Source organism: Uloborus diversus, chromosome 3, assembly GCF_026930045.1.
Source record: "Uloborus diversus isolate 005 chromosome 3, Udiv.v.3.1, whole genome shotgun sequence".
Lineage (NCBI taxonomy): Eukaryota > Metazoa > Arthropoda > Arachnida > Araneae > Uloboridae > Uloborus > Uloborus diversus.
In genome coordinates this window covers 89,328,775-89,400,863 of record NC_072733.1, presented here as the reverse complement: position 1 = coordinate 89,400,863, position 72,089 = coordinate 89,328,775, and the positions used below count along the sequence as shown (strand labels likewise).

General features: G+C 34.7%; 1 protein-coding gene across 1 annotated transcript; it reads left to right on the top strand.

Annotated features, from left to right (window-relative positions):
* The first annotated feature begins 47,580 nt into the window (after positions 1-47,580).
* Positions 47,581-70,592, top strand: LOC129218052 (uncharacterized). Its single transcript, XM_054852236.1, has 5 exons — positions 47,581-47,715; positions 55,113-55,315; positions 58,405-58,656; positions 63,259-63,372; positions 69,872-70,592. Exons 2-5 carry the CDS (start codon positions 55,157-55,159, stop codon positions 70,406-70,408), a joined length of 1,062 nt encoding a protein of 353 aa, XP_054708211.1. The 5' UTR covers positions 47,581-47,715; positions 55,113-55,156; the 3' UTR covers positions 70,409-70,592.
* The last annotated feature ends 1,497 nt before the right edge of the window (positions 70,593-72,089 follow it).

The window sequence follows — 72,089 nt, the reverse complement described above, 5'->3', positions numbered from 1 at the left end:
TATCGGCAAAACTTTGGGGGGGGGGGGGGGGAGGACAGCATTCTAATCTCATTCATTAATTTGTTTCTCTGCTTAAGTATAAACAAACAACATAGAATCTGAAAACAGAAAGCCCAATGAGCTAAGTCTGCGCGCATGCGCAGTCGCTGTGGCAAATTTGTGATATCCGCGATTTAACGTCTAGTTGCAACTGTTGGATATGTTTCAGTCTTGATTGAATTTCATTTCCTAAGACAACTTTGGAATAACTGTTAGATCTGTTCTAACCTTGCAATTGCAGTCCGAGATAAACAAACCCTATGAGCTGAGAGTAAATACATAATAATTTAGGGAAAATTAGTGATTTTCAAACTTCAATTACTCCGGCCCATGATGTCCCTGGGGGTTGAATTTTTGTATATGTACTCAATTTCCCCCCAAGAATATGTATACAAAATATCATTATCGTAGCCCCCCGGGGGGCTGTGATAGAGCTCCGGGAAGGTACAATTTGGGGGGTAAAAACGAGGGGGGAGGGGAGGGGGTCAAATGGCACAAAAGGCACATCAGTAGGGCACAAGGAATGTGTGTGCGAAATTTCAGCTTGATTCCTTTTTTCGTCTGGGCTGTAGCCCTGTCAAAGAAAGCGAAAACTTTTTTGAACAGCGATTTTATAACTTTAATACCTCCTCCCCTTGATGGTCCAGGTGATTGTATTTTGGTTTACGGCGTCAGGGGCCACTAGAGATTGAGTGTACTAAAAATCAACTCCGGCGGTCCTCATGGGGCTGAGATACAGAGGGGTGAAAAACCCAAAAAACCCCAACTTGTTCTGTCGTGTAATCTTGGTCTTGGTCGCTTTTATTTTCTTTCGTCTTTGGCGGTGGATTTGCTTCTGTTGGCTGCTGACGTTCGGTTTCCTAGGCGGGGCGGGACGCTCCCGCGTCCCGTGATAAGTATTCAGTTATTAACTTGGTGCAGTTATTGAGTTTGTTTATTGTAGCTGCGTTTTAAGAACCTCGCTCTTTTCATAGCTATTTCTTTTTTCCGCAAAATGTATGTCACTGTTATAGCTTTTATGAAAAATGCAAACTTTTATATTCATAAATTTTAAATAAGTATAAAAATATTCCTATTATGATTTAATATTGTAATTTATCTGTTACCTTTTTTGTTTAGTTTGATGACTAAAAAATGTCTACGTGCAATCTTTCCACTTTAATTGCATAATTTGTTGACGGTTTCACAGTTTTATTCTTAATTTTTTTTTTTTTTGAATGATTAAACAACATAATTTAATGTTTTTTAACTATGTTTAGTGTACCTAAATCCATACATTATTACAATATTACTGAAATCTTAGTTTTATGTTCAATTTAAAAAAAAAACAAATCAATTGGTTATTGAACAGTCTCTTTGTTTTTCTTCCTTTTTCTTTCTTTCTTTTTTTTTTTTTTTTTTGTTGTTTTGGGGGTTGTTCTTTGTTTTTTATCATACAGCAGTCAAAAAAGGAGAATCATTACTACACCCTATACAGATTGTACGTAGTAGGGGAAGCTGCTGTACGCACGGACAAAATTTTCTTTTTAATTTTTGTTGGTCTCTGGGAATGGATAATCGATCAGAATTTTTTTCGGCAGAATCTATAACTTATCATCTAATTTGACAATGTTTGTGAGGTGAAAGTCTCAAAGCTTTCAACTTCAAAAAAGATTTCTTAAAAACCATCTTTTTTGTCCGTTGGTACAACATCCCGTTCACCCCGCGGATAGGTGCCTTTGTACCTATAGACATATAAAAAATAATATATAAGTAGGTCTGAGAAACTCAATTATACTCAATACACTTTCATAAGCCATTTTATATTGAAATACTTCAAACATCCATTGAACATAACATTAAAAAAAAATATCCAATAGAAATTAAACTTTGAAAATTAATTGACGGTTTTTTCCCTTTTTTTAATTCTCCTTAATTTTTAACATCAGTGAACTCTTTAAACTCTTTTTTCTTCCCCACGATGAAGTTAAATCAGCAGCACAAGAGGTCTTACGGGAGGTTGCGATAAATGTCTTCCAGGAGTCCTTCTAAAAGCTATACGAACGTTGGCAGAAGTGCATAGTCGTTCAAGGTGACTATTTTATAGATAGATGTACTTCGGTTATGTGAACTATTCAGGGTAATGTTTTATACAACTTGTCCTCGAACTTTTAGATCATACTACGTACGTATGAGTTTTGAACTTACTATTTCATAACGTTTTTGAGTGACTCAAGTTTACGCGCATGAAGCCATCACAAGAGAATTTGCGACAATTAACTAAGGAGGCGTTCAAAATGGATATTTCGGTCATCTATTTGTTCTTAGGTACAAATTCATGTACAGATGTACCGAAAAAACTTGTTTTGTGATATTTAGGTCGAAATCTGATTTTTTTTTTTTTTGTTTTTTTTTTGTTTTTTGTGATTACAATTCCTTATTCGTAGAAAGGAAGTGAAGTGAATTGAATCAATAATACTTTAAATCCCTGACAATCTTATCAATATATATCTGTTAGATTTCTTTGAGCAATCACGATTGCTTGTTTTTCTCATTTGACTGTTCTTGACATTACGCTGATTTTATTCCCGCCTCCCTTTGCAGGCGCGGCTCCTCCGGTCCTGAGCAATGTCTCCCGAAATCCGCTTCTCCTGGTCGATGGCGTCCATGTCTTACACACGCTCATACACACGCACACACACACCTATATGCATACACAAGTCTATGCACACACAAGACTACACATGCACAAGCGCCTATACACACAGAGAGACACACACACCTACGTGTATGCACAGATCTACGCACACACAAGCCTTACACATGCATGCGCGTCTACACACACAACTATACACTCGTAACCGCCCAGGAGAAGGGGCAGGTTTGGGGGGACAGGAGCCGTTTCTAGAAACAGTAACTGAAATGAGTAGGGTCCTGTCGCAACTCGTGATTGCGAAAAACATAATTTGAATTAAAAATATCAGAATTCAATTTTTTTTTTTTTTTTTTTTTTTTTTGCCATTGGCCAACGGCATCGGCCATCGGCAATCGGCCATTTGGAGGAAAACAATCGGCCATCGGCCATCGGCCATCTTTGAACAATCGGCCAACAATAGGCATCTGCCCATCGGCCAAAAAATGCCATCGGTCGAGCCCTAGTATTAACGCTAATTTTGTAATACGGAGCACCCCAAATGAAAATTTTTGGGAGGGAGGAAACTATCTATATTCTAAATGAAACTCCAAAATTTTCCCGATGAGAAAATGTGGATATGTACACAAAACTGCCTCTAATGAAAAATTACTTAGGCATCTGAAATTTTTTTTCGCTATTCGGTTTCCAAATTTGTCGAATCATCAGACAAAATTTGCTGAATAAGCATTTTTTCGGAGGTCACAGTGACCTCCGTGATCTCCTATTGGCACGCCCCAGCGTATAATCAAGGGTTATTTATGAGGAAAGGAAAGTACTGGTAGAATCCATGTCAATTCAACAAGGATTGTAACATGATGGTCTCGAATTTTTTTGAATTTAAAAAATTTGAAGTTAAAACTTATAAAAAACTAAGAAATACGTTTTTTTTTTTTTTTTTTTTTTTTTTTTTGCCCAAAAAAATTTCTGGGCCGAGATACAGGTCGCCAAAGATGGCGGTCCTGTCATGATTTCTCACTTGGGATTTTCGTCAAAATCTTTAAAGTATATTCCCTCAGGAACGGTAGAACATATTTTGTTTCGGTTTGTTTTATTTAAAAGGATATTTTTCTTGTTTAAAAATATGTTTTTAAAAATATGCAATATGTTTATGTTGCGCCAATGTTTCCGGCGCCCAAAATGCTGCGCGCCAAAAGCTTAGGACCTGATTACTGCACAGGCCTACTAGGCCTGGGCCTGGGAACCCCTCTTCCTAAGGGGCCCCAAATTACTTAAAGAATTATGCATAGCATTACAACTATGCAAAAAGGACACACTTTTTTAAAATAATAGCCTTCAGGGGGCCTCCAAATTATTGTGGGCCTTGGGCCTCACTTTTAGTTAGTCGGGCCTTGCCAAAGCTCCCGGCACCCAATCGACGGAACCCAATCGACGGCGCCCAATCGACGGCGCCCAATCTGCGGCGCCCAATAATCTTGCTATACTTTGTTTCACTTTAAGTTGGCACTGAAGGGAAAGCTAGGCGACCGAATTGCAGCCGTTGTCAAGGAAACGAGGTTACTCTGCGTAGGGCGCGTGCAAGTCAGCGGCAAGGAGGATAGAAGAAAGGGGAGACGCCCAAAGCCGTAAACTTGCAGCGCGCACTTGAAGCCGCGGACAGAGCGGATAAGGGAGAGGAGAAGGGGAAAACTCTACCCAAGAAAGCAATGGTATTCAATGTAGAGTAATAGGGAAAACGTTCAGAAAGAGAAATAAATGTGCGGCACTTTTATAATTTTTATTGTCGGAGCAAAAAAAAAAGGCTTTATTTGTCACATACAACAATGAAAAAGCTATTTCTTTCGAGATTTTTTTTTTTTCGTATATTCATTTTTGTTGTTAGTGAATGCATTTTTGGAATGTAGAGTAGTTGTTTATTTCCCCTCGATTACCACACAATTTCAGAAGCTTAAACGCACTTAATTAATGAAAAAGTATGTTTAAAACTGCTTAATTAGAATTAGAGTATAAACACATAAGAAATAAATTTTACTAAAAAATGTGGATGCCTTTAATCTTAAATTTTGAACATTGTTTGAAAGAACTACAGAATGTACCAAGTACAGAAAATGTCTTTATTATACGCAACAAATATTGACACATTGAAAGTAAAACACAAATGTATGACAAAAATTTAAATTTCTTAAAAAATACGCTTAAAATAGCAAAAATTTAAATAATTTTTCTATTACATTTTCTTTGTCAAGAGCTCTCTTCAATACGTTTAGTTTAAAAAAAAATCTGCCTTGTAGTTCAAAATTTATGTATTGCTTAAGCCATTTGCACAAATGAGACATTTTTACGCACTGTATTTCTGGAATATTGAACTTGTTTTTAATTGTGACGGTTAAAATATGATGAATCATCATTATATATCATAATATGATGCAGCAAATTTATAGTTTTCTTGCATTTAAAAAAATATGTGCCATCCTCTTTTTTCTATGGTTCTAGTAGAGGTATTTCGAACAAGAAATAAGTTATTCAAGTTGTGTTGCCAGGGTTGGCAAGCATTTCGCCACAGGTGAAAAAAAACACGGTTTTCCCCTTCCAGCAAAAATAGATTTTTTGCCAGTATTCAAAAGGGAACAAAAAATGGAATTTTTACAGAAAACTTATGTAGTTTTTTTAAATTTTGCCCTCAGTAAATTAATAAAAGATATAAAACATGCTTTAATTAAATTCTAGTTTTGGTTTTCTTTGACATCTAGCTTAAAATAAATGTAATATTAAACTTGCTAAAACGAATGCTTCCAAAGATTGTTATTATTTTTTAAATAAAAATTGAATTTACAATTTGTATTTGAGACAGGAAAATAAATGCAAAGGATGATTGTCTCAAAGGACTAGACATTACCAGTTTTCAACTACTTTTCCTCGGGTATCAATTTCCCCAGTCAGGAGAAAAAAGATAATTTTCTATATTATTTGACTATTTTCAAACAAAATTAAATAGCTTGAAAATCTAAATGAAATCTGGGAAAAGAATAACAGTTTAAATTTTTGATGAGGTTGGTCGTCCTGCCCGCAAAGGGTTATTTTTGCTAGGATAGTGACAAAAACTATGAAAACAAGTACAACAGTTGTACAATTTGAATAATCCAATTGAAACTTAAATTAAAGCAGACCAAGACTAGGTTTTTCATTAATATAAATGTACAATTAAAACAATTTAAAGTAAACTAGGAGAAATAGATAATGATTTAAAACTTGCATATTGCGATGCAATGTTTAAAAAAATATCCTGATATACCGGATCCAACTGAATTTGAATGAGCTTTGACTATTTTTAGGAGTAATTGTCAATAATAAAATTTCATTTAGTATGAATTTTACATTTTTATCACATTTATATTTCTCACTATATAATCATAGTTGACCTCTTATAATTTTTATTACTCTGTTGGCATTGCAAAATTTGCACTTCTTCCCTGCTAAAAATTAAAAGATGAGAATTTCTTATTTAATAGTTAGGACAGTTTAATATTTTATACCTAAGTCAGTGAGTTGATTTTTATTGCTTTTTACTCTCCACTTTCTTTCTGCATTCATAAAATAAAAAAGAAAAGCATTTCACTAAAACAATGGATTACTGTTCCACTGATGCAATTTAATATTTTAGGCACAAAAACATGAAAATTATTAGAATGCAGTTAAAATTACTATGATATTAAACACGTTATATCCAATCCCCATAAATGAAGCTAATCTAGTTTTGCCGCATTGGCAAATAAGGGCAAAAAAATAGTTTTAACAGGACACTTTTAGAATTTTTTTTTCCTACCTTTGGCAGAAATGTGCCAAACCTAATTTTTAAAAAAAATTTATTTATCTGAAATTTTATGTTTAAAAGAATTAGGCTCATAGAAAAATTTTACTGCATTATATTGTAACATGTTGTGGTGGAGGTTTAAAAGGATTACTTTTGTTACTAAACGCAAATTTTGCAAATTATAAATAAATATAATAAATAATAAAATTGATAGCTAAAAAATTTCATTCCTATATCTTTGTTAACAAAACTCAATTCTAATTTTGTTTTTGCCATTTTTTCCACTGTAGTGGCATAAATGACTTCTTGCCAGCAAAATATCTAACCCTTTGTGTTACCCGCTATTGCCCTTTAAAGTGCAATAATTTTGAATATAATTGTCTAAGTAAATTGCTTTTTTTTTTTCAATATTTTTTTCCCCAATACCTTAACCTTACATTTAAATATTCTTTTATAACGGAACGAAAGATATCCCTGGAATCTTGTTTCCAGGTCTGTTTGTACACCCGTACGCAACAGAAGCGGGCATTTTAGATAAATCAACAGAAAATATTCACTATTAAACACAGCATTCTAGGTAAAATAGCACTGATAAAGCCCTTCAAAGCCGAATGTTTTGGGTAGACTTTACCCCGCGTCAGTTAAAACCGGTTACGGTTTTAGCTTCAGGTTTTGTTGCGTTGAGCGTCTCCCCTTTCTTCTATCCTCCTTGGTCAGCGGCGCGACTTGCCGAATTTGGCGAAGGAAAAAAGTAACTTAAAATATCAAGAACGAAACAACTATCCTTGAATTTTTCAAAGAAATTAGATTTGTCTCAAATATATTTCATCATATTTTTATCACAAACACAAATGCAAGGCTGTGAATGGGATTTCATTTTGCAACGGCGGAGATGAGCTACCGGTCACCAAAGTAAGAACCAAATAATTCTAAATGATTAAAAAATTAGCAGGAAAACAAATAAAAAGTAATTATTAAAAGAAGAGAATATGCTCTGACAGACGCATACTCTGTCACAGGTGATTTCTTCGTTCGCTGAAAAAAAAACATGTGCCCACTCGTTAAAATACTGACCATCCAGTATATATATATATATATATATATATATATATATATATATATATATATATATATATATATATATATATATATATATATATATCATCTATTTCGAAAGAAAAGATAGGTCGACCGAAGTTGAGATACGTAAGGAGAACATTAGTACAATAGCTGTGAACATTTGCCATGGTCAGTGGCGGATGAGGCCGGCGGGCAGCCGGGCAAATGCCCGGTGGGCCGCCTTGAATTTTTCACTTGAATGGTACGAACAAAAAACAAAACAAAACAAAAAAAATACGATTTTTCCTTTCTTTTAAAAAAAAAACTATTTAAATATCTCCGAAAATATTATAATAATCCTGTACATTTCTGAACGACTTATAAGAAAATCCCTGTAACAAAAGTAATGGTAACAAAATTATTAAAAAAAAAAAAAAAACTCTATAAACTCATGCTGTGAGTAATAAGATGTTTTACTGTGTGTCTGTAAATTCAGCGGCTGATAAGATTACTTTGTTGCATTACTGTACAGGATCTTCTAAGACCCTATCAGCTGCCTGTAATTTTTTTGTAGGGGACATGATTATGTAAAGGCAGGGCCGTTGCCAGGGGAAGCGCAGAACCGAGGCTGCCAATTTTGATTTAGTGATGAAAAAAAAATAAAGAAAGAAAGAAAGAAAACGTTCTCTGTATTAAACAAAATTCAAATGGTAGTAATAAAATACCAAGTAGAATTACAGTGATAAAAAATATTTCTTCAGCAAAATTTTAATGAAAATGCAATCCTTGAGCATTAAACAATTAAACCTTTGAGTATTATTTACGAACAGCCAAGAATGTGGATGGGAGGGAGGTCCTCGAACCTTACCCTTCATTTTAAACCACTAAGGTAGCTTAAAAACGCGTTTTAAAACTTTTATTTTGAAAGAGTGCAGGGGAAGAGTTCTCAAATCGGAACCCAGTCCCTTCTTCTATCGCCTACCGTTGTCAAAGATGACATACAATTCGCATTTAAGATTTCAAATTCGAAAAGCTTCCAGGAGAGTGATCACTCAAATCCTGCAGAAACACCTCCACCCCATCTTTAAATATCATTTAAAATTTCGTTTTTAGGACTTCCATTTAAAAAAAATTTCAGAGTTCATCGAATCTCTCCACCCCCTTGTATCACCAAAGATTGTCCGAAATTTCTTTTTTTTTTGGGGGGGGGGGTTCAACTCCGAAAAGATTTCTGGGAGGAGTCCCCGAACCCTTGATAACATCAGCGAATATGAGCTACAACTGCGTTTTAGAATTCAAATTTCGAAAAATTACCGAAAGAGGGTCACCGAATAGCTTTACACACTAACATTACCAAAGATCGCCAAAAACTACGTTTCAAAAGCTAACTTCGAAAATTTTTCGTTCGAGCGTGCCCAACATGCTCGTCAGCATCACTAAAGGTCGGTCTTAAATTTCGTTTTATTGGCCTCCATTCCGAATTATCTCCGGAAAACTACTCCCTCTCACTTCATTGAAAGTCGACTAAAATAAAGTTTTCTAAGCTTCGTTCCCCTTAACGTTATCAAAGAAGACCTACAATCCCTTTCGTTAGGTTCCAATTTTGAAAATAATCCTGGAGAGCACCCCGAACCTTTTCTCTCCTAACATTATCTAAAATCACATAAAATGCATTTTTAAGACAACAAATAAAAAAACTCCCTGGGGGGGGGGGTCTAAAGATAGTCTAAAGACGTTCATTAAAACTATACATTCTGTTTTCACGCGATATCGCGTGAAAAGTTCCTCCTCTTCAACCGTTATTACACATAAGACCTTAAGATATTGACTTGGGAGCGGGGAAGGGGAATTTGTCGGTAACAAAACTTGTTAAGAACTTCAATTTCAAAAAACATCGCCCTCCTCCCAAAGAGCGTAAATTGCACCTAAATTGGCGCTTTGGGAACTTTGATTGAGAAATTTTGCGCAGAAAGAATTCCTGAATCTTTTCCCTCCTCCTAGTGTTTCCAAACATGGCTTACACATGCGTTTTAAGGCGGCTCTGATGAGGGCCGCGCCGTCCCTATGTGCGATGTCGTGCGGTGCACGACGGCGCCAGAGTCAAAAAGGCGCCGAACTCTGCCAATCAAAACTGCTCCAAATGGGGGATTCTCTGCAGCCAAAAAGATAAAATTGAACTTTTCAATATATCCAGGGCCCTTTCAAGCCAAAGTGATGACCAGGCCCTGGCAAAATTTGGTGACCCTCCCACAAGAAAATCTGCACATTTTTCATGTGGGTTTTCTAAAACGGGAAGAAATAAAAACATTTATCCAATTTTGGTGCCTTTAAAATTATGGTGCCCATTCCATGGACCTGTCGGACCGTGCGTTCATCAGGCCCTGATTATATCCAATGGTGGCGGTGAAATTACACTGCTCATTGAAACAAGCAATATTCTCAATGCCTAACTGAAGGAAAAATTATTGCCTTTTTGTGTCTAAATATGCTATTCAAAAGTGTAATCTTTTACACTGAAAACATGCGAAGCTAATTAATGCATACATTAGCATTTTTCTTCCTAATGTGGAGTCATGATTGCTATTTCGGTATGTCGATAGTACACAAATCTGAGTATACGAGGCGCAAGAAATTTTCTATTCCCCATTTTGGATCTTGAGGTGAATATGTTGTATTGTAATTAGTGTAATGCAGTAAAACCTGTAAAGTGGACTACCCTTGTTAGTTGACCACCTGTCTAAGGTGACCGCTATTTTCAGGCACAGAATTACCGTATTTTCGGGAATAAGCGCCGCGGCGCATACAAGAAAAAAAGTAAAAATAATGCCTGTGCGGCGCATATAAGGGGTGCGGCGGGTACAGTGTCGTTTTTATTTTTTTTCAAGTAAAACAGAAATCTGTGTTTTTGTCAAAAAGTTGAAAATGCTGCCAATAGATGGCGCCACATCCATTCCTTTTATTTTGCGAAATCCTTTGCCCGGCGACGAGGTCGAAACGAGGAGGGAGAGGAGGTGAGTCAGCGATTGCACGTGTTTCACTGAGGAGAGAAACGCAGAATCACGTGGGCGAGTAAGCACCATCGGAGCGAAGGGGGGACAGTGGGTCAGGGGAGGAGCATTGTTAGCAAAAGTTCTATTACGGGAGGGGGTAGCCGTTCCAGTTCTCTAAAGGGGATGGTGTAGTCCAAATTCTTTCACACTTCTGGTATACCCCAGGGACTAGGGGGAGCGAACAATAGGGTCGAAGAGCTCCAGCCATATCTCCTGTGGGGTTTGAGGGGTGAAAAAAGTTTGAAAATACCAAGCTGTTTTTCCTCTTCTTTTCCCATTAAGTCTCACTCTTTTAAAAGTTTCTGCTATTGAAAATGAAATTGGCGAATTCTTGACGGCTTAAAAGGGTTGCCCACTCTTATGCAGGGGTGTGTGAAAAGAAAGAAAGAGGGGAAAAAAATAAGCACGTTTGGTGTGCCCCGAAGGTTGGTTCACAATCTTATTTGATTCGCAACGATTTAAAACGTCAATTATAAAGAAACAGGTTAAAAATGCATTATGAGCTCTCTTTGGCAGGGGTGCCCATCCCCCCCAAGCTCAGTGACGCAAATTCCCCCCCAAAAATTTTCTCGCTTTCGAATCGGGTTTAACATAAGTTTTTAGAGTGTCTAATTTACAGTCGAATTCACGAGGGGGGGGGGAGCGCTAACAAATACCATTTGACTTTAAATATTGTTGAATTGTTCCGCCTCGTCCGAATTTTGCTGCGCCATTTTTTCCCCCCAAACGTATGAATAATTACAGGGAGAGTGGATTCAACTTTCTGTTTAGAGATGGAGTCATTACTAGATGTATGCAATATGAACCTTGAAACGAAAATATAATAGTCACTTAGCTAGGGGATCCGGGTATGTCTCATCCGGAAAAATTTCGAAATTGTAGTTTCAAAACCAGTTTTCTACCATCTTTGGTGATGTTTGGGAGAAAAAAGGTTCGATGGCCTCTTTCTGGTAATTTTTCAATATTTAAACTTCAAAAACGCAATTGTAGGGGCTCTAATCCGATAAGTTTTCAAAATTGTAGTTCTAAAAACGCAGTTTTTGACTATCTGTGGTAATGTTATGGAAAAAACAGATTCGGGGGCTTGCCCCCGGAAAATTTTCGCGATAAAAGTATTAAAAACCCTATTTTAGACTATCTATGGTTAGGGGACAAGCAGTTTTCTGAAATTGATCCTCTAAAATTACAATTATAGCTGACCTTTGTGACGTTAAGAAAAAGAGTTTTCGGAAGCTCTCCCGGAATTTTCTCGAAATTGAAGCCCTGAAAATGAAACTTAAGACGATCTTTAATAATGTTGACGAGAGTGGGGGAAGGGAGAATAGCGCTCCGCTTAAATTTTCGAACTTGTAGCTTTTTGTAAAAACGTAGTTTCTGTGGATCTTGATTAGAGCCGTCGCTAGGTCAACAAACTGGGGGGGAGGGCATTTGGCGGCCCCTTAATTGTTTCAAACGCATGTTCCAATATGCAGAGAGATTTATCTTCTGGTTTAGCAGGGATAGTCATTTTACTAGACTTTAGTACTAGTAATATAAATGTAATTGTAAGGTGAATATTCAATCAGAAATAGGGGGTGTCAGAGGGCTACCTCCTGGCATTTTTTCGAAATTGAAGATATAAAAACGCAGCTTTAGACTATATTTTAAGTTGGAGAGGAAGTAGAGAGAAGGTCCAATATATCCTCTCCCGATAATTTTTACCCAAATTATGTTCCCAAAACACAATCGTACGTTAAATTTGATTATGAGAGGGGGATCCGGGGGCTCTCCCCCCGCAATTTTCCAAGATTGTTAGTTGAAAAACTGGGATTTAGACGACCTATAGTGATGACTCGGTGTCATCCCCTGATAAATTATTTCTGGTTGTGTCAGGTGAAGGGGGGTCCGGGAGCTCTCCCCCGGGGATAAATTGGAAAATTGTAGTTCGAAAAATGCAGTTTTAGACGGTTTACAGTGATATTACGGAGAATAGAGATGCGAACGCCATCCCTCCAAAAGTTTTTGAAAATGAAAGCTTTAAAATGTGGTTGTTGACTTTTTTGTTAAAATGGAGTGCACCGCTAGTTTCTTTAAATTAAAGCTCCGAAAACGTAATTGAAGCTTTACTGAACTTACTTCACTTACTTCGCTGAAAAAGGAAAGGGGAGAGTGTCTTGAAGGGGCTCGCGCACAGAAATGTTTCTAAATTGAAGCACTAAAAACGAGATTTAAGACGTTTTTCGGTGATGTTGGCGAGAGAGGGGAGCATTCTCTCGAAAAATTTCCGATCTGTAGAAAACGCAGTTTTAGAAGATTTTTAATAATGCTAATGTTAATGGGTGGAGAGGTTCGGAGTCTACCCCTGAAAAATTTTCAAAATTGAAATTCAATTAACGCAATCGTAGGTGATTTTAAATACTGTTAGAGGGTTGAGGGGTTTGGGAGATCTCACTCGAAAAATTTTCTGAAGCCTTAACAATAAATTTTTTTAGGATCTTTGGAGACCTCAGAGAGTTTTTTTTTTTTTTTTTCATAAATTGAAGTCCAAAAGACGAAATGATGATGATTGATTGAGAGGGGATTTCTCGGGGGTTACGATGGGAAAACTCTCATGGTTTTCAAAACTGCAGCCCTAGTGCAGGCCATCTGTAATGACGTTAGGGTAAGGAATGGGGTTTGAGACGTATTCCCGGATTTTTTTTCAAGGCCTAAGTTTTAAAAACTCAATTCCTGACCAGCTTTGGGGACGTAAAAAGAAGGAATTGGCTTTTTTCACCTCAGTTTGGATACGTTCCTGTCATCATTTTAAATTAAAATTATTGATAAACATATTGTGATAATACTTTCTACCAATTTTCCTTTACCAAACACGATTATTTGCCTGGATTTTCCATAGTAAAATTGTCAATTTCTAGCCTAATATTTTTGTTTTCTGGAAATACAAGCGTCTGCGGCCCCAGAAAAAGAACTTTTAACATTTTGAGCGGATGTGGTAATTGTGTGCGATACCTTAGGTCTTGTTTATTATACTTCATTTTATTTTAAATATTCCTCCTGCATCTCTCGATTAGGCTTTGATTTACTTACGATTTTTACGTTCAAACATTTAGAACTTCTGGTGTGATCATTCATCACAATACTTTGAATCTCTCTTAGCATTAAACTGTTTTATTTTCTTTTCTTTTTTCTCTCTCTCTCTGTTTCAAATATATTACGGCGACCAAAGCATTTTTCTCCGCTTAGCAACGATTTTCAGAACAATATTTTTCATCAAAAAAAAAATTACATATGGGAATGTTTCGGCGGCCCCTATGAAGCCGTCCTATTTATTTATCTTTTTTTTTTTTTTTAACTGAAGAACCATTAAGTATGGTCCTGTATAACCAGAGCCGCCGAGAGACAAGGCGTACACCATGTTAGTTTTATCGCCGGTCCTCCCTCCCATTATGCTAATTTTACTCTACGCACAATACTTTAGTTTGAGCCAGGCTCATAGTTTCCCACTAGGCAGACATACCCACTCTGCGGCCTATTGAATAGTGCACTAAATACTATTTTTTGCGTTAAAAATGTTTGAAGCACACATTTCCACTGCCCTTACTTTGATAATCTTAATAAAAAAGAATCATGGATATACCTAAATTGTATTGTAACAATTGCATTTTCCATTCAAATTTTACTAAAAAATACTTTTTGTCACTAATATTTCAGTTGTTCTTTACTAGTTTATTTTTTTAAAACAACGAAGAGTTTTTCTTCGTTTGTTACATCGCCAAAAGGAAATTGGTCGCCCCACTTATGAAAAACTGGGGGGAGTAGTTGTAGCCCCCCCCCCCTTTGCGTCGGCCCTGATCTTGATAATTTTAGTGGAAGGTGAGTTTCGGTGCCATTCAACCGGCAGTTTTCCGAAATAGATACTCCAAAAACGCAATTCTAGGATTGTCTTTAATTGTGTTAAGGAGAGATAGGGGAGATCAGGGGCTCTCTTTTTGAAATTTTTCAAAATTGGAGTTCTAGAAACGCAATTTTAAATGATTCTTGATTATAAGGATGGTGTTATGCGGGCGTTACAGTGAGGGACGCTCTCCTGAAAGTTTTCCAAAATTGAAGTTACATAGTCAAAAACGATGAATTGCACACAGATACCCTGTGACAGATATTCTTCGGAAATCCTTAAAAATGGATGCAGCTATTCAGCACACATGGAAAATCAGAAGTCGAGAATTTTAACGAATCAAATATCCTTCTATGCATATCAGATACCTTCTAAGCTTCCATCAGCGAAAACCAACATCACTGAAAGTTTAAAAAAAAAATCATCTAATGATAAATTGAACCAATCAGTTTAAAAATGGTAGAGAAGATGATAGTAAAGTGAAATGAAAAAAATTCTACATAAACTTCAATTATTTTATGAAAAAACTATAGTAATTGTCGATTAGAGGGATTAAAAATGTTATTCGCAAACTTCAAAACTAGTTCTTAACGATTGTCAAGGTGCAAATGAATCAATGAAAGTCCAGTGCATAGTGGTTAGAATTATTACAAACAATAAATTAAGGAGAGGGGAAAACTTTTTATTTTAGTAGTTTTTAATCTCTCTCCCTCTCATCACTGTCACACGTATTCATCATACGAATTGTGCTACTTCCGGAAGATTTATAATAAATTAAATAAAAATCAAATCGTCTGATCAAGCTTTGAAACGGGCACCAACTCCATCCCGTCTTTGATTTTCCCTTTATTGAAAAGAGACACGGATATTAAATTTTGAAAAAGAACGTGAAAAATGTATTACTTATGCATCTATTTCTTGTTGAATAAGTTTAGAAAATTTTTCCTACCAAAAAATCAAAAATTTTAAGCTCTAAAGAAAATAAAAACTTCTGGAAAAAAAATCCCCCCCCCCCCCCAAAAAAAAATTTTGATGGCGCAACTTGCGCCATAATCCCCCCCCCCCCCTGTGGGCACCCCTGCCTCTTTGGAACAAAAAGCACCCCTTTCCCAGGTTTCAAAATAATTTGTACTAATTTGCAGAGCTAAATTTTAGCTTAGCCTAACAAATTCGAGCTAAAAAACAATAACTCCCGCCGTAATTACGTTAGAGCATTGAAACAAATTGCGTAGAACGCGGAAAATTCTACCCTTTCCAACGATGTATAATATTTATATATACAAGTAATTTTTTCAACCTTTTAATAAGCAACAATAGGCGAATTAAGCAAAATTTGAGCTAAAAAATTAATTACAGAAAAACTAATTAGAATTTTAAAAAACAAAACCGCAAGAGCAAACCACCGGAGCGGGACTCGAGTAATTTTGTACAAAATTTCAAGGCTGTAGGTGCTATAGGGTCTCCTTGGCGCTGTCCCGCCACACACTTCCTTTCAAAATTTTCTTTGATCATACATTTTTTTTTTTAATATAAAGAGATTTCTTCATAACAGTATTCACAATTTTTAAATTATTTCTTTTAAAACACATACAATTACGCAAGAAACATATTTAAATAAAATTACGTTGGTTTGCTATGAGAGTAATATTGCAGTCGGCAGTGAATCTAAAAGAATTCATAAGACTTACGAATTTCGAAGTCAAGGGTAGATAGTTTCACGATTTGTTTATTAATTCTTCATTAATTCTTTAGTTAAAAAAAAAATTTAAAAATTAATTTGAATTTTGTCATTTTGAATTCAAATTATGTTTTTCGCAATCACGAGTGTGTGTGTATGTAGGCGTGTGGGTTTGTGTGTGGAGGTATGTGTGTTTGTGTGTAGGGGTATGTGTATGAGTGTGTAGGCATGTGTGTTTGTGTGTGCAGGCATGAGTGTGTGGATAGTTGTGTGTATGAGTGTTTGTATACGTGGGGTATGTGTGTGTAGGCATATGTGTTTGTGTCTGTGTGCAGGCATGAATGCGTGTGTGTATGTGTTTCTGTATGTGTGTAGGTGTATGTGTGTGTATGTGTTTGTGTGTGTGTGTAGTTGTGTATGTATGCATGTAAGTGTAGGATATTGACGCAACCTGGAGATGGTTTTTGCTATATTAGCAGAATCGAGAGGAGCCGGTCGATGTTGGTGCTGCAGAGGGTGCTGGCGGAAAAATAAAATGATAGCACGCCAAAAACAGTCAAATGAAAGCAATAAGCAATCGTGATTGCTCAAAAAAGATAATAAAGATAAAAGATTTTTATATATAACCTCTTTTTTAAGCATTATGACAATGATTCTATGTATTACTGAGCATTTTATGTCAGTTAATAGTTAATCAGCTTAAATTTTACCACTACATCCGAAATGAGTTAGTACATAATTTTATGTACTTAAAAGTAGTTTAATTGGCTCTAAGAGATCTTTAAAAACATTTTAAAGGGACCTCGCGGGAATAGACCGAGATCCCGTGCCCTTTTTCGTTATTCATTACTAACAAGCTAACTTTCCGTTTGTAGCTTCATTTTGTCGAAACGCCCAACATTAGCCAGTACAAAAATTTTGTAAGTGGTAGCTAACAGGGGCAATAATTACATAGTTTGTTGATTTGGCGGTTATCAGATATTTTTAACTAACTGGTTTTTTTTTAAATAATTCTCATAATAATTATCTAAATTAGCCGGAAAAAAAATGTCCTTCAAAATGCACGATTTGATCAAAGATGTCCCACTTTTGCAACATGTACTATTTACGAAGACATGAAATATAATTATTAACCAGCTGAATTTTTTTTGGTCAGTTAGTTAATATTTATATAATTTAAGACACACATTGTCCTACAAATTGCGTGGTATGCTTTCCTGGTCCGACACTCCAAAGTTGAAGCACAAATCCCAAATATAAAAATAATTATTATCAAGTTGAATCTTCGTGAGTAGTTTCGTTTCAATGAGACGCCCAACATTTTCCTTTGCAAAAATGCTCTATTGTGGCAGGTATATAATGTGTTGATTTGACGATAATAAAAAATTTATTACTAACTGGGTTTTATTTTTTAAATTCTCAAAATAATTATTGATATTAGCCGAAAAAATATTTTTCCTACAAAATTCAAGATTTTATCAACGAGGTCCCCCCTTTCTAACATGTATCATTAACGAGGTCATAAAATATAATTACTAACCAGCTGAATTTTATTTGATTAGTTAGTGATAATTTATATGATTTAACACCCACATTGACCTACAAATTGCGTGGTACGTTTTGCCGATCCTCCAATGTAATTTGAAATTCATACAACTGAAAATAGATTCATTCACTACATTTTGCTATTGGAGTTCAGTTACATTAGTACGCATGCGCACATCATTGTTTGCTGTGTATTAGGTATTTCACGTTGGAGCCGACCATAACCGTGCTAAATTATTTTATTTTGTCCACGTGTTTATCGCTCTGAAATAATATCCAGGGGCGGATATAGAAAAATCTTTTGGAGGGGGCACGGGAAATTGAATACACCTCCCCCCCCCCGCCTTCGATGTTTCATAACAAAGTTTTGACGACTTTATTTTTAAATGTGCGTGTTTTTTTTTTTTTTTTTTAATCATTATTTTTTTCCCTAGGATTCCTTAAGGTCAATGAATCTACTTCTAAGTACATGAATATTATGCACTAATATACTTTGAATAAGGACGGAATACATCTTTAACGTTTCAAGCCATTTAAATACTAAACGCAATATAATGTCACCAAGATGCTAGACAATGAGCGGCTTTACCTAGGAACATTGTCATAATGATTATAACACGAAGGCAAGGTTATTAAATAAACTCATACCTCTCTTGAGTTTTTTAAAATTAATTAAATCATAACTTCATAACATATATAAGTTTCACTGAAGAATTCAGAAACTATTTCTGTGTGAATTTCAAAACAATTGCTGATTTGTTCTTCAAGCCATGATACAGTTGAGATAACATATTGATACTACATGCCGTTTGTATTAAAAATCATGGTTTTTCTAAGAATCTACCACATGATTTCTTTCATTTTGTATCTTTTATTAGCTGAAAAAGAAATCTATTATTTCGCAAATAGGTTCCTAGATCAAAATGACTCTTTTAGGTGCGCCTACACATTTAAAAAAAATGTTAATTATTCATTCCATCAAAGAAGAATTAATGGACGAATCGCGATTTCGCGATAATGCGGTCTTTTGAATTTGAAGCCAATGAGTTAAATGTATTCTGCAACTCTGGGCCTCTGAATCCAGTAATACTTCTTTAGCAAACAAAAATGCTTTTATTCAAAATATGCTGTGTGTGTGTTTTGTGTTCTTTTTAATTAGCTACGTAAAAAAAAAACCGAAGGAAAGGTCAGTTAAAAAGTAATAAATAAAATAGTGAAATTAATTAATCCATTTTGGGGGGGGCACGTGCCCCCTGTGCCCCCCCCCCTAAAATCCGCTACTGATAATATCAATTACTTTGTGAATGGCTACAAAATAATGGAGTGTTTTTTTATGCAATATATTGTGCGACAACCCTCGCTTTCGAGAGAAACGCGAAGAAATCAAGAAATTTTCTCAAGATATTTTGCTTTCTTGTCGAAATTTTCTATCAGCTCGAAAGCATCATAAACACAAATATTGTAATGTCGTACTACCAGAAAATTGGAATGACGACATAATCAGGTATCATTCCTTTTGCTATAAAGAATTTAGAGTAAAATCAAAATATTTATATTATGAAAGATAAATCGATTGACTATTTTTTCATTTTATTTTTAAAATATATGAAAAATAATTTATTAAGTAGAAATTTTCACGCAATTATGTAAAAAAAAAAAAAAACTGGAGTATTTTCATGATAAAATTATTACTATTTTTTTAAACAATCATTTTAGTAAGTACATTATGCTTTACATATTTTTCTAAAAAAATTGAAGTAGAATGCATATAGTACAGTAAAGTTAGGCCAAAAAATGGCCAAACCCAAACATCCAAAAAAAAAAAAAGTTGAAATCTGTTGCAAATTACTTCTTACCTTTAAAGCAGAAAGGAGGTAAAAAGTCCTAGCACTTTGCGCGTCGGGTTTTGGAGGGAAGAGGGGGGGCGAAAAATCCTTTTTTTAAATAAAAATAATTTCTATTAATTAAAAAGAAACCACACTCTATAATAGTAAAATAATAAACTCTCACAGAAAAACATTCTAATAAACTGGAGTACACAGACGGGGGGGGGGAGGGTTCATGGCGCAAATTGCGTCATTGGAAATTTTAAAGCAATTTTTTCAAGGGGTATTTCTTTCTTTTTTGAGGGCTTTTATTTTGGATGGGTACTCCGTCACATTTAAGAGGTGCGCCATCGTTTAGGGGGGGGAGGACCGTGAACTTGCATTCTAATGCAATCGAAATGAAGAAGATACTGATGAAGATGAGAGTGATACTAGCAGCGACGATGACGAATATTTGTCTGAAAATTATTATTATTATTTTTTTTTTTTGTGTGTAAAAGTAAAAAAAAAATTGTATATATGAGATAATAAAATTGATTTATTTCAATAAATATATTTTCACTTTACGTTATGTTTCACATAGGAAAACGAAAATAACAATTATTGTAGGACTAGGGATATATACCTGTTTTCTCGTAGGACATTGTTTTATTTGGGCACAAAACACACTAATCTATCACGTGATATTAGTGTCCTACGGTTACTTTAAAAAAAAATGGTCCTGTGGTATTGACAACTTTGGAGTGTCGGACCAGAAAAGCATACCACGCAATTTGTAGGACAATGTGTGTCTTAAATTATATAAATATTAACTAACTGACCAAAAAAAATTCAGCTGGTTAGTAATTATATTTCATGTCTTCGTAAATAGTACATGTTGCAAAAGTGGGACATCTTTGATCAAATCGTGCATTTTATAGGACAAATTTTTTTCCGGCTAATTTAGATAATTATGAGAATTATAAAAAAAGAAAACCAGTTAGTTATAAATATTTGATAACCGCCAAATCAACAAACTATGTCCTTAATACCCCTGTTAGCTACCACTTACAAAATTTTTGTACTGGCTAATGTTGGGCGTCTCGACAAAATGAAGCTACTAACGAAAAATTAGCTTGTTAGTAATGAATAACGAAAAAGGGCGAGGGATCCCGGTCTAGAACTCTTTTTAATAAAAAAAGTTCCCGTGAAGGGGACACTTTTTACTTTTCGGGGCCCATCCCAAAAACTGCTTGTATCCGCCCCTGTTTTTTAATTACTGTTTTATTTTATTGTTACTGCTAATAATTAAAACGCGGAAGTGCTGTTTAACCGAAGCGCCAAACATCGAAGCATCGGCCAAGTGCTGACCGAATCTTCGGCTGCTTCTTTTCTTGAATTTTTAGCCATGAATACTTGAATTCATAATAAATGCATGCAATATAATACTGTACTACAGATATTTTAATATGTATAGTGTCACAAAACATTTCCTGCTTACTGTCTTATTTTTAAACTAATTTCACTAATTGAAGTACCTTAGATCATTAACGTAACATAACATAATCTTAACATTATATTTAATTTGAAATTTTTTAAGTCAAATTAAAATTGTTCTAGTTATGTACATGTATTTTCTCTTACTTTACTTATCTTTCAGAAAAAATTCTTTTAGTAAGAGAGTTAACACATTTATTTTGGAACTAGCCCCGCTTAATCGAATATCGTCGATTCCAAGAAATATTATTCTATAAAGCGGGTTATTTGAATATGCGAGAAAATTTTATTTACCTTTCTAATTTGACAACATTTGCCTTAAAACATAATACTAATAATAAATAGATCGCTGCATAAAGAAATGTTATTGCTAAACTGTTTTTTAAATAAGCTAAATTTAACAGCAAAATAGTTCAACAATTAGTACAATACATTACAAGTACGTATGGAAATTATAAAAAGTAACCTACAGCTTGAGTTATGAAATTTTTGTTTTGGCACCTTTTTTCAGTACGTTATTTTTTGAAAAATTCCATAAATTGCTTGTACTCAAGATCTTTTTGGGAACACTTTTTCGACTCCCTTTTTTCCCTTCTCGTCTACCGTATCTTACATTTAATATTTATCAATTCCTCATCATCGCCTAAAGTGCGTATATTTATTTGCGGTATTTAATTTCATTATCGACTGCTTTTTTTTGTAATGACAAAGCCAAAAGAAATTTTAAAATTTATTTCACTGTTCTTTTAAAAACATTGAAAACGTTTTCATGGAATATGGATGTTGTTTTACACGCCTTCAACGACAATCATTGTTCTTGCTTAATTTCTTTCTAATTTATTCAAGATTTTTCCCGACAAAATTAATTGCTAAAGCTGATTAATATTATTCGATTATCCGGGGAAATTGTTGCATTAAGCGAGGATATTTAACATTGCGTCTACGTGGAAATATTCGGTTCCAGGAGATTTTGTTCGTAAACGCGGGGTATTTGCATATCCGCTACCCGATTAAGCAGAGCTGACGTATTTATTTTGAAAAAAAAAAAAAAAAAAACAAGAAATCACAAATAACTATTTTCTTTAAAGTGATAAAATGTGGATGTGCAAAGAATAGTCTCTTTCATCATATTTTGCATTATAAAATATAAATAATAAAATTCATTTTCAATTAACTATTTTTTGCTTAATTCGTAGGATGTTTTATAATCCAGAACTATTATTAATAATCTTGAACAATCTCTACGGGAAATATTTTATGGAAGAAGCCGAAAAAAGTCCCCCCCCCATTTTTTCACTTAAAAAAAAGTTCTCTTGAGACTCTTTTTAAAATGTTTTAAAAGATTATCCTTACCTCCCCTTATTCTTACAGCCAAATAATCTATTTTAAAGTAAAGAAATGTTACGTACTTATTTACTTCGAATATAGTAGGTTAAACTTAATTTTCTCCAAAAACGTTCAAGTTAAAAGAATATGCAATTAATTTCTGGACAATTTCTGGTTCCAAGTGTTCAATACTTACAATCAATTTAATTAAATGTACTTATCTACTTTATTTCATTGTATGGCATAATTGTGTAAACTTAAAGGACACTATTTTATGTAATTACAATTGTAAAATGAAACTCACAACATAAATCTTTATTTATTTCAACATAAAATATCTGCTGAAGTGGCAGAATCACTTCTCATGATTCGGCCAGGACGATGCTGTGGTGAAATAGCCGAAACTTCGTACCATGTCTGTTTATAGTAATAATTATTTTTGATTGTTTTTGCCAACCGGAATTAGTATGCGAGCATTATGACAGTACGCTAAGAAATCTAAATCTTAGCGTCTAATTCTAAAAAGTACGCTAAGAAATCGTCTTAAAATTCTGTATCGGAAAATAATTTTAGCGAGAAAGACTATTGAAAGTTAGGAAAAAGGATCACATGAAAGCACCCTATTATTTACGGCTATCTTCACACTTACAAGGCACCTTCCAAGAATTTTCCGGAGAACCGGACGTTCTTTCGAAAGGAGTGCAACAATTTGGCGTGTTATCTTTCCCTTGGCGAATGCTTTCCGCGGGGATTTACAATTGTTTTCGTGACCAGTAATGGCGGACATACGGATTTGTATTGAACCTGCTTTTTAAGTTTCTTTACTTGCACAAAGGAAGTTCCAGACAATAGTTACTCTGACAGCTCACCTGTCATCCTTATCAGCAAGGGGAAGAATTTGGATGTACCCTTTTTACACGCTTTTTCTTAAGACTATGGATCGAGCAAATGACAGGTATGGAAGCGTCTACATTTTACGCTACAACATGATCTTGATTCACTATTCCCACATTCGAGTGCCAAACAGAAGCGCAGCTCAGTGTAATCTTTCTTCCTAAAAATATAGCATGAAAACAACAAAAACATAATTTTAATCCTGAATTTTAAAGGCGAACTTTTCCAGTACTTAGCATTGATATTCAAAATGTAAATTCACGGATCACGTGGTTTCCCCTAACCTCGAACCCAAATCGTGAATACACCCCATTTCTTTGTCAGCCCACCCGGGATGACGGTTAGGGAAGCCGAACATGTCCGAGCGCCCTCCTTCACAGCGTCGGTCTTGTGCGCCGCCAGGGAGTCGAAAATTAGCATGCCACTCGGCTGGAAGAAAGAGCCTTTTCTCTTGCGCCAAACTTCGTTGAACCAGTCCAACATCAGAGGCTCATTCATCCCGGTCTAGGAAGATTGGGCGCCGCATATTGGGCGCCGTAAATTGGGCGCCGGGAACTTTGGGCGCCAAGCATTTTGGGAGCCGGGAACATTGGGCGCCGAGCATTTTGGGCGCTGGGAACTTTGGGCGCCGAGCATTTTGGGCGCCGGGAACTTTAAGCGCCGAGCATTTTGGGCGCCGGGAACTTTGGGCGCCGAGCACTTTGGGCGCCGGGAACTTTGGGCGCCGAGCATATTGTGCCCAATATTCCCGGGGCCTAAAATGCTCGGCGCCCAATGTTTCCGGCGTCCAAAATGCTCGGCGCCCAATGTTCCCGGCGGCGAATTTTGAAACGCTCTAAAGGCTTACGTTACGGTAGCTACCGGTTAGTTAACCACGTGACAGCTAATGATCACTAGCTCCAATCAACTGCTTAGAATGGTAACCGGTTGATCATAGAACGCTGCGGTGACAGGAACAGGGGACCCTCGGGGGTATTGGTAATGGTTAGCAACCGGTCGACCGGTGAGGTTCGTCGAACGCAAGGAATGCTTGCGTTCGCCGAGCTCAACTGGTAGCTACCGGTTAATCGATTGCGTGCTTCATATTAATACGGTAACCGGTTGATGATAGAACGCAGCGGTTAGCAACCGGTTACTTAGTGGTCGACCGGTTAGGATCGCCGAACAAAACCAATTACAGTACATTGGCGAAATGAGAAATAAAAACGAGCGCGTTCTATTAAACAGCATGGTAACCTGGATACATTAAAGCAACCCCGAGTAAAATGTAAACAGAGCCGCCCCTTTAAATTGTGAGGTAGAAATTGCAATGCGAAATATTGCTGTTTAAAGATTTAGTTCGTTTTAATTTCACGATTTACTGTTTTTTGTGTTGTGAAATATTTCCGTTTTCGTAGGGTTTCTTCTGAATCTTAATTTACGTCTGTATTGTTGTTATGTTTGGAAAATTCTGCTTGCTGTAAACATTCGCAATAAACTCACATTGAAAGAGACGCAGAACAGATTTTAACATGGTAGATAATACATGCTGTTTCAAAATGAGTTTTTTTGACTGTTGATTTTTTTTTATATTCTTGAGAATAATAACTGAAATACAATCTGAGTTCGCTTCTCTTATGTTGTTGATGTTTTAATTTATTGGTTTTCTCTGAACAATATGTTGAAGATTTTGGTTATTTCATAAAGTTTTTTAACAATAAAAATGTCGTGAGAAAATCTGTAAAAAAATACTACCATTTAATGATCTAAGAAATACATTTTATCTCAGGAAAGAATATAATCCTTTTCATTTAATTTAATTTCACCTTCATCTGTCTCAGCTTTTAGTTTTATAAAAAAATAAATAAAAAGGGGAAAGGATGGGTGGGAAGATGTTGAGTCACTGCTCCTATGCTCTGTGGGGCTCGTGAGAATTTGAGCGACCAGTGTCAGCCTTTGCACACTCCCCCCCCCCCCCATTTCCTAGAAAAAATTAAAATGGCACGTTTGGCTACCACCAACTACTCTCGCAATCAGTAGTCATTGGCCCCAGGAACTGTAAGCTTTTCCATTTCGATTGTTTTATGCTCCGAGCTTGTGTCACTCCTTAACTGTACTAAATCATTATAGTCTAATAGGTGTGAGTTCATTTGTATGTTAATGATAATAATATATTCAGAGCTCTAAAAAAAAATGTTTTTTTTTGGCCTTGTTAATTTTGCCTGTATGAACTGATAATTGATAACAATTTGCAGATTGCACCAAAATCTTAATTATATTAAAATGTTCCCTATCAAAGAAGTTTACAGCAAATATTGTATAATTGACTTTGAATTCATAGCACCTGTGATAGTTATGTTAGAGGGGGGAGGGGAGCCAAAGTGGCCTTGGCTTGTGCATTCTTGCACCCTTTGAACTTGTTTGTTTCCGTTTTTTTCCCTTACATTCATGGCATGCGAAAAATCCAGAAAACTTGCAGAAGGGGTTTTGCTGTTCATATTGTATTGTAATTAACTCTGAATATGGAGCACTTCAGAAGTGATTGGTAGTTGGGGGAAAGGGTTCCAAACATAACAACAATACAGACGTAAATTAAGATTCAGAAGAAACCCTTCGAAAACGGAAATATTTCACAACACAAAAAACAGTAAATCGTGAAATTCAAACGAACTAAAACTTTAAACAGCAATATTTCGCATTGCAATTTCTACCTCACAATTTAAAGGGGCGGCTCTGTTTACATTTTACTCGGGGTTGCTTTAATGTATCCAGGTCACCATGCTGTTTAATAGAACGCGCTCGTTTTTATTTCTCATTTCGCAAATGTACTGTAATTGGTTTTGTTCGGCGATCCTAACCGGTCGACCACTGAGTAACCGGTTGCTAACCGCTGCGTGATCATTAGATGTCACGTGATCGATTAACCGGTAGCTACCAGTTGAGCTCGGCGAACGCAAGCAACGCAAGCATTCCTTGCGTTCGACGAACCTCACCGGTCGACCGGTTACTAACCACAGCGTTCTATGATCAACCGGTTACCGTTCTAAGCAGTTGATTGGAGCACGTGATCATTAGCTGTCACGTGGTTAACTAACCGGTAGCTACCGTAACGTAAGCATTGAGAGCGTTTCAAAATTCGCCGCCGGGAACATTGGGCGCCGGGCATTTTAGGCCCCGGGAAAACTGGGCACAATATGCTCGGCGCCCAAAGTTCCCGGCGCCAAAATGCTCGGCGCCCAAAGTTCCCGGCGCCCAAAATGCTCGGCGCCCAAAGTTCCCGGCGCCCAAAATGCTCGGCGCCCAAAGTTCCCGGCGCCCTATAGTCGGAGCCCAATCTTCCCATTTCGACATAAACATACAGTAGAACTCTACAACAACTATCCGAATCACTTTCAGAATTTGAGCAAAAAATTAAGGCGATTGCACTTGCTGCGATTTTTAAAATGCTGATTCTGTCGACTCATGCTATTATCCTTCTCTCTGAAGCAGCACTTGTTAGTACACGTAGCATGAAAAGTGTTATCTTTCTACTTGATTAATTCAAAGTTCTTTTTCTTTAAAAATAGTTTTTCTGATCTTCAACATTTATGCAGTAAAAAGATTAAAATATGCCCCTTTTTCAGAAAAACTAACAATCTAAATGGGGTCCGGTTGATTCGGATAATTGGAGTTCTACTGCAATTTAGAAGTTTTTTGTTGTTCTAAATAAAGCATATGTTCTTAAATTCTTGTATTAAACATTTTATGTGATGCATATTTCTAATTACCAGCAAAGTTTCAAATAATCAAAACAGATAGATCTTTTCTTAATGAAAATGACTCGTTTTCAATTTAATATTGAAAAATGCAAAGGTGGTACACTTTTACAGAAGAAATTGGTTTACTGCGTCTTGCATAACTATGGGATTGGTTACCCAACGGATGTGTCTCCTTCGTTATACTAAAAAAATTTTAAAGGTTGCTAGCCTTCAGTCTCCGTCAAAGTGACGAAAATCTTTCTTTTGAAAATATCCGAAGTTGCACGGTCCACTGTTGCACCAAAAAAGTGAGGGTCAAAAGAAATGAAGAGGTGTTAGGGGGCGTGGTCCCTGAAGCTGATTTGTTGTTATTCTTCCAGAAAATTGGCCTATATTACTGTCTCTTAATATTACTGATTTAATAACTTCCAAAAATGTGGAATATGGCATCAAAAATCGAACCGAATGGCCACTGCAGACTTTCCCCCTTATCCATTCTTATGAAATAAGATGTAAAAAGTTCATTCATTTAGTGTATTTAGTTTTTACTTTCACAAAATAAATCTATTCACTCTCGAAAAAACAATTTTTCTATAAATAATAAATCATCTTAAAAGTGAGGGGGCAGTTGCCCCACCGTACCAGCCGCCTATGGCAGGGCTACAAAAAATACTTTGACTGGATAAGTAAATGTGTGGTTGGGGGGGTGGATTAATTTGAGAATTATACTTGTCAAAGTTCGAAGGTTCATCTTTAGGTAATGGCAAAAGGAAAATAGAAACAAATTTTACCATGAGAATAACTGAACCAACTGTCAGTAGCTGATATTTTTTGCTAAATAAGTACTGTACGATGCTGGCATATATAAATATATTATACACCTAGTACAACACTGCCACATTTCCAAAAACTACTTTTCGAGAAAAATCAATTTAAATGTAATGCGCCTTAGCTTAAATTCTTTTAGTAACACACTGACACAAATAAGGTTAAAAATGTTTTTAACTTGTGACTGTCTTGCATTTTAATAGAACTAATTAAAATGCACCAGGACATACAATAAAGCACCATTTATATGTTTCGCTTTTATCAGTTATACGTTTTTCAAATTGGTCCCTGCAGATTCTAATACACATTAATGCATTCCTACTATACGTTTTTTCATTTATACACTCCTTTCATACAGTCCCTTCAAAAACGCATAAACGGTGCTTCACTGTATATACAACTCAAAATCGACGATTTTTTACTTGTGGCAGTGTTGCATTAGGTGTGAGATATACTTGATGCAGTTAAACTCTCTTAACACGACCTGTGTTTATAAAGAAATCATGGCTAAAACGATCATCTTGTTCGTTAAGTTTGGTTTGCTATCTAGTTACATTAAAAAGTTCATGTACAATACATACATTAAATTGAGGGTTTCAGCTAAAGCAAGCAAAATTTCCCGACCTCTCTACTTAAAATATTCGTTGTTCAATTCTGTAATTTTCTTTTTTGGAAGTTTGGTATTTACCATTTTGTTAGATAGTAGAAGTCCCATTGTGTAAAGAGAAGAAAATACTAAATATTTTACATAGAAAATAAAACCTGTACATTTGTTTACCTGTGCACATTTCAATTTACTCGGATATGAAAGTGTTCATCTTCCTTTGTGAATTAAAAACCTTTTCCACGATTGTCGATTATCATTTTCCTTTTTCAATATCATTCATTTATAAGAAATAAGTGGGGTTTTTTTTCTGAATGTACTAATAGTTAGAATACAGTGTGTGTGTCAGTAGTAATGTTTTTTAAATATATGCAAACATTTCTTCATTTTTTCACAGTATCACTCATTCACAGCTGTTACGAACAAAATTGCAGATTTTTGACACTTTGTATTAATCAAGTTCAACCGTGCTGTCAATCTCTCTGATACCCCCTTCCCTAAAAACGTTGAACAGGCAGGGCCCGATCAATTGAAAATGATGCCCAGGCTGTGGTAAGTAGTAGTGTCCCCATTCACGAGAAAATCCCTTTTTTTTTTTCAATGTAGCTGTTGTGTACTAGAAAAGCAGCGGAGCATTCATACTTATATCGTACAACTAGAAGGAAAGTGGTACTACCATAATAGTATTCAACTTCAAAAAATACCCCTTTCATTCTACTTGTGCAATACAGTCGAGTCCCGACTTACGCGAGGGATGCGTTCCAAGGCCCCTCGCGTAAGTCAAAATTATGCGTTGTGGAAAAGGGTATGTGTAAAAACTTTTATAAACGTATCCAATTATTTCAAACACTTGTAAACACCCCCTCAAACTGTTAAAGACCATTTCTTAACGTTACATTACCGTTTCTTACATAAAAAATTGTATTTTCATTTGTATTTTTAAAAATAACCTTTTATTTAACATGGAAAACTGCTACGATGCACAAAATCAATGATCAATAGGAAAGATAAAACGTAAAATAAACCACTACGGTACGTACATTATGTAGTAAGAAAACCAAAAATGCACTATAGTTGTACCAAAGACAATGTACTGTACAGTTGATCCAGTATTGATATTTGTAACTTAAAAAAGCGCAGATGGTGATTTATGCTGCATGATCAAACCGATATTCTTACATAATTTTAAACACACAATACAGTTGCTTCACTAGTTCTTTTATAACATTTTCATCTATGGCAATACCCCTCTTCCTGGTTTCTTAAATTCACAAAGCAAGAGCAGCTTCCATTTTCATAATTTTTGCATTTTGCTTAGAAACTACTCGATGAACTTTTACGGATTTCCTTTTCTTGTTTTTTAATTGTAGATATGGAAAATTCACTCATACCTAATTGTCGTGCTACCTTCGACGCATTTTATAGTTGTTCAAGGACATAATCGTAAGCTTTTCTTTAATTGTCAGAGAATTTCTCTTTTCCCTTCTATCTTCACAAACTTTAAATGAAACAACGCTCTTAGGTGTCATTATATTTCATTAATATAATGAAAAGATATAGAATGAAAAAAATAAGTGGGAAATGAGGGATATAGTTATTTGTACGTATAAGTGATGTTCAGACTAGTACGGTGTGGGAACTTCCGTTCTCAGTGATGCGAAAGGGATGAAGGTCCATTAACCAAAAAAAAAAAAAAAAATAGTAGCCAATAACAAAGCCGATACTTACACACCGCGATTCCCTTCAGAAAATTTTCGTGTTGCCTGCGAAGAATTCGCGTTAGGAATAAAATTCTTTATCGGGGAAAAAAATCGCGTTATAGCCATTTCGCGTAAGTCGGATTGCATTGTAGCGGAAGTCGACTGTATATGTTCACACTTATCTTGGTAGAAATTGAGAACTCATTGTATATTGCTATCTTGTATACGTAAGTTAAGAAAAGCTTCACACAGAAAATTAGTGCACAGTAATATTTATTTAGGCAGTCCTCTTTTCTACCGGTACCTTTGTAGAGCCCCCCCCCCCCCTTTAAAAGACATCCTTTTTTATTTTTATATGGCAACTGCAGAGAAGAAGAGATAATCATTTTAAATTAAAATATGAAAATTAAAGAGTATTCTGTAGCACAGCTAGAACTTTCATATCTTGTCAACATGGTATAAATACAACTACTTTAAAAATAAAAAAACTTATTCAGTTGAAGTATAGAATTCGGAAGTACATTGTAGTCTTTGATGAAACTGTTGAAGAAACAGAATTTTCTGTCAATATCAATATGTACAAGGAATAGAATTCAAAAAGAAATACATATGAAATTTCCATTTAGCTTGAAGCAAATAAAACTGAATTTTGTTCATTAATACCAACACACTGAAAATACTTTTTCAACATTATCTTAAATGCAGATCTGAAGTGGTTTTAGGTTGACAAAAATATCAACTGTAACATTGCATAGCTTTGGCATGTATGGGTAAACAGTCATGCATAAAATATGATGATGATAACGAAGCTTTCAGTCATTGTTACAAGCTAAATAAAACATTTACTAGTATATCACCTTTGAATTCTACCTTAGATCTGAGTCCTTCGAGTGTAAAAATTAAAATAAATTTTATTTTCTGTGCCTACATTTACGGTTGGAATCACTGCACGATGAACAAATCTCTTTATCTCGTTAGTTTCAACATGTATTCAAATATGTTCCTCTAAAAGAACGCACAAAAGAAAAGTTGATTGCTTCAAATATTCGGTGGATCACGTTGTCAGTTGTTGAAAAAATTAAAATGATTTAGAATTTTAAACTTAAAACGCGTTTTTCCCATTTTGCTCCAATGCTCTAAATTTGCGCGGCAGCCATGCAAATTGTCAACAGCAGTTTCGCGGCAAATCGAGATCACGTGATCCGTGAGTATGACGTCACATGAATAGACCCCAATGGGGTCTAATCATGTGACGTCAGCCGTTGGATTTGGCTCCCAATCATGCCTTCAAGTGCCACATGCGGCAACAATGGGAGTCATGGATGGCAAACGGTCTTCACGACTACACGAAGGGCGGCAACCTCAGGAAAGTGTCGTTCGGAGAAGTGGCCAAGTGGGTGGATGCAGCTTGGAATGCTGTGAAGCCTAGAACCATCATTTCCGGCTTCGCGCAGGCAGGAATAATTCCCCCAGTCCCGGATGTAGCGGAGGAAGATGGCGATTCCGACGATGAAGAAAATAGTCCGGAGTTAAAGATGAAGGCTTCTTGGGGCTGTTTGCGTCGGACAGCGAGGAGAGTGAATTCGACGGATTCTGAATCGCCGATCCGTAGTGGATGCGACCCACTTATCAAAGCGTGCCTATAGTGGATGCGACCCACTGATCAAAGCGTGACTATAAGTGGATGCGACCCACTGATCAAAGCGTGCCTATAGTGGATGCGACCCACTGATCAAAGCATGCCTATAGTGGCGCCGATCACTTAAAAAAACGTGGAGCGCTATGAGGAGAAGGGTCCGCGTCCCGCGCTCTGGATATAACCAACCAATGTCTCCTCCCCAGGTATTTAGATTACATTAATAGTAAAAATTTCTATTGTTAGGTTAATTAAAAATATTTCTTTTATTTACATTTCATTCCAGCCTTTTTTTTACTACTAACTGTGCTTTTAAGTTGTTTAATGGCGGGAGCGGTGCTTATACCGGGTGCGGCGCTTACATTAAATTATTTTTTGGGGTAGAAAATATTACGATGCTGCGCATACACCGGGTGCGGCTCTTATTCCCGAAAATACGGTAGATCTTATCATATAATTCAACCTCTATAAGTTGACCACGCTTAAGTTGACCACTAAAGTAGTGCACCGCAAGTGGTCAAATTACACAGGTTTCACTGCATATGTCTTTTTGGGATTTGTAATCATTGTTCGTGGTAATTCGACTATTTCATGTTATCATACTTAAAAACTACTGAAAACCCATTTGCATATATTTTACTTGTGCGTAATGTTTGTATAGTGTAGACAACAATTTTGGTTAACTTTTTTGTTCCAAAAAGTAACAATTTAGCCATAATTACTCGAGCCTCCTCCTTTTTCTTTAACTATTTGTGTGTAAAAAAAGAGCTTTGGACGATGTATTTGCTTTAGATATCATATTCAATGCCTTAAATATTTTAGAGTTGTTGGTTTTACCGGAAGGGACTTCAGTTTCAGATTTTACAGCGAGATATCCTCTATACTTCAATTTAGAAGAACAATGAGTAAGTACCCTGTTGTAATGTTTTAACACTCCGGAAAGCTAAATTAATTATTCATCAATAAGTGATTTGAGAGATATTTAGAGCAGCAAGGCGTTAACTTTGATATTTAAAATATTTTCTTATTCCAAAACGCTTTAGCTAACAGAGGAGCAAATGAAATCGAAATAACTTCGAGATATGAAATAAAAACTTACACTGTAATCCACACTTAAATACACATTTTTACACATTGTTTTTTAATAAATTAAATGCCAAACGCATTATTTTCTACGTCATATGTGTCTACAAACCCTCATTCCAGGTGTTAACAATATTTTTGCCGGACGCCACTGCATAAAGGCGCTCAAAAAACATTTGCACGACGGCGCCGGTCAGGCTTGGCTCGGGCCTGGCTCTGATTTCGAAAACGCTTCGGGGAATTCTTAAAATACCCCTCCCGCAAACATCGCCCAAGATCATCTAGAAATAGTCAAACAATACGATTCTGAAGATATAATTTCAAAATTTTTCCGGGGGAGTGCCCCCGAACCCCCCCCCCCCCCCCCCCATCATATGCACGAATATTACTTTTTACTATGCAGGTGTTTTTTTTTTTTTTTTTTTTTTCAATTCTTTTTCTCCATCTTCTTAAACGCTATTCTTCTAATTTGAGTCCTTAAATTCTAGTGGTGACTCCCTCCTAAAACTAGAAGATGTATCCGCTCTTGCCTTTACAGCTGAAAAAACTAGGGGGGCTGGGGGTGCGTCTCCTCTTCAAGGAGCAAGACTTAAGGGGCCGGCTGGTCGGTAAATGCCAGGGCCGGTTCATGCTGTTCCATCCGCCCCTGGCCATGGTAATAATGGGTACCAAAGGCATCGAAAAGAACCGCGTTCTTTCAGAAGTATAACAAAAAAAAAAAATAATAACAGGCATGTTCTCCAAAGCGCATCTTCATTTTTCCACTGCAGATTAAAGTTCATCAACAAGCCTTTAGCGAAAAAAGAAATGTAAATTTTCAATCATTGCCTGCAATTTTATTAGTTTGTTAAGAAGTGGATCTTTTACCCTGCCACTGACATGGAAATGGTATTCCATATGTGCCTCCTCTTATCCATATCTTATGTATATACAACTCTATAGCTTCTTTACAACTTGTGCTTTCAAAAAAAAATGAATAAATTAAACTGAAATTGCCATTTAAAAATAAAACTTAGCTTTCGGGACAAAATGGATCGCAGATTTGAAATAATCTGCAACCTTCGTTACCCACCCCCCCTAATCCTTTATTTCTGTTTTGAATGACTTCTCTTTAATTTTTCATGTGTACTCGACTTGCTCTTTGGAGCTGACAAATGCATCCTAAGTTCGTTTAAATCTTTGGAACAAAAAAGGAACCCTCAATATTTATAGATTATTTTCCATAATCACGCTGATTTAAAAATCCAAATGTGCCATTGCCAACCATTACTTCGGAATTCGGAAAAGCTGCCATTGTGTCTTTTTATACATATATATCGAAGAAGTACCTTTGTTCAGAAAAGTAAAAGAAAATGTAACAACGTTAAATCATTCAAATTTAGAGAACTACAGACACCTGTTTTGAGGTCTCAAGGAGTCCTTTTTTCATCGAAAAAAAAAGATTGTGCTCAATTTTCTGCATTAAAACTGGGTGTTCCTTGAAACCCCGAAACACGTCTCTGCAATTCTCGGCAAATTTGTGTAACTCAACGTTGTTTTATTATCTAAAATAATATACTTCAACCCTGTATAGGCGTTTTCCTTCTATACACTCTAGTAATAACGGAAAAGATCAAAATATTCAGTTTTGGAAGAAAAAAAAAAAAGATTGCCCTTTTTAAAAAATTCTATTCAAATGAAAAACTTAGAAACTTCATGGAAACAATTAGCTATTACTGCATTCCGGAGCTTAGAGAAGATATTTATTTAGAATTTTTCAAAAAACGATTCGATTTTAAGCTCAATTTATTTATGAAAAAAGTTAGAAATAATAAACGAAAATGCATCGAGGTTTGTGCAAATAGAAAAGTTATGACTCTCAATTTTGCGTGACTGTGAAAGTATGATTAACCCCGAAACTCATGGCATGGGCCAGACCCTGGACATGGACAATAGGGCTGTAAAGCACATGACCTAGGGCCCAGAATAAGGCGAAGGATTCTGGTGGTATTCGGGCCCCACCCACGAAATGGGAAGATTGGGCTATAGTGCCTAGAAGGGGTAGTGTTGCATTCAAAACAGAAACCGTAGCACCTAAACGGAGGAAACAACCAGATGGCGAAGATGTCCCCGCCGGCGTCAGAACTACGTTGTTTCTCCCATCCTATCAATCGAACAATGTCTCATCGTATTTTATTTTGTAAATTTACAGCAAATTTTATCAATTAGGGAAAAAGCAATACAAAACGTTAATTTACAAAATATATTTCACCTAAAAATTCATAAACTGAGATAAAATTAATAAAAAATGCATTTTATGAAAAATTGACTTGGTATATAATTTCTGTTTTCATTGTGTGAGTCTTTTATCATTTCGGTGCATCAAGTTTAGGTATTTCGAATTCATTTTTGTTAAAATTTGCCAAAGTTATCTTTTTTTTTTTTTTTAAATTTGTTTTGATGAAACCCACTATAAAAAAAAAAATAAATAAATAAATGCTAACAAAATAACTTCATACTTAAGCTCGAAAGTGTTCGCAACTTTTTAAGTATGCAGTTACTTTAATTCCGTTAGTGCAGGGGTGCCCATCCCTCCTAAGGGCATGGGCGCACCCCCCCTCAATATCGAGGAGCCCTCCACACAAAATGAGAAAAATACCCCTCAAAACATCCCCTCCCTCAAAAAGAAATTTCAATGGCACACTCCGCGCCTTAACCCCCCCCCCCCAGGTGGGCACCCCTGGTTAGTGAATAAAAGATGAAAAATTAGAATAATATTACTAATGTACAATTATAGTAATACATATTTACAAATTTGTTTAAATAGGGAATTATGCCCCAAAATGTTTTCAGGCAAAAAATAAAACATTTTTTAATAATAAGTTAACTATACTATGATTCATATAGTAGTTATTCAGTTATGCTCTTTTTTTTCACATCAAACATAAAGCACAAGTTAATTTTGAATAGCTTATTAAAGAACATAGTTACTGGAAATTTAAAACAATAAACACAAAAAATGAAACTACTTTCCGCAGCAAAAGCGTTAATAAAAACAAATAGAACTTGTATGTATTTGAACAAACATTCACACATTTTGAATAAACAAGACTCATTGCTCACAATCATTCCTATGAAGAAAATAATAAATTTTATTATTTTACAAATGAGACGAATTATTTCTATTAGGTGATACAGTACATGCAAATTATTTTATTGAAAAACTATTTTACAAAGTAAATATCTCGATGTTTGAATACGATAAAAATGAAACAGTTTTTTAAAAGTAAAATTTGAACAATTATAGATTCACGCAGAGGGAAGAAATGAACTTTACTCAGAAATAGATAATTGAAATTTATACATTGAAATGATTTTTTTTTACACATTTAATACAAATATCTAAAACCTTTTTCAAAATAAATAATTAGCACATTTACATTATTCTCTGACTTGTTGAAAACATTTTTGTTTTTATTTTGATGATTCATTTGGTTGCCTTGTGTAATTCACAAGTAAAAAAAGTGAATATATAAAGCTAAAATATAAAAACTCTTTGCAATATATGGGAGACAGACTTCTCTTGGAACTAACATTTCACGAACAATTAATATTATGCCACACTTGCATTTATATATATACTAATTTGGAGCAGTAGTGGCGATTCGGGGGGGGGGCAACCCCCCATTTTTTATGAGAAATTTATTTTATTTTTTTAAATAAGGAACCAACTAGAAATTACAAAAAAAGCACAATTGTCAAAATTTTCAGAACATAATTACTTGTTTTACTTTGTACATCTGTTTACGAACCATTCCCCCCCCCCCTCCACACACACACTTTTCATGGGGAATTTATTTTATTTTCCAGTTAAGGAACCAAAACTAGAAATTGCAAAAAAGCAGAAATGACAAAGGTTTCAGAACATAATTATTTGTTTTACTTTGTACATCTGTTTACGAAACATTATTTAGCACAAACAGTTACTTTTAGTTAATGTATTTATTGATTAGATATTAGTAAATCAATTGTTTTATTGAAACAAGCCATACTTGGTTTAATGAAGTTATTACCAAGTGTTTGTGACATCTCAAAATACTTCGTGATAAATAATGTAAGTGTAATTCATGTCTAAGTTTCTTTGAGGGAAGTTATTGTGTACATCATTAAAACCTTAAGAAAAAGGTGAGTTAAGTTGTTAGATTTTCACCAATTTCCACTTATCTGCGCTCAAAACAAACCCTAACAAAATTTTGCACTTTTTTCATTTTTTGAGCAATCACGATTGCTTTTTGCTTTCATTTGAGCGTCCTTGATGTCCGGTTCCTTTTTCAGAATGGATCAGGGACCTCTGCAGCACCGCCGCACAGTGTGGCATAGTGGGCAAAAATCCACCGAACTCGCGCGTTTTGAGCTAGGATCTTCTATTATGGCTCAAAATGCGGCAAAATTCTTCGATTATTACGAAGTGGTGCTACAATTTTGAATTTCTTAACCCCCTAAGCCCCGCAGAGCTCAGAATGGACCCAAGTCGCGATTTTGAAAACTAAAAAGTATGACCATATTTTTTCCCTGATATGTGGCTCAATGCTTAGTATAAATCGAGGAACTGGATGATAAAAAACAACTTTTGATCGCTGCCGGGTGTTTAGAAATGCTTTTTTCCACCGTATAAGTCATTAAAAACATGATTTTTCAGGTTTTTCCGTTGAAAAAATGGGTTTTAACGGTCTTCACACATCTTCCACTCAAGAACAAATATATATTTTAATTCTAATATACAAGTTTTCAATCATTTTCCAAAGTTCAAAAGGTAAAAACCTCCCTAAAACACCGAAAAATTGCTCAAAGTCCGAATTTCAGCTCGAGATCCTACCATTGTCCACGGGAATAAATCTGCAATAGCGGCAAACAGCTTATTTTATATGTATACATTTATGTGTATACCTTTTGAGAATAAATCGTCTGCGTTCGAATTAAGACCTTTACATTTAGAATTTCCGAATGCTATTGATGTTTTTAAGAAAATGTAATGTATTAAAGTAACAGTTGAGCAAATACGCAATATTAGTATGTTTGTTTCCTTGCATTAATCGGAATATTTGAATTATGGCAGGTATGTTCCCTCTTTTACATAGGTATGCAAAATAGAAAACTTTGTCCTCTGTTACATAAATAAGTATTTAAACAAACTATGTAAATTACATTTTTTTTAAAATCAGTTTCTGCGTGTAAGAACGACAAAACAACATAAATTTTAATATAAATTCAATAAAACTTTATAATAAAGTTAAAATAACATGTCTTTACTGTTTTTCATACTTCTAAAGTGAAAGCTAATGGACATATAACTGTAAATATTTGTTTTTTAAATTTAATAGAGTGAAGTAAAATCATATAATTTCATTAATCCTTTCATCCCTACCTTACATTTAGCTGTATTATAACCTATAAATGATGTTGTTAGGAACAAAACTGGGGCTAAAAGGGTTCATCTGAGCACTAATTGTTTAGTTTAAAACACATTAAATTTTTAACATGTGTTTTTACATTTTAAGTTGGAATTCCAACAAAAACACTTACGAAAAAGAGTGAAAATACCAGTTACAATTCAAATACAGTCGACGCTCATTATAACGACCACACATTATAAAGACCGTCCCATTATAACGACCAGTGGTAGAAGTCCCAACTTTGTTCCTATAAACTCTATGTTAATTTGCTTTCGTTATAACGACCGTTCTGTATCGTCTAATCCAATACAGCGACCGAATCAGCGGTTTCTTGTGTTCTTTCCAATAAAACAAATTTGTAGCTTAAAATGACATTGATTTACGGACATCGGCCTGAAGTTTTCAATGTCAAATCCAACTTTAAGAGGGGTGGGGGGGGGATTACCATTCACCACAGGTAGCACAAAAAAAAAATAATAGGAGGAAAACACGAGAAAATTCCAGATTCCTAAGAAAAGGGAGTTGTCAGATGTATTGGTAGTTTGGTGTATGAATCTAGTATTTTTAAAGATTTGGGGTTCTCGAGGGACTTTTAAATGTTTCTTTGGAAAGCAAGAGATACACAATTTATCACCTATATCTGAAACAGAAGATAATGTTTTGCAAAAATCACGTCTGCTAAAAAGGCAGACCTCTGTTTCTGGTTTTATCTTCAGAAATTGTTGTGGTAATAGTAGTAGTAGTAGCAGATCTGAAAGTGCATTTTCCTCCCTATATTTTCTACTTTAAAACTTGTTTAATATTCTGTCATAATATTTTGCACACTACTTTTCTAAAAATTTCTATGATAAAAAACATTTGGGCATTTACTTGGGCATGCATGATGACGGTGTACATTTTTTAAATTTATACCTCTTATAACGACCACTCGATATAAAGACCTTTTTCTCTGGGACGGAGATGGTCGTTATATCGAGCGTTGACTGTATTACGATTATTCCGAGGAAACAGACAAACACACTAATTTTGCGTCTACACATTTGCTCAATTGTTACTTTAATACATTCAATTTTCTTAAAAACATCAAAAGCATTTGGAAATTCTAAATGTAAAAGGTCTTTATTCGAACGCAGACGATTTATTCTCGAAATGCTTACATATAAATGTATACATGTAAAATAAGCTGTTTGCCGCTATTGCACAGATGCACTCTCGTGGACAATGGTAGGATCTCCGGCTAAAATTCGGACTTTGAGCGATTTTTCGGTGTTTTAGGGGGGATTTTACCTTTTGAACTTTGGAAAATGATTGAAAACTTGTAGATTAGAATTAAAAAATATTTTTGTTCTTGCGCGGGAGATGTGTGAAGACCGTTAAAACCCATTTTTTCATCGGAAAAACCTGAAAAATCATGTTTTTAATGACTTATACGGTGGAAAAAAGCATTTCTAAACACTCGGTAGCGATCAAAAGTTGTGTTTTATCATCCAATTCCTCGATTTATACTAAGCATTGAGCCACAGGGAAAAAATATGGTCATACTTTTTAGTTTTCAAAATCGCGACTTGGGTCTATTCTGAGCTCTGCGGGGCTTAGGGGGTTAAGAAATTCAAAATTGTAGCACCACTACGAAATAGTCGAAGAATTTTGCCGCATTTTGAGCCATAATAGAAGATCCTAGCTCAAAACCCGCGAGTTCGGTGGATTTTTGCCCACTATGCCACACTGTGCGCCGTCCACCGGAGGACAGAGCTGCTCCTCTGGTCCTAGCCTCCACTAGCAGAACTGTCCACCGAAATCCCCTCCTCCTTGGCGGTGGCGTCCATGTCCTGCATACACACACTCCTACATACACACAGTCTACACACAAACAAGTCCTTACACACACGTAACCGCCCTGGAGGAGGGACAGGCTTGGAAGGACATGTGAGCCGTTTCTTGAAACAATAGCCTCCAATCAGTAGGGTCCTGTCGCAACTCGTGATTGCGAAAAACATAATTCGAATTCAAAGTATCAGAATTCAAATTAGAAACTCACACACACACACACACACACACACACACACACACACACACATATATATATATATATATATATATATATATATATATATATATATATTCCCCCTTCAGGTTTTTTCCCCCTTTCCATTTTTTTGCCCCCCCCCAGGAGCCCCAATTGCCGCCCATGATTTGAAGCCATACCCCTTTTTTATAATGAAAATGAATTTCATATAATGAAAGTTAAATAATTCTGATTTTCTTTTTGAAGTTCATTGCAGCCATGACATTTGAAACAAATGATAGAATCATCTATAATTGAAACTGAAAATATTTTAACCACTGTAGCCACTCATACATCCGGGAGCAAAGCATGTCCTATCGCAATTTTTCTTTTTACTATTTGTAACTATTTACAAGCAATTCTCTATAAAAACAAGTGTTATACAAGTGTCAAGTGGCATACTTTCGCATATCCAATTCTAAGTATCAACACCTGCGGGAACTTGCGCGTCCTCTCGCGGTTTCGTCTTATGGAGGGCGATATTTGTAACATACGATCATTGGCCGATCGGAACACTACCCCTTCTAGACACTATACTTCTACTACGGATCAGTTGCCACTGACGGACCTTTACCATAATAACGCTATCATCTGCCATGGAACCAGGGAGGAACAACCAATCGGGGTGCGTTCAGAGTAACGGCACGAGGCGACCAAGTGTCCCAATCATGACGTCATAAAAATCGGATGGGGCAGAGCCCGAGCAGTTGTGCTCTGGACAGCGCTTGGGCCATTGGGGGGAAAACAACATGGCGGACAACGAAGGGAAATAGTGTTATGTTGATAGCGCTGCAATTACTAGAAGATAATAGCGATTCTGAAGAAAGCTTATCGACTGAGGATGAAATTGTAATTATACATGGATCAAGGAGAAGAACTGACGTCCCCAGAGTTCAGGGCTACTGCGAGAAAATTTCCTGAAATGCTGAATACAGACTTCAGATGTCACTTTCGAATCGGTCGCGAAAGTGTTAAAAGAGTTGGGAAGAATGGTACAATGAACTTACTGGTGGATTAGAAAATATGTAACACTGATCATGTCACATTTCATCACAGTGATTGATGGTTTTGCATATATTTGGACTTCATGGAACTTTTTTCTAGGTCTTAGAACTTAACGCGGAATATTTTTTAGCGGATTCAAGAACACATTTTTCTATGTTTCTTGGTTATTTTTAATTATTTTTTTTATGTTCATTGAACTTTTTTTCGTGCAGTTTAGCCTAAAGTACGTACTGCAATGGGATTTTGCAAATATTTTCCCTGTAAGGGATAAGTAGGTCCCCTCCTAAGGGTGATTATTTTATAATGAAAAGCAACTCTGACGAAGAAATGTTTATGATGAAATACAAAATAATTGTGACGACCTAGAAGAAGAACTGATTAACCAGCCACAAAAGCTGGTTACTATGTATTTGTGAAACTTGCATTAAAAAAAACTATAAAGTAGTATGTAGCTCTAATTTTGACGGTGATGCAAATGAAAAAAATATTGCTAAATTTGAAAAAATAGTGACTTTTAATTGGCTTCTTTGCAGATGAAGTGATAAACGATTCAGCCAACTTTTAAAAAATGCTACCATTCAGTGTTTCCATTTTTTTTAAAACCTATAATTGCTAAGTTTCCAAAATTCATCTCAATTTCAATCACATACCTATGTAATGTTCATTCAACATTACTTTATATATAACAGTACAATATATAGCTACAGGCTTTCAATAAATCTTACAGATGTAATTGTTTTGTTTTATAATTTTCCCATCAGTAGATATCTCATGAAATAATTTTAAAAAAAGTTTCATACAAAAGGTTAAATCTTCTTATATTTATACTTATTTTAAACTCATTGTCATACAGTGAAACCCCTTTACAACGAATACCACTACAATGAAATACCGTCTCAACAAAATACATTTTCAGTCCTCATTTAATTGCCATTACATTACTAGAATTCAATAAAAACAAAATTCCCATTACAACGAATATTATTCTGGCTCGTTTAAAGTTTAATGTAACAAGATTTCACTGTATTAGCAACATGACAGAAAAATCATATCAAATGATGTATTTATTTTGTAAAAAATGTAGTGCAGTGAAATTTCGTTACAACAAATGCCACTACAATGAAATACTCATTTCAATAAAATACGTTCGCAGTCCTTTTTCTAGAATTCCATTACAAACGAAATTCCCGTTACAACGAATATTACTTAGGGCCCTTTAAAGTTCAATGTAACGGAATTGCACTGTATCAGCTACCATGACAATAAAATCACATCAAATGATATATTTATTTTTTTTAAAAAAAATGAGAATTTTTATGGTTCTGCATCAAGGTTTTTTTTGGGAGGGGGGGGGGTTGAAATGAAAAAAAAAAATGTTCCGACCCAGAAAATGAACACCCCAACCAGTGGACAAACACAGCATTGTTTTGTCATTTTCCTTCTGGAGATGGGTATAAGAAAGTTACCACTGCCAATTTACTTAAAAAATTTTAAAACCTTATTTTTTTACAAAACGTCTGAGGTGTTTATTCACTGGTTGATCTTCCCTACACAAAGTAGCCATATTCTATGATTCAAGTAACAGTAACTATATTTGAATATTTTTCTGCAATTAAAACTCATTGTTTTCAGGCATACTCATAAATATTAAATTTTAACTACATGATATTGGCAGAATTAAGAGTCGAAATTGGTTCGAGTACTGAGTATATACCAAGTACTCAGTGCTGCACTAATGTGCACTATCTTGCCACTTATCTTTTACAATGTTTCGCAGCAAATAAAAATAAAAGAAGTTTTGATAAAAAATGGATACTTGACTTGCATGCCATGCAGTTGTGTAGTGAGTGACAAATTTTTAATGGAGGGTAGGGGCACAAACAACACACACAATGCACTAGCCTACTCTGCTGATCTGACTGGGGAGATAATTAAGGGTCCTATTTTTAAAAAAAACTAACACATTTTACTCTTTTAAATTAAAATATTAATTAATGTTTGCAAAACAAAAACTTGAAAAGTTTGATGAAACTCTGTTAAATTCATATTCCGATTTCTGTTGTAGCATTTAGTAGTCTTGGAGAAAAGTGGGAGACGCTAGTTAAGGAAATTAAAAGAGTAGGGGAACTAGGCCCCTGAAATATCCACTTCTATATAAATATACAGTGCCGGATCATGGGGGAACAAGCTGGGGCCTTTGCAACAAGACAAATTCAATCTATTGCTGTTTATTTTTTTTGAATGTCGATATACTTTTAACTGAATGAAAATGAGCGAGAGCAGCATTTTAAAAAACAGCGAAAATCATTTTCCACATCCCCAACTTCTACAAAAATTAACTGTTAAGTCTGTATTTAGCTTCTACAAAACTTCATTGTTAAGTTGCTGATGTTAATATTTTGCCACCCTTTATTTATGGCTTTAAACAGTAGAACCTCTTTGATCCAAATTAATACAAATACGGATTAGACAAAACAACCCATAAATTGAACGCAGGTACATAAACTATTGTATTGCCGTGTGCAAGTAAACGGCAGTATCTGCAGAAATGAGTTTTTGAGACATTTGAAGAAATGTGTGATGAATTTAATACTTATAGGAAAATGTTGGAATTAGATGTTTTTTTCAGCGGAAACCAAGTACTGTCTGACCACGGATTGTATGGAAAGACAAACATCCAGAAATGGACGAATCTATTATTTTTTACCGATGTCGGCTTTTGTAGAAGCAGAGTCTCATTCAAATGAGCAGAATACAGGCATCAAATTTTTACTTTTCCCCCTCATCGCATAGATTTGTCTTATTTGGACATTTGAAAATTCCATGCAATCCATGGCTGGACAGGAAGCGAGCTTGTGGATAACCAATAACAAAAATGCAAAAAACGGGAAAATTTGTAGTTACTGCCCTTTACATGCACACCGCAGTATACTTGAATGTATGCCAGCATTGTACATTGTTTATTTAGCAAAAAATACCAGCTATTTGATTGTTTGTCCAGTTATTCTCATAGACGAATTTGCTTTCAGTTCATTTTGCAATTATACCTGAAAATGAACCTTTATCATATATATCTCTCAAATTAATCCACTGACCACCTAATTTATTCACCTTGGCAAGAGTAATTTTCTTAGTCCTGCTTCCATCTTTGGACATTTTCAAAAGCCAGATTTGTATCACTTAGACGGAACGCTAGCACCCTTAAATATATTTTTAGTGTAACCATGGACACATCTGCAGGATAACCAAATTCGTTACTATGCCAAATTGCAGCAAACCAAGTTTTACTTAAAGTTAAAACTGTACCATCCTTTACGTTTTACGATATTAAATTTTCATTTTATGCTCAAGATTTCTTTGAAACTATACTGGTAATTAGAAATATGCATTGTTTAAAATGTTTGATATAATAAATAAGGACATATAGTTGATTTAAAACAGGGGTTCCCAACCTGTGGGTCGTGACCCCAAAAGGTTCTTATGGGGTCACAACATTATAGGACATTTCATTTTAATTTTTAAAAAAATTGGAGAGCATCTCCAATTATCCGAATTGATTGGGACCGGACCCCTTTCAGATATCTAGACTTTTCTGAAAAAGGGGGTACATTTTAATCAGTACTGTGCGAAGGTTGAAATGGGGGAAAAAGAAAGAGCTTTCAATTAATCCAGTAGAAAGGCAGCGTACTAACAATTGCTGTCCAGGAGGGAAGGATATTGCATGCCTCTTCAGAATCATTATTTTGTGAATTGCAACAAGTGCTTTAATAAACTCACTTGAAATTTTTTTATCAAATTCTTAAAGCGAATCGGTAATTTGAAGTTTGGATAATTGGAGTTCAGTTATATATATATGTTTATGTATGGCATACAATAAGTAAAGCTTAGAGTTTTCAAATACCATTTTATCAATTTAATTTTGCAATGCATAGTACTTTTGTCATTTACAAATCACAAAACCAGATACATGTTAGTATACACGTATATACATATGGTAGTCTCCACTTATGCAATTACATAGACAATGATTTGGAAAACTAACCAATTAATATGAAACATATCATGAAATCACCAAAATTCACATTTTAAATCAACTGTGTTTTAAGAATTAACAGTAGTTTTTCAAAATAAAATGAGGAAGCTCATCTTATGTTTAGAATATTAATATTAAAAACACACATAATTTTTAAAAAATTGTCAAATGTTGTCTAGAATTTTTCAGAAACTCCTTTATAAATCAACTCATAGTTTTTATGTCATCAGAATATTGCTGTAGTCTGTGCAGTTGTTTATACAGATTACCATTTTACGGAGAATGCATCTACGGTTTTGGGCACAAAAAAGTTCTAAAAATGCATGGGTATCGATAAAAAGCACAAGATCGGTCAGGAATAGGGCTCCTAATTGGCATAAAAGTTGCAAATTAATATAGCACTGAATTTAAGCACTGAAAAGAGAAATTTCAAAAATATTTAATGAATTGAAAAGACATCTGAAATCGTTTTCATTTTATTCAGTGTTTGAACTCAATATGGACGGTTTAGGGGGGATCATGAGGCCCATGACCCTCCCCTTCTATCTGCCGCTGAGTTTATGTTTCAGCACTCAATGCATTTCTCATTTGAGCATTTGTAGAATATGGCTAATCATCAAGTGGCACTCTTCATCTTACTCTTTGATTTAATTAACCGTCAATTTTCCTATAATCAGAATTATAAAGTGTAATAAACAATACCTAAGTAAAACTCAAGGAAAATGAGGTTTGATATAAAAGAGTTTTGAATAATTGAGTCAGACCCAGACAGTATAAAGGAACAGGCGAATGCCGTTGATAGAAAAATTTTGAAAGTTTACAGACAATTGTTATATTTGAACAAATTTATGTATCACTAGTTACTACACTTTTATGATAAGCAACAAATGTTGGTTGCAAATTTCAAGTTTTCCCCCAGTTAATAATAACATGCGGGACTCATTGCGGAACTCTATTCACTTTCTACTTGATATTCTTGCTGTGGCCCACAATATAAGACTTGGGAGAAGTACAGTGGTTTTTTACAGAAAATTTTAAAGATATTTAAGTTTGCAACTGGTTTTAATTCTATCTTGCTCTGTTTGAGGTGGCACTTAAAATTGTTCTTAATTTCCAATGAAATCCATCGGCTTTGAAGTTGAAAACATGCAACTAAAAACAAGTAATTTCATTCGTTAATGGAGTTTTTTTAACCAAAACAGCAAACAATATCAAGATATCCTAGTCATTACAGTTCACAAACAAATAAGACTTATTTTAATAGTAGCACATTAAAACACCATAATTGAAATTACATTGGACAAGAGCTATTCTCACCTACCAGTCACAGCATTCAGTAGCATATAGAACAAAAAAGGTCAGCAACAGCGTATGCAGATTTTAAAGTATACTAGCATACTCTTTTGCTGCCCATTTTGTAATTGATATTTCCATAACAAGGTTAGTTTGATGCAGTAGTCCTTTGTTGTGTTACTTCACATAAAAAAAAAGATGCTGTCTTGAAAATAAAAAAGGACTGTACACAAAATAACATAAATGAACAGTACTAAAAATTCTAATTACTACTTCAAACTGAAAAGCAAAAATTTTTTTAAAAACCTTTTTCGATTTTGAATTAAATAAGAGCTTCTTTCTTGGTGATAGCATAACTATGCATTTACTTTTTTTATCGGCTTTTAAGAAAAGCTACGTTGTCAGTATTACGTCGCAGAAATTTTGTCAATTTTCTCATTATGGAGCTGCGTAAATACTAATAAATGAGTGCATACACTGAGTTTTTCCACTCAAAAGTTCCATCATTTCTTTCTAAACAAATATGAGCGACAAAATCTTCTTCATTCGAAAATAATAATTAACGATCGCAGCATAAACCATCACAAACTTCTCTATTTTCGAACTCGAATGTGTGAAAAGTTGATAAATAAGAGGGATAATTTTCAGCCAATGAACATCATCCTCTGCGAATGTCCCAAACACGTGACCTATCTGCCCAGCTAAATTTCTTGGGCTGCTTGCGCTCTGTCCCGAGTGACTCGGGCCACTACTCTGGACAGCACCTGGGACATTCGGGCTCTTCGAGCTGCTACTCTGGACGCTTTGGGACATGACCCGAGTGTCACGAGTGCCTCGTGCCGTTACTCTGAACGCACCCTCGGTTAACTGATTTAGCCTGTTCGAACACAACCTTATGGTTTCATCGGTTACAGCTTTGCAGCATAGCCTTAATAAATTTTGTTTTAATCTATTTGTGTCTTTTTTTTTTTTAATGGCATTACTGCTTCCATGCCGAGCGCTGTTCTGTTTTGGAGGCGCGATATGTATGAGCTTAAATTTTAATTAAAAATGCTGTGATACGCAATGTGATTTTTCTCTTTTCCTTTCCACAAGTAAAGTTTTCGATAGGTATATTTCAAATGTTTATTTGCTTTTATTTTCAATCGTAATAGAACCTCTAAAATTTTAGCTTGTGATGCTTCCGCAACACCGAGAAGGTTTATTTGGTTGAGTTTGTTTGCGAAATCAAGCTGAAATTAGGGAGATCACGAGTCATCTGTTTATTATTTTCATTCTTTAACGCTTTAACACTCTATCACCCTAGACAACTCTACGATTTCGGAACTTGTTCATATTGACATGATTATGGAAACCATAGCAATTTAAGCATAGTAGTAAGTGAGAAACTAGTAAAATCACATTCTTTTTGGCAGATTGGCTGCTGTGATAAATTTAGTTTTATTTCTCAATTTATTCATGAAAGCTGCAGTGCCTACAATTTAGCTCTATTAATTTTGTATTCTAAGAAACAAGATCGTCAGCGCAAAAAGTTGTACATAAATGATAAAATCGCGATCGGAATGACATCTTGGGCATTGAGATGAGGTTACAAAAAGCTTGAACAATGTCAAAATTACTGTCAAGATTATTTTGAAGTTAATAAGTATTGGGGATGCGCATCAAGAAGCAAATTGGCCGATTATCGAATAGTCGATAGTACATAATCTAATCGGCAAAAGTTAAAAAAAAAAAAAAAAAAAGAATGATTTTTATTTATTTTGTTATAATTTTCTCGACTCCCACTTCTTTTTCTTTTACAATTTTAACTCAACTGAATTAGTCAATAGTATTATTTCTGTGAGTGATGATTTTCTTTTCTCTATGTTCATGTGTTTAGTTTAGAAAAATTGTGTTTAAATTCTGTTAGCTTCTTTCCTTATTATTGTCAATAAAATAATAATCTTTTAAGCCAGAAATTCAAATTGCAGTAAAGTCTTGAAAGTCAGAATTTCTGTTTACTTGAAGGTGTTTTATTTCAAAGTTTCATTAGAGATCAGTGGGTCAACAACATTCAGCAGGAAGCATAAAATAAAGGGATGTCTCAGAAATAACTACTGGATGTGAAAATGTTCCTGAGATTAACAGTGGTTTGAAATAGTAAATAGCAAATTTTGTATCATATGATTGCTATCAAAATGAGAGGTGCACAACTTGAGGACGTATGAGTCGTTATTTAATTTTTTTTAACATTCTACATCTAAACGTTTTTGCATCATGTGATGTATACATTAGGGTATCCCAAAAGATATAAAAGTTGATTTTTCAAGTTGCACATCCTCTTATAATTTTTCTTTCAGGTCAAAACAATTGTAAAAATAGTTTCATGTAATTACTACGGCAATCCATGCTGACTTGCCCCTGAACGCATTAAACAGCACTGTACTAAGCGGAATCAAAGAAGAAAAAATTCGGAAGTTTGAAATTTCATGTTCATAAAAAGTTGCCCCTATAGTAACGTTTAGTTGCCCCTAACATATAACACAAAATTATATACCCAAATTAAAAAATATTTAGGTATCTAGCAAGAGGCCTAATATTTGTAATTTTCTTCAAAAACTTGATTTTGTTCTACATACATTTTTAAAGGTGTAAAATAAGAAGTTATCAAGCTGAAAAATATATAAAGAATAAAGTCAGTAATTAGCGTTAAATAGAAATTTTTGCTCTCTTTTAACATTTAAGTCTCCCACATTATACTCAAAATGTGGATTTTTTTCAAGTTTAAGTTACACACAATTTTCATTTTAAATATATTGTCTTTTTATTATTCATTTGAAAATGCATTCACTACTAATTTTTGGACTTGATATTTTATTTAAATGTAAATAATTTTTTTAAAGATAAATTTTAAACATTTTTTGAAGAAGATTATAAATTTTAGGCCTCCTGATGGACACCTAAACATATTTTAATTTGGATAAATATTTCTGTGGGGATATAAGGGCAATGTTTCATCAACATGAAGTTTGGATCTTTTGAAGTTTTTTTTTCTGATTCGCCCTAGTACACAGGGCTGGTTTACACATTCAAACGCTGGTCGCCACGGGTTGCTATCGTTAAAATTATATGAAACTTTTTTACAATTGTTTTGATCTGAAAGGAAAAATACAAGAGAGTGTGCGACTTAAACTAGCGACTTTCGTTTTTTTGGGGACACCCTAATATACACACACTGCCAAAAGTTAAGCACGAAGTGCTAAAATGTGAAAAAATGGATAAGTACCCCGCTTTGATTGACAAGAAATGCTGCAGGAAAGTAGCAAATATGTTTATACAATGAACAAAACAAAGAATTACTTAAGAAATGAAAGTAGTAAATTTTCATAAATTATAAGATGGTTTCATATTGAAGTAATTTACAAAGTGTTGTTCCAATCTAAATAAACGAAAAAAAACTGGCACTAAGAGAGTATGTCAGCACCCCTCATCTGCATAGAAAGTTAAGAGTGTGTAACCATACTGTTTAGAGGGGTGCCCACCTAACCCGCATGACGGAGATTGAAACATTGAAATTTTTTGGGAGGGGGGGGGGTGTTTTGAGGGGTATTTTTTACTTTTTAGGAGGCTTCATGATATTTGGGGGGGAAGGGGCACCCCTGCTTTTTATGAGGTGATCAACCACCACACTCAAGTAATTGCCATTCCTTTTGTAGAGCAGTCTCCAAATCTGTGAGTGGCTGCGTGTGGGAATCGTGTACAGACAGCACAGCCAAGGGCACCCTGAAGTTTTTTAATGTGATTAAGGTCGGGTAGGTACGCTGGTCAGTCCATACACGCAATACCCTCACTCTCCAGGTAGTAGTCAACAATGTCAGCTCTAAGGAGACGTGGATTATCATCCGTTAAAACAAAACACATTACATACTGCTGCAGCGTAAAATCTCACAGTGCGGTGTTTGACTTCATCCCGAAACTGCATAGCTGTCGCAGAACCCCGTCTGTAGATGTGCTGGCTGGTGGGATACTCGAAAGAAATCCCTGCCTAGGCCATGATACTTCCACTTCAGAATGTAGGATGTTTTGGGGCCAATTACTTGTGCCTTGTTCTCTCCAGATCTTTATACGCTTGTCATCGGGTTGCAGAGCAAATCTTGACTCATCTATGAACATAACATTGTCCCAATCAGACACAGTCAACAAGACTGTTTCAAGATCAATTGAGGCAGTGAGAAGCAAAGGGATGTAAGTGGACATTTTCAAGTATTTAGTAAAACATGTTTAAAGATAACAAACTACTCAGGGGTCTGGCCAGAGGATATTTGGGTCCGTTAACGGACCCTTCACAAAAATCCAATCAACCAAAACGGACTTTTCACAAAATCCCGATCAACCAAAACGGACCTTTCACAAAATTCTGATAAACAAGATCGGATCTTTCACAAATTGTTTATTGAAAGAGCAAATCTGAAAGCAAAATAACGCATATTTCTGTGTATAAACCGATAATTTTTTGGAACCTTTTCTGAAGTCAAATTAGAGGGATCAGCTTATACAAAATAGGCTAATTTTGAAAAGAAAAAAAAATCGACACTCTTGTGATGCTCCTGCAAGCGATAAATAATTACTACTGCCAAATAAATATAACGCTGGTTGTTTGTTTTATCACAGCTAATTAGCAGTGGTGTTGTAAACTTTTCTGAAAAGGTGTTGGTGAGCACTTTTCTCCCCACTCATGATTTAATAAACAATAATAATATATATCTGCGAAATGAACTTAGAACTTCAAAGGGATAGTAAAGGTGGGGAAAAAATATGATCGTTTCAGATAGGTTTACCAACTTCAAAATTATCATCACTTCAAGTCTGGCGTTGAACCTTTATAATGACTTGATTAGAAAATATTCTCATCACTTTACCAGCTTGTAAATATTTGCATTTGTAAGGTACGGTGCAGTGCGATGTTTAACTGTTATTTTAGGAGAAAATTATATGGGCTTTAATTTTTCGATGCTAACAAGGATGATTAACTTTAAATAAACTCTTTTAATTACAGTTTTTTTTCTTTAAATGTCTACATTTTGAAAAATGCAATCTTATAACATCCGAAATGAGAATCATATTTTGTTCTTTTTTCAAGCTAACTTCGCTTTATTAGGATGCAAATAAATGAAAAGTCTCTTTATTTTTGTTAGAACTCGCATTTCAAGTTTTTAAAGCAAAATTCCATTTTCTTTTATGAGTCAAAAATTAAAATGCTGAATAGATGGTTTGATTTTTTTTTTTTTTTTGCTTCAACTGTGTCCACAGATATTAATGAAATGTTTATCATAGGACTCTAAAATGCAGTTTTAAAATAATTTTATAAAAAATATTTCTTTTACAAGCGTTTTTATACTTTTGATGCCTTCACTTTGAGAATTGCGATCTCTTTGCATCCGCTATGGGAATCCGATTTTTCGAATTTTTGATGTTTATTACACTTTGTTAAGAGGTAAACAATTAAAATATCTTTTTATTTTTGTTAAAATCATGGAATTTATAAGTTTTAAACGAAATTCTGTGCTTTTTAAGAGTGTCTTTGGTCAAAAAGTTAAATGCTGAACCCCCTTGTCTGAATTTTATTTATTTATTTATTTTGTTACAATTATTTTAAATACTGTACAGAAATATTTCTAGTATAATTTAACATAATGTAGAATGGTAGATAAATATTGATACTTGAGAGAGCGATGCCGCCCCCCCCCCCCCCGCGCCAAATATCAGAAAAACACTCCAGAATGATATTCCCGACATATAAAAAGAAAACACTCAACTTTAAGTTTAATTGATGCAGTTTGTGCCATCTCTAAATTCTAAAATTTTGTTTTAACAATTAAAAAAAAAATTGCGAATTAATTTGATTTTTCACAAAATTAATTCATTTTTCACAAAATTAATTCATTTTTCACAAAATTAATTCATTTTTCACAAAATTAATTCATTTTTCACAAAATTATTTGATTTTTCACAAAAAACGGACCCTGTGAAAAATCCTGGACAGACCCCTGCTACTAGTACGATCTCTTGCCCCAAAACAGAGGAGATATTCGCCTACCATTTGTACTGGTTACTTCCTTATTTTCAATTTTGCCTCTTACATCCCTTTGCTTCTCACTGCCTTAATTTTCAAATAAAGACCTTTGTGGAAGAATCCTTCTCCACATTAAAAAAAACTTTCAAGTATCACAAAAAAATATTTTAAAAATTCATTTAAAAAGATTTTGTCATTGTGCCCTAATTATGTCAGAATATGTCTAAGTATCAACAATTTAGTGCCCAGCACACACATGCACAGAATTTTAAAAAATATATTATTTTGCAGATGTAAGTGTTTCTTTTATAACTTTTAATACTGTTTGTGACAGGTTCTTTGTATGAGTAGGATTTTATACATGATTATTTAGCTTTCAACTATCCATAGACGACGAGTTTACACTCGCTGGTTGTTTAGTAATTTGGGATAACCTCAAAAATGTACCTGAAGGGCAAAGCGGATTGGTTAAAGTGGATACCATATTCACTTTGCCCGGTCATGACAAGTCACTTCATCTGAACCTGGATGTCCTTCAATTTTAAGATCTCAAGACAGTGCTACCATTGAAGACTGTCCTTATACTCCCATGGGGTCTGAAACAACAAAAGATGTCCAAGGCAATGATGTTCTCGCCGTTTCACACAAAACCTAGAATTTCTAAGAACTACTATAGTCTTTCAGTTTTATGCACTATTCCTCATTCTGCTAAACTAGTAACAACACATAAATGAAAGCTACAAAGATCTACACTCCTGACAAGTACTCAAGAAAAAAGATCAGAAAGAAAAATTTGAAAAAGCAAGAAAGTCTTAAAAGGATTACTACCAAAAAGACTGTAAATCAAAAATCTCGGCTACAAAACATAAGCCTGCAAAAGAGAATTAAAAAAAATAATTAATTTGAATTCTGAAATTTTGAATTCAAATTATGTTTTTCGCAATCACGAGTTGCGATAGAACCCTAGCCACTTGTTTCATGAAATGGCTCCTGTCGCTCCTCTTGGGCAGTTACATGTGTACAGTTGTTTATGCGTATGTGTAGGCTTGTGTCGTGCGTAGACCTGTGTGTATGCTATGCATGTTGGCGTGTGTGTATGTGTGTACTGCCGTGTGCAGGTAAAGGGCAGTAACTGTAAATTTTTCATTTTTTTCATCTATTGTACGTTATCTTTATTTTACAAGCTTGCTTAGTTGGAAACCGCTGAAAAAAGGCGCGAAAAAGACGTCTAATTCCAACATTTTCCTATAGTTAGTATTGAATCCAAAACGTGTTTCTTCAAAGATCTCGAAAACTCATTTCTGCAGATATTGCCGTTTAGCTGCACACGGCAGTGTAAAGGTGCATGTGTGTAGGACATGAACGCCACCGACCAGGATTAGCGGCTACCGGGAGGAACCACAACGCCAAGGACGGTCAAGTGAAAACAATTAGCAATTGTGATTGCTCAAAAAAAAAAAACAGTTTAATTAAACGGTATTATATTTTTTGTGCATACATGAGCGCACAAACCCATTTATTTTGTGTTATTAAAGAACATAGATAATTTAATAGGCATTAAAGGTTCTGTGTCCAAATATGAATTTTTAAGTATATATAATGTTCTGATTCTTTGCATTCATGGTTTGCATTTTATCCTTTTTTCGAAACAGATATCACAAGTTATTTAAATTTTTACTGTTCCATTTTTACTTAACTGTAGTGTTTTAATTTAAATTTCAATTATGCCAACCAGCTAAAAAACTAAAAAGCAAAATGTTCAACTTAAATTTTTGACCTACATCAGGGCTGTCCAACTGCAAAGAGCCCACGGACCGGAATTTCGGTCACTGATCACCTAATGGGCCGCAGTTTGAAAAGTTGAACAAAAACCTCTAACCTCTTATACAATAACAATTAATAGTAAGTAATTATTAATTATAAAACAATGAAACAGAAGGATTATAAAATAATTAGCTTACACTTTGATGGGAAAACTGAGGCCGATCCGCCTTCTTTACAACCTCAGGAATGTCAACATCGATGCGGGTCGTACAATATGTATTGGCGGGCCGCTAGTTGGACAGCCCTGACCTACATCATAGATACCATTAACATTTCAAAAGATTATCTTTTTATGCTGCAGAGACTCATTAGTTGCTTATAAGACTCTGAAAAAGTGGCATAAAATTAGTATTTTACTTTTTACATAGAATATACCCATAAGGAAAATAATGTTCGCTCTTAATATTAATTTCAGAGAGTGATTCTATATGTAGCTCATGAAAAAGAATCAATGAAGAGGCTAAATTTGTAACTCTAAAACCTTGTAAAACTTGAAAAAAAAAATGACAAGCATGTATTTTTTTTATTTGAAGAATAATTCATAAGGTTAACAATTTACATCTTTCAAAATAGTTAGATTCATACAAAACTACAGCATTGTAACACATTTTCTGTATTTTTTTTCTTTTAGTCATGCTTCTCCGTAGTGTTTTGTGTGGTTTTTGGTTGATTTGAATGGAACAGATGAAAACAAAACGATTTGCTCTACTCCTTGCTTGTGTTTTGTGCAGTACTGTACTAGTACTTCTTTTTCAAGATCCTTCAGTTCAACCCTCAATTCAAACTCTGGTGACTCAAACCCATACAAGAATAGCAAACTGGAAAACTTTTCAGGTATGAATCTGTTTGAAAATGATTGAATTAAGGATAAAAATCAGCATATCAGAGAAAGCTCTTTGTTAAACTGATTCTTTTCTTCAGCTATTAAAGTCGAGAAGTGAATACAATATAGGAATTCCTGAAAAATAAAGAAAAAGTTGGAGACCGTAAGATTTCTCCGACTAACAATTCTTTCTTGGATTAACTGTTGTAAAAAAAAAGACTTTCTAACATGCTCAAGGAAATATCTCTTTAGAAATGGAGCCACTAGATAAAGTGACAAAAAGATGGTGCAATACTTCTGGTAATGATAAAAGCCTTATCTTTACCTATTAGTTCTTATAAAGTCTAAATAGTTGTCAAAAAAAAAAAAATTTTTTTTCTTGTCACTGCAGGGGATGGGGAAATGAAGGAACAGTTTCTTGCTTTGCTAGTAGATTCCCAATTCTTGGGATCCCGTAATAACCCAAACCAAGAGCTGAGGATATTTCCGCCAAATAATATATCCTTGTCTTGAAGCAACAGTATAGCATCTATAAAACAAAAACAAATTTTAGATCTTGCTAATATCACCAAATGTGCATTTATTTAGTGCAGGGCTTCCCAAACTGTGGTCCTCCACCGGCTCTTAGTAGGGGGTCCTCGGCAAACTTAAAAAAAAAAGGTAAGTGATATTAATGGTTTTTTCTTTTGAAAACAAGAATTTTCTGTTGAAAACTGCTAAATTAATTCTTTGGTTTCAAAATTCTACAAGAATTAATTAGTAGGGGAAAATATGGTAAGGACTGCATGAAGGGAATAGTTGGCCCAACTCTGGAGTCGTAAGATTCTTCATATGTGACAATATTATAAAGCCTTCATCATTCTGTGCTTCTCCTTACAGAAGTAAGGTGGTTATTTCCTGGGCAATTTTCAACTAGCCAACATTTTCAATGATGAAGATTGGCTAAACTTTCTTGGTTGTCAGATATTATGCATGAAAATGAGAAGGGAAGAGGTTTTCTAAGGGAATAATAGCACAATTTATGAGAATAATAACAAACTTCACACTTTCAAAAAATAAAGTCCAGTTTGTGCTGAATCTGTGGAGAAGAGGAAGGTGAAGTATTTTTCTGTATTGAATGTTTTTCAAAGAAAAATAATGTGGAGCCTTCAAAGGGCTCTTTGCTTGATGAAATATGTGAACATCTTCGAAGCAGAGTTGGTCCTTTCAGCACTGCTTCCCATACGTAGATGGTCATGTCGTTTTCTGTTTCGACCAAGCCATGCAATCTGTCCAAATGTCAAAATGAGTGTTTAATGAACATAACATCTGACTACAACTTAAAATCTACCTTCCAGTATGATTAACCTGATACCCCTTCCGCTTTGTCAGGAAAACGAGAAATGCCAACTGCTCGTTAAAAAATGCAAATCATTTTCCTCCATCTGTCACAGCTTAACCATTGGAAATACATATTTTCCATCGATGCAACCACCAAAACTAAATACCAAAGCGGTTTGAATTCTTTGTCTTAATTTTCCCTCTTACGGGATTCAGGCTGTGTAAAATAAAAAACCATACAGTCATAGTAGAAGCAGTCTCCATTTGCAACCGTTTACTCCTTTGTCTTTAAATAATTAGCTTACTTATAATCACTACTTCAAGAAGAAATCATTATTTTTAGATTAATTTTGCACAAGATTCAGAAGAAACAAATAAAATGGGATTTAAAAAAAAAGAAATTTTTTTTTTTTTAAATTAACGTTAGCTAAAAAAAAAAATTCTGCAGAGCCAAAAATTTTCTGCAAACGCCGTTTGCACGTTTGTATTATGCAAGACTGTTCATCAGTTTTGGAGGTTCAATAATTTAATTAATGGAACATCATTCATAGAACAAAGGATCCTTAATTTTTGGCCTTTTCCAAAACTGGCTGGTGTGCTGCACTCAACAACTCCTTCTTCTCTCACATCAACAGCTTTCCCTGGAATCTTAAACCCATTCCATTCTTCAATACTTAAAATTCCCTAAACTTTTCAACAAATTTCCCAACATTTGTAAGAAGTACATGCAACTGGGTTAACTTCTTATAGGACTTCAACAACTTCTGATTCCTCTTTATCTTCTGCAGTAAAAATTAAGCCATTATGGCCTGATGAATTGAGGCTGTAATCACTCTTTACCAGTTGATGAGAATTCCTTGTTTTTCTTGTGTTTTTTCTATTCAGAGTTTTACTTTTGGCTTTTCTTTTGCAAATCCCTCTGACAGATTTTTTCAAGTTTTTATGCAGGGCCAAAGTAAGTTGCAATTTTGTGGTAAGGAGATCTGTTATTGTGAAATTTTCAAATAAAACCTTAACAGAAATGAGAAGTTCAACTATAATACAGCATGAAATCGAAAATAATGTTTATGAATAAGTACTTAAAAAACTTTTAGCAGTTGTAGAATTGTATTTAAGAGGTTATAAAGACACATGTTGGCACAAGTGAACAAAACCACGAATAATGCTTCCTGCGGAGAGCTCAGAGCTATCAAGCTGCTTGACATACATCAATGGTGCTTAAATCTGCTCCCTAGAGAACTGACACTGTTAAAATTAATTTAAAAACCTCTTCCTGAGCTGAAGATTAGCTCAGAACGTTGTATATTTTTCAAGTTCAATTTTATAGTAGGCAACGATATATTTTTAAAAGGGGTCATCTTTCTTGTCAAGACTTCAATATTGTTTGGCACTTCAGTCAAAACTGGCCATCAAAATGAAATACTTGTAGGCAAAATAAGAATGACAACCCTTTATTTGCAACAAATAGTTATCAGTATAATCAAGTATTAAGTATTTTCTGTATATATAATGTTGTTTTCGGAAGTATCTAATGATACTTGCCTTTATTGCTGATAACTATTGCCATTAACTTACTTCTTTAAATATGGTAATAAGTCAATTTAACATATTGTGTTGTCCTTTGTAAAATGTGCAAAAAATGCTTTAGAATTACTTATATTTTTAAAGTTCTGTCTTAAACAAAAATTTATTTATCAATGGTTATGTAAAAGCAAGATGTAAAATCAACAAATTGATGCATACGTTCATTTTAAACAAGCATATATTGCTTCTCTTTCAGGTTAACAGAAATTCATTTACTGTTCCCGATCCAGAAGAAAAATACCTGAAGCAATTAGGCTTTCAAGTTGATAAACCTTGTCTTTATCCAAAATGCAAATGGACTAATGTGACATTGCCTGTTTTTGTGACTGCAGTTTTATCTAACAATGGCCATTTTGTATTTGGATTTTTGAAGTCATTCCACCACTTCTTTCCAGACCATTTAGTGATAATGTATAACTTGGGACTAAGTCCATCAGAATATTCTTTGGTAAGTCTAAAGGATTTATATCTATATTTAAAAAAAAAAAGAAAGAAAAGAAAATGATAATTTTTAATATTTTTATTTTGAAATGCATACTTATATGTTTTGGTATTGTGAAGTAAAAATGTAAAATAACTAAAACTATCTTGACATGTTATAACCTTTCACATTGTCATATTTTTACTAGTCAGTAATTTCAAGTTGAATAATGACTAGTTTTTTCCTGTAATTTTAATAATATACCATGATATGGCTCAATTAGCATCAGTCTCATTTTATTGTAAAAACTTTATTGAAATTTTTGAACTTTTTCGGAATGCACTAACTGTATTGTATGAAATTACTTGTCGACCCCTGCCCTAGGTGGTGGCACCGTTTTCTGCTTCAACAGATCCAGTCTGTCATCATGTGAATATGAGCATTTGATAGACATAATTTCAGACTGCGCCTTCAAATCTTTCTTCCAGAATACTTGCTCCAGTTTTGGCTTCTTTTGGAAAATAGAAATAGTAACCACTCATTGGAAGAAAAAAAGCGTGTTCTTCTGTTAGCCACAACTTACCCATGCAAATCTCTAGTTTCAGCCTATGCTGCCACTAAAACTAAACACCAAAGCTGTCTAGATGCTGTAATGGTTCATTTTTAAGTTCGATTAACTACAAATTACAAGTGTATACACATTAGGGTGGTCCAAGATCTTATGGTAAAAACTCAAGTTGAATGTAAAAGCCAAGGGACCCCCCAATTTTTTTCTATTTGATAAAAGAAGTAAGGAGCCAAAATTTCAAGGTCATAAGTCACTTGGAAGGCAGTGCTCAATGCTGTTTAAAAAAGGAAAACCGGAATTTTTTTTTACAATTTTTGAAAAAGTGACAAGACATGTTAGGATACAAAAACTTAAATTTATTTGGATATTTTACATTAGAAACCATGTTAAAAATAAGTATATTTTATAGTGAAGACCATAATAAAAATATAAAGTCTTTAAATTTTGTCTTTGGAAGTGGATGGTTTCTGTAGGCTTTCTAGAACGGCCTTCTTTGTTGGTTCAGTCGGAACTTGTTTTCGATTAGCCTCTACAATCTGCAGCAACAGCTGTTTTTCCTCCTCATCATTTGTTATGAGTTTGTTAAAATCTTGAAATAGTTTAACACCTCTTTCTGCGATGTCATTGACCACTTTTATTTTATTTACTCTATTTTTTGCCTCTTTAAACTCTGGCTTCTATTCCCATTCACTTGGGTGCTTGTTTAAAAAGCTTTGCTTAATGTTTAGCTTAGTAAACAACAACATTGTTCTACTATTAGCAAAATCTGCCAATTCACATTCATCACTTAGTAAATTGGCATTTCCTCTAATCATCCTGGGCGGTGCAGGGGCACGGGCAGACATCTTATTCACGATGCTCACTTTGTTTTCAAGGCTCACTTTGTTGGAAAAAAGTGATAATCCAACCAGTTCGTCGGATAGGTACCACAAATGTGGCTTCAAGGCTTTTTTGATGGTTTTAGCTATCTCTCCATCAATTGCACTGTATTTCCCAGCCTCTTTCCAAAAAATTAGGTCGTTGAAAGCTGCATTGGTGCTGATTGGAGCCTCAACCCAGTTTTTCACATACAGAAGTGCTCCGAAACGGACAAATCTGTCCAAGTTTTCTTTCTCCTTGTTTGTGAGATGGTAAACTCCTTGACCTTGGAAAAGGTACAATTTATATGCATAAATAAGCTTAGCCATCCACCGAGCATGGTGAATAGGCCCAGGTGCTCTCCAGTGAATTTTTTCTATTGGTTGCCCCATCACCAACAGCGTCAGTTCAATAAGTTCGAGGTAGTCATCTCGAGGCTGATCTTTCTTACTAAGATGATGTAGCAGGGACTCGATGGTACTGCTTTTTAACTCAGCTTCTCCAGGGGAAAAATTTAATGGTGTGTAATCTGATCGAACAACTACATTCCATGATTCCTTCAACCTTTTAAATATGGGAATTTCAGGAGAGCTTGAAGGTCCCAAACATAATGTAAATACTTTGCTCAAAATTATTTCCATTATGTGATGGCGACACGCCAACCATAGAAGTTCTTTGTTCAGCTTATTTTCAATGAAAGTGCATGCACCACTCTTGAATCCAGTGTTGACGGCTGTTGTGTCAAAGCCCATACCAATGACTTTATCATCGAGATCCCATGTTTTAAGAGTTTTAAGTACTGCATCTCCAGTTTTCAAACCTGTTCCACTAGCCAATTTTGGCACCCCCAGCAGTTTCTCATTTCCACCAGCATAGGAAACTAGCACTGGTAGTCTATCTACTTTTTGTGAACCTAAAATGTCGGGCAAGATTTTGCCGTCCCAATGAACAACAATTGGTTCTTTGATGTCTAAGTTTGATTTCATCTCTGTTGAAAAATTCTGCCTTGCTGCTTCTCGTTTCCTTTTTATAGAACTTCTTGAAAGCGGCAATGCCGCAGGATCATGCCCAAGTGCGGCGGCAATAGGAATGATAAGCCTTACAGCTTCACGATCGGAAACTTTTCCTGTCTAAAGCCCCTGCCACATTCATGTCCAAAAGGCTCTTAGCCTTTGGATCAGAAACATCTTCTTCGCTCTTGCCACCTAAAACATTTTCAAATTTTTTTTTGGACGAAGGTTGATATAATTCAGAACCATTTTCAGAACTGCTTTTGGCACTTGAACTATCATTTAAGTCATCATCGGGTGGATTAATAGAAGAAGACATGGATTTTGCAGCAGAAACTGACTTTTCTCTTCTCTCCTCTTCTTTTTCAAATCTTTCTAATGCTCTTTCTTGCTTTTTAATATACTCTTTGTCTTGAGATGAAATGATCATTTTTCTCTCAGTTCTTTGGTCAATTAAAAAATCTTTGTCTTGTTGTATTTTCATGAGAATTAAAGCATCTGAATGGGCAATGTCAAAAAGCTTTTCGATTTTGTCTACAAATGATTGCTCGTTTGTTCTTTGTTTTTCTGTTTTTCTGCTTTTACTTTTCTTTAAAAGTAGCCACTGTGAATGCACACTTTCAAGTTTTTCAATCGAATCCTTGGTATATTTAGTCGGGATTAGGGCTTTGCTCCAAACTTCATTCACTTCTTCAATTGTGCTATGACTGGCATTCCTGACAGATTTTTTTTCACTTAAAAAAAAGTGAAATCTTAACAAAACTTCTTTTGTTGTAGGAAGTTGGTTCTTCTTTGTTAAAGGTTCTAAGTCCTTAACGCCGATTAAGTAAACACTGTCTGCCTGACGCGTCTTACGCGCAGTCATTTTAATTGAAATATAGTTCAAACCTGAAACAAAAAAAAAAGGCGTTAAAAGGCTAAACTTAAGTGTTTTACAGATATTTATGAAAACTAAACGTTATTGAGCACTGCCTTCCACATGTTCTAGGGTGCTAAGATTTTGCATAGATTATTCTTTTATTAGATGTAAAAAAATGGGAGGGTCCCTAGATCTAAAAAAAAAACTTGAGTTTTTTGAACCACCCTAATACACATGGGTCCTAATATCAGGGGTCCACATGAAATATTGTCCATGAAAGGTGTCTGCTGTCAATGAAGTTTGGGAAACCTGGGTTTATGGTATAAATCCCAAGAAAAAAGTAACATCTGGAAAGGTGAAATTTAGTACATAAGTGATTTTGTTTGTAATGTGCACTAAAGTGCCCAAATTTTGATAAATGAACTATAAAAAAAAGTTATTCAGTGTTTTATGCAAGTTTTTGTACACCAGACTCAGATAAAATTTAAGACTGTCTATGAACTCAAATGAGTGCTTAAATTTTATGGCAAAAAACGTTGTACTTTTTCCCGAGTCTTATATTGCAGTCATCAGAAAAAAATGTAAAGTTGAAAGTGAGTAGAGTACTATTATGCAACCAGAATGTTTTTTCAACTATATTTACTCCTTTTATAATATTATTAATTGGGGTACCTCAAAAATGGAGAACAACATGTTGCTCACAAAAAAAAAACTAATGTTAGAATATTGCAAAAGTTTGTTTAAAAAATATAAATTTTTTTTTTGCACAATCCGTTTCTGTGTTCATCTATATTAACTTGGTCTGTTGTGCGCATCCTAAACTGATCTCACATATTTTTTTTTTTTGACCTTTTCCCAAATTATAGATTGCTTTTCTTTGATGTCATTGTTATCTCGGTCAGATTTCAGATCAATTAGCCACTTGGTTAAAGGGGATAAAAATTATTGTCAGCAGAACAATGCACCAATGTATGTACTAAAAATTGGTTTCTAAAGTATAACGGTAAAAGATAAGTAAATAGAAATGAGCAGCAAAAATATTTTTGTTTCTTGCACAGCTTCATTTTCTTGCAATAAAAAGTTGTTGTTTTGTATATGTGTAGGGAACTTTTTTTCCAAATTTTTGCCTAGCTTCATCAAACTTGTCCATGAGTACTTCAGTCAATGCCAATTGGTCATTTACAATATAATCATATAGCACATTATTACTCATATGCATAAGCTTGTATAAATCAACTGAAGAAATATTTTTATGTAAATTTTGTTCAACTTTCTTTTAATTTAAATATCGTTACTTTCTTCTTAATAAAAAATATAATTATTTAAAATTTTAGGTCAATGGACTTTGTAACTCAACCAATTGTTTGTTAAGAGACTTTGATTTTGGTCCATATCCATCACACATTAAAAACTTGGAATTAAATGCCTATAGACCAATTGTTATTCAAGTATGTAACATTTTAATTTCTAGATTACTTTTTTAAATTTATTCTGGATGACTTGTGTATTGGGTGATTTTCAAAATGATTGAGAGTTTGGTGACCTGACATTTTTCGTTCAATTTATATTTGAAAAAATTACTTTTTTAGCATTGCATAAGCATGGAGTGAGGTATCCTTTTACAATATTCATTGCATTCAAAGCCTTTGTTCATGGTTGCAAATTAATGTACTTTCTATTACTTTAGTTAGCTAGTAATGGAAATTTCTGTGTCCTGACTAGAAAATTCGCATTGAACTTTATCTTTTTTGTACACTTTCATGCAGCTTTTTTATTTTTTGTGCATTAAAGATAGAAGTAATATTTGTTAGCTAAAGATTTTACTGAACTGCTCGTCTAACATTTTTAAATTTCATTGCACTTTGTGTCCTTAAGTGCAACTCATGAGTGTTACCCCAGGGAATTGAATATTTTTTATGTGCAATATATTTCTTTATCATTGTTAGCAACAGTGTTAGTATATACAACATATTTGTTTCTTCTTAGCATGTGTAAGTCTAAGAATGGATATGTTTGTTCCTTATATGTTCTATTTTGAAATGTACAATTCAATGTGAACAGTATTTTAATAATCTCTCATGAGTGTTACCCATTGTTTTGTTAAATTTTTTTAAGTAGAAAAATGTACAATTAGGCAGTACAGTAAACTCCCCATTATCCAAGGAATAGGGTGGCACGGTAACCGTGGATAAGCGAAAATTGCGGATAATCCAAACAATGGGTAAAAACAATACCATTGCAGGGTTCGCGTTTACGCGCTATAGCGGGTTTTTTACGCAAATTTGCGGGAAACGGACGCAACTTCCGCGAAAATTCGGGTCCTGGGGACCCAGAACACCCAAAAGATAAAAGCCAGAAGAAAAAAAAAATGGGGAAAATGCTGAAGATCTATCTAGTGAATGCTTTTAAACAACCAGGAGAATCAATAGAAAAGGATTAAAATGACCCTATTTCTTTATCAGCTATTCAAACACACCCCCTACTGTTGATCAGTCAATGGAATTTTAGTGATAAGACTGGAGCTTACAGTGACCTCCTGGGCAGAGCTCAGGGAGCAAAATATTGCATGTTCATAAATAGCCCATTGTACTGTATTCTAAGAATAAGTTCTCCCTCAACTTTTATCTTGGGAAATTCCTAAAAACAGCAATAAAGACTAAACGTAAGAGTGGTTTCAATGCAATCTTCAGGATTAATACAGGACAACTCTAAAGTTAACGCTTGGATATTTTGCATTCATCTAACCAGAATGACTTTTGAAAATCATTATCTTGCATCCTCAATAAAAGCAGGGGTGAAAAAAAATGGCGAACATTTTCCCGATCGCGCTAAACACAAAGTTCTGAACTTCACATTTTTCTTGTGAAATTGCTTATGAATACTTGAATTTTACACAAAAGCACTTGGATCATGTTCACTTTCTAGTAATTCACCTATTTCTGATGGGCTATTTTTATTTGGACTTGCAAATTTTCAATTAAAAACACACCATTTTGAAAATGGCGAGATTTTAAAAATAACACGAAAGCCAACACAGATGTTTTGAAATAGTCAAAATGAAGTCAAATATACTAATTTAAGATTGCAAATGAGCAATTTTCATACTCATGTCAGAAAATGTTTCGTTTTTGCGATCACGATTTTTGCGTTGGGTTAATTCGCTTGCAAATTTTTTCTATTTCTATGAAATTGCCAATGATATTTGATAATTCATGGAGGGGGGGGGGGGGCTGTTCGCTTTTTTACACCTAGGATTTTTTTTATAAAAGCAAAGGTTAAGGGAGTGCTTTCTGCTTGATCAATCAAGGGCATTTGTTTTTTGTTTCATGGTAAAATCCAACTTTAAAGTAAATTTTGAGTTTATCTTATTGTAATTGATTAAATAGTTTCTCAAATAACTAAGTCTTGCAAGTGTATTATTTGAAAATATGATAATCACAGAAAAAAGGACAAAATTAACCAATTTAATTTATTTCATACCTTTAAATAACTATGTGGATAGTTTCTTTTCCCTAAGTATAAATAGTTGTATATCATTCGTTTATAAGCTAAGATTTCCTGTTTAAAATTTAAGGGACTCATTTTTTCCACCAAAGGACCCAAATCTATTTCATTAATGGGTCCCTGGGATCCAGGTTACGGATAGTTGAGCGCGAACACTGCATTGTATACAATAGCTAAAAAATATGAATAAAACTCAAACATACATTCAAGTTATAGCTTAAAACATTGCTACATTGCATTAATAACATTGAATGTAAAAATATATATGGATTTAAAGCTAAAAACGAACAGTAACACAATCATAAGTTTAAAAAATATTTAATGACCATTAAAAAAAAAATTAATAAAATAAAATGTGAAAAAACCCGCGGTTAAGCCAATATTTTCGATATTTATTTTTTGAAACATGATATTTTCATACACTCCTGTTTGAAAATTGCAACACCAAGAAGGAAGCATCATAGTTGAATGAAATTTAACACACAGTTCAGTAGTAATGGTACAAATAAATGATTAAATTTTCAAACCAAACAAACAATAAAAAGAGATAAAAATTAGTATTTTGTGTGGCCCCCACGCGCTGCAGTAAGAGCTGCTACACGACTCAGCATGGAGTGAAACAAAGTTGAATATCTGCCTGCGGAAGAATATTCCATATTGTTTGTATGCGCAACCAAAGTTTGTCTGTCGAAGCAACAGAACGACGATCGCAAGCGAGATGCCATGCCCAATGAAATCCCACAAATGTTCAATTGGTGACATATCCGGGGAATATGCAGGCCAAGGAAGAAGCTGTACCTGCTGCGAATCAAGGAAGGATTTGACAGTCCTGGCGACAGTTGGATGGGCATTATCCTGCTGGAATACAGCCCCTGGCAATCCTTGCAGGAAAGGAATAGCTTGGGGCTGTAAAGCTTCGTTTATGTATCGGGTACTATTCAAATTGCTCACAATTCGTAGCAATTGTGATCGTCCGTGATATGTTATGGCACTTCAGACCATAACTCTGGGTGTTCATCCACTGTGGCGTTCGATAATGCACTCCGGAATGTGCCATTCACCGGCATAGCGCCTGACATGAATTCGGCTATCATGATGTCACAAATTGAAGCGGGATTCATCAGAAAAGATGACCTGCTGCCAATCAGCACGCCAGCTCCTATGCACATTGGCCCATTGTAGCCGCAGGAGGCGATGGTTTTGCGTGAGAGGAATCCTGTATAAAGGAATCCTTGGGCGCAGCCCACGCTGCAGCAGACGTCTCCAAATTGATGAAGCATACAATGAACCACCTGTAGCTGTTGACCACTGTGCTGCCAATTGTTTAGAAGAAACTGTGCGTACGCAGCAGGTGTCTGTCATAGCGAGCTGGCGTCACATTTCGGGGTCCACTCCCAGCCCGACCCTCGTCCGTCCACTGCTTCCAAACATGCATGATTGTGCTGCTGTTACGCTGCACACGAGTGGCTACTGCACGATAAGACAATCCAGCTTCACAAAGGCCGACGATTCTGCCTCGTTCAAACTCCGAAATTTGCTCAAATTTCACTTTCTTTCGTCGAAGAAGCATAGTAAAGATTCAGTTAACATTAACTCTAGCATATAACCAATGATAATCATACACGCTTCACTACAGCCGTCTATTTATATTCGGTTCGATCCACCGTTCAGAGGCCGCTGCTCAGCATATGCATGCGCTACCGGTCTGCAATTCTAATCATTTGCATTTCATGCCCTACTTTACATTTCCTGCAGTTTTCAGCTCACTCGCGTAAGTCCTTTGTGGTGTTGCAATTTTCAAACAGGAGTGTATAAAAATTATATTAGTCTCATTAATAGTATTCATTTATTGTTTTAAATGACCAACAAGTATTAACTAACCTATCATAAGTATAATATGTTTATATTGTATCTGATATAATGTTTTTCTGTGTTATTTACAGATAACACGTAAATTAGTTAGTAGTAGTGTATAATTAGTTTTACAGAACATATGAATAAAAATCTCAACATTCAATACTACAGCCAATATCAATATAAGTTATGTGTGATAATTTTTTTTTAACATGAAATTATCAGATATTGCAAATAATTGTAACTATCATTCATGTAACACTACTATTCAAAGTACATAATTTTTCACATGAAATATATATTTAGACATAAATAATGAAAGAAACATTAACTTTTCGTCTATATATTCTAACAATAATATAAGAAACTAAACAACAGTGATTTGAGATGCATTTACTAAATTCAAGGACTTTAATTGGTGCTGATTAAAAATATCAGATATTTTCGATATTTTTGAAAATATCGGATATTTTTGAAAATATCATGATATTTTCGAACCCTGGAAGGGAGTAACATAGTTATAGATATTGTATTACCTTTAACTCATACCTTTATCAAAGACATATATTTTTTCACATATTTATATACAATAAATTCACGTTTATTAAAAATTGAAGTGTGAACACTGACACAAAGCTAATGTTTTCAAAAATGAAATTTGTGTGCATTGTTTAGGAAAGATTCTAATTCTCAAGATATGGTATTCAAATAACTACATATTTAAAAAAAAAAAACTGCCAAAACTCTACAATAAATAATCTAATGAGTCCATCTCTCATAAATGTTACTATAGCTAAAATTTAGCATTTGTATTAATAATTTTTTTCTTGAATCTTTAAAAATTGATTTCAATATTGAAATTTTTTAGCTGTTCATGGTAATTGCAACAAAACATTTAATGTTGGGTTTAGTATGTTTTAATCATACCCCCTTTATTTAGGCCCCTCTTCTTTATTATCATACCCCCTTTATTTAGGCCCCCCTTCTTTATTATCATACCCCCTTTATTATTTTACCCTTTATTTAGGAAACTAAGTAACACTCATGAGAAAAACATTTTTACAAATAATTTAGAATTTCTTAAATAAATAAATATTTATGCCATTTTGACTTATTACTGAGTATTTAAGATAGTTTAATTAAGATTTGTTAAGTATTTATTTTTAGAAAAGAAATAACAGAAAGTTTTGTAGAGGTAACACTCATAAGAAAAACGGTGACTTGCCAAGACGTTTTTTGGAATTTCTAAAGTCTAGGCTAATAAACTCTCAATTAATTACCTGGTTAGAAAGCTGTAAATTGTAAGGAATTTATATACCCAGGAAAGTTTTAATATTCATAACAACAAAAATTTTCAAATTGTGTAGAACCTAATCTGTCAATGCATTTGAAAATCAAAGTATTTTATCTCATGCAAATTTTCAAGTCTTTAAGTATATTAATATTACAGTTTTTGTGTACAATTACAAAAAAAAAAAGAACAATATTTTAGCTCCATATTTGTTCTGAGTTGCTGTTCAGTCAGTAATAGTTTTGATGAAGAAAATCCAAGTTGACTGTATTTAGTGATTGTGCTATGAAACAACTAACTACAGGATTTGTCCCAAAAGTAATGAGCCTCATTTTTTTGCCACCCGAATATACCACACACACCTTCACGACCAGTTGGAAATGGTGGAGGGGACTCTAAGCTTTCCAGAGATACCTGGTTCCGTGGCTTATGAACTCTCGGAGCGATGGGAGGTAGTTTATAGTGAACCTCTGCACAGAGCATCGTCGTGGTGTGTAGGATAAAGAGAACTTTGGAGCAATGCTATGCGATAAAATGTTACGTCAAACTCCAAAAGACGGGGATGAAAACGTTTCATTTGTTCACTCAGACCTTCCAGGATGATTGCTTGTCATGCTAGCAGGTAAAAAAGTGGCACAAGTCGTTCATGGGAGGCTGGGAGAAAGTGGCCGATGAGGCTCCTTCCTGGGTGTTCATCACGAACGGACGATATTGTCACTACTGTGTGAGATTTACTGAACAAAGGCCGCCAAATGAGTGTTCATTTGATGTCAGAACAATTAAATTTGTCGAAAACAGATGTTCATCAAATTGTTCCAGAAGACTTGGCCATGCATGACATTTGCGAGAAACTTGTGTCAAAATTCTTGTCCGACTGCCTTCGTTGTCAATTCCTATCTGACCCGGATTGGTGTTTTAACGGTGTCACAGGTTCCCTATAGCCCTATTAGACTTCTTCTTGTTCCCAAGGGTGAAAACGGATCTGAAATGAAAGCATCTGGAAACCCTGAATAACATTCATAAGACCACGATGAAGCTCTGCGCGGAGGTTCACTAAAAACGACCTCACACCGATTCGAGAGTTCGTAGGCAACTGAACCAGGTATCTCTGGAAAGCTTATAGTCCCCTCCACCATTTCCAACTGGTGGCGAAGGTGTGCGTGTTGTATTTGCATGGCAAAAAAATGAGGCTCTCTTTTGGGACAAACCCTGTATTTGTAGTACATTTTATGTATGCATAAAAAGTTTGAACCTTGTATTAAAACTTAACTAATATGTTTATGTATAATATATTTTAGGAAGTTTTAAACCAAGCTGGAGCAGTAATTATGATGGATGTGCAATATGTTTTCACTTCTGGAGAAATTCACAGCATTTTAAAGCAAGCTGAGAAGGAGGGTCTTGTTTCATGGTCCATCCATCAACCTACATCAGCTTTGACTCATCCACGTATGTTTGATTTCTTCAATACAAGGCAAGAGAAATTCTTTTTTCACCGTATGGTGGAGCCAAATCATATTGTGTTATACAATCTTCAATCTATTCACTTTCGTGTGATGCTTCCTTGGGTGAAATGTTCTCTTGTTCCAAATTGCATTGCACCTATTGGTTCACAAAATTCTGGCTGTAGATTCGACAAAAAGCCTCTTTATCGTTATTCAGGGTGCCATCGCTATGACACCTCAGCATTAAATGTTGCTTTAGGTGTTATGTTTGATTTTTCATCTAGTCATTATTATGCTAAGGAAGAAGATAAGTTCTTTCACCTTGTTGACGTTGACAAAGAAGTGACAAACTCTGAAAAGAATTCTACCATTTTTCCAGATTCTACTTAAAGCATTATTATTTTTAGAAGTTTTATTATTGTATTATTTCCTGTACATTCCTGTAATCTTCTCAGAAGGTAATTATTATTGTGCCAGTACTCATGTATTAGCATCTCATTTGATTTTCTGCTAAAACCTTTGTAAGTTTGATTTTCAGGAATTTTGCACCAAAGATTGAATAAAAATTTTGTGTATGAAATACGATTTTTTTATTTTTCAGCAAGTAGTTCCAAATAGACTGTTAGTTTAAATTAATATAATGTAGCATTTTATCTCCTTTAAAAATATAAAAAATGGAGCTTTTCTATACCGAGAGTTTCACTTCAAAAAAAAAAGTACTTACTGTGCTTAAAAGCCTGTTAATTTAAATGTTACCTTCCATATATTTTAAATAATGTATGCTAAATCAAATGCACTTATAGTTCTGTTAAAAAAACTAAGAAACCTTAGAAAATTTTATTGATCCATTTCGTTGAAAATTGCTTATGCAACTTTTCCTGAATCTTGCGTTGGTTTAAGTAGGTAATGTAATTCATTCAGTGGAGGGTGGTCTACAAAATATGACTATAAAGTGATTCAATCATCAGCAAAAAATATTTTGAACTAGCTCATGGGTTCTGCTTATGAAACCTTCACAAAATTTGAATTAATCAACACAAATTCTTTATAAAATTCTGATCAGCACAAACAGACCCTTCCCAAAGTTCTGACTGACCCAAATCAGAACTTTCACAAAATTATATATTTACAAAGTGAAACTATTCCTCCCGGTTATTCTATATTGCCGAATAACAGACCAAGTGAATGACATCTCGAACAGAAGAATCGATGCCAGCAAGTTGAACATGCATAACTTGTAGTAAAAGAGAAAGATGATCAAATAAAGTCACTAATGGATATGTAGCTCGAAAGTTTCTCTTCATTTTATTGTCATTTTCAGTGCCATGCATTCCTGTAAAAAATTCTCCAAAAGCACGACTGACGATTTTGACTGACGATTGTGACCGTTGGTGCCAATGCATCAAACAGGTGGAAGGGGGCCAGAGAAATTTAGTAGCTTTTTTCTTTTTTTTTTTCAGAATTTTAAAATATGTTATCATGGCAATTTTTTATGCATTCTAGCTTTTGTTTCAAAGAATTTTGTGTGCAGTAACTCTTATTTTTTTTATGGCTGAGAGCTGGAAAGTTTAAATTGAAAAGAAACTAATAACACAACTAAGACTTTACGAAGAAGGGGATGTAATTTGAATGAAACTGGTCTGCATATATGCAAACTGCAGGCCTGGCGGCGCTTTTATATTCTTATGCCTTCCTATAAATCTGAAATAAATTCCTATTTTTCCCATAATTCCTGTATTTTCCTATACTTTTTAGTCCCTGATTCCTTGCATCTCTAATTTTTCTCCCTTGTTCTTCAAGCACCATGATTTCCACTAAAAAAACTTAGTTTTTGGAAGCATGCCTGCAGGAAAAATGCTCCCAATTGCCTCATTGCTGAAAATAGCAGGCTTTGTTTGAGATTTTAATCCTTTTGCATCCTGTAAAGGTTTGAATTATTTTTGTGGTTGGTTGGTGTAGTAACATAGCTACCTTAAGTCGACTTATTTTATTTTTTATTTCAATAGTTTGTCTCTTAACTTGATTTTAGTTGTTGGGTGAAATCAGTCAAGAAAATATGAATTAACACTCA

Coding starts and splice junctions, on each gene's coding strand:
- LOC129218052 (XM_054852236.1), top strand. CDS start 55,157: ATGGAACAGATGAAAACAAAACGATTTGCTCTACTCCTTGCTTGTGTT. Junction 55,316..58,404: donor CAAACTGGAAAACTTTTCAG/GTATGAATCTGT, acceptor CTTCTCTTTCAG/GTTAACAGAAATTCATTTAC. Junction 58,657..63,258: donor GTCCATCAGAATATTCTTTG/GTAAGTCTAAAG, acceptor TTAAAATTTTAG/GTCAATGGACTTTGTAACTC.